Source organism: Protopterus annectens, chromosome 10.part0, assembly GCF_019279795.1.
Source record: "Protopterus annectens isolate FY-2018-M chromosome 10.part0, PAN1.0, whole genome shotgun sequence".
Lineage (NCBI taxonomy): Eukaryota > Metazoa > Chordata > Ceratodontiformes > Protopteridae > Protopterus > Protopterus annectens.
The window spans coordinates 188,651,846-188,723,934 of record NC_056744.1 but is presented as its reverse complement, the minus strand read 5'-3'; positions in this window follow the sequence as shown (position 1 = coordinate 188,723,934).

Genomic DNA, 72,089 nt, shown 5'->3' with positions numbered 1-72,089 from the left:
TCACAACTCACCTCAGGCTTTGTCCATACCAAATGACGCACTGCTACAGTCATCCCTCTCCACAAAGGAAGAGCAACTACAGACCCTGGGAACTATTGCCCCATTAGCCTGACAAGCCTCATATGCAAATCTATGGAATGCACCATTGTGGACCTAATAAACAAGGATATAGGGAATCTTCAAACTGCAAGGTGGTTCATATAGCCTACCTTGATCTGGCCAAGGCCTTTGATACCATTCCCCACTCAGGAATCATAGAAAAAGTCACTAAGCTAGGCATCACTCCCTATATCACTAGGTGGGTTGCAAACTGGCTCACAGATAGAACCCACAGTGTGAAAGTTGCTGACTCCAAGTCAGACTACAGACCAGTCATGAGTGGAGTCCCACAGGGTTCAGTCCTGGGTCCTCTCCTGTTTGCTATCTACTTCTCTGAAGTCCAGGCCAATACGAAGGGTCTCTGTCTATCAATGTTTTCAAACGATTGCAAGTTGGGAGCTATTATTAACTCCCCAAGTGAAGTTGACATCCTACAGAAAGGCCTCACTGAGACCAGCGACTGGTGTCAGAACCAAGGCCTTAAGCTTAATGCCAAAAAATGTGCCGTCATCCCCCTTGGGAAAAAAATGGTTCAGTTGAATTACCACATCGATGGTAGTCCACTCAACACAGAAGGCGTTATAAGAGATCTGGGAACACAGGTTGACAGCAACCTCTCTTTTGACCACCACATTGCCACTGTGGTCAGAATGTCCTTCTACATGGCACATCTCATTACTAAGGGTTTTGCATCCAGGAAGAAAGAGGTCATTGTCTCCCTCTACTCTTCCCTCATTAGGCCAATCATCGAATACAATGCCCTATTTGATATGTACCTCACTAGACACTTGCAGCAACTGGAGAGGCCACAAAAGTACCTCACAAAGAGTATCCTAGGCCTTAAACACTTGTCCTATATGGACAGACTCAAAAACTCCAACTATTCTCTGTCTCATATCGCCTACTTTGAGACGATCTCTGCTTGACTTACAAAGCCATGTCTGACCCAGCTCTGTTAGAAATGATGCATCTAAAGAAATCCACAATCAAAAGAACATGCCCGAGGGGCAGGTTCATAACCCAGAGACTGCCCATGCTCTAGAATAGACTTCCCATACAGGTCAAGCATAGCACTTCACTGGCCCTCTTCAAGAGAAATCTTGATGAGTGGATGGGAAATAGAAAATTCACCCTGGGGATCACTCCAGTGGCTCTACTCGACAGAGAGACTGGGAACTAAGGTGGGGTGGCACAATGCTAGGGTAATCCTATGGGCTAGGCTTGTAAAGGCTCCAGGGCCATTAGCCTAGTACACACCTATGAACCTGCGAACCTAAGACTAATTACATAATCTGAAAAGACTCAAAATAAAATCACAGAAATGTTTGTTAATCATGTCTGAAAAATAATTTACATTTTGTGTCTTTATGTCCAAAGGTACAGCAAAACTGCCCCATAAAATTACCTGTATATAGCTTTTCATTCTTTGATATTATTCCTACTGTCAGAAATGTCTACTACCTGCACATGTAAAAACTATCCTTCATTGCTGCAGATGCTACAGTTGCATATGATCTCAATTCATTACTGATTGACTGCTTCCCTTCAGAAGTCTGTTCTGGCAGCCCACATATGCCTTCCATCTTGCATTTCTGCCTTGAATACTGCTATCAGCATTCTCCTTCCTCTCCTGTTTCTGAAACTCTACCTCTATGACTTCCTGATTCTGAATAATTGAAGCATGCTTTCCCATTGCCCTGACCATGAAAAAACAAAACCTCCTCACTGGGTACCTCCTCCTCTAACAAATTAAACAAAAACATCTTCTTGGACTCCTGCCTGAATTGCTGACATCTGCACATCCTTTACATTATCCATCTGTGATTCTGAGTCCCTTCCAGCTTTGTCCTACTGCATTGAGCAACTCTCAGCCTCCTCCATTCTGCTATCCCCAAAGACTTCTTGACCAGAAGCACTCTCCAACACCACTTTCATTACAACAAAGAGTAGAGAAACTTCCTACATGTTCTGGCCAAATGTATTCTAGTAAGTATGAATGATACCTTGGTTCTTACCTAAAAAGAGCCTAATGGGGCTAATCTGGTCATCAAAGTATGCCTAATTAAATAAATAAATAAATAAATAATACACCAGCAAATTATGACCGTGATAGGCTTAAAGACAGCTGTTATATCTTAGAAGACTATTTATCTATCTATCTGTCTGTCTGTCTATCTATCTATCTATCTATCTATCTATCTATCTGTGTGTGTAATATGATAAAGTGTGCAATGTGTGTGTGTGTGTGTGTGTGTGCATTTGTGTGCATGTGCGTGCATGTGCGTGCATGTGTGTGTGTGTGTGTGTGTGTGTGTGTGTGTGTGTGTGTGTGTGTGTAATATGATATAGTTAGTGTGTTATCTTTATCAAAGAATGGGTCAAAGAAGGAAAATATAGAGCAGTCTAGCAAGCCACAAACCAAAGAGAAGAAATATGTCATAACAACTAATATGGAAAAGTCGCTGGGTGTGTGTTTCTTGGCCACTATCACCTTTGGGTATCCTAGTATCGATCTCTTGGTTGAGAAAGAAATTTCTGCAGAAGTCTCCAGTGAGTTACACATGAAAGATGAAGTCGGTCTGCATTGTGTTCAAGAAATCAGGAAGTGAGAAAATAACTGTTATCCTTATGGAGTTACCCTTGCCTGTGTGGTGAATTGTGTTATGGAGTTAACCCTGCCTGTAATTTGAATTGCCATCATCATCATCAATCTCCTTTTTCCCATTTTCTAAATGGGGTCTGGGTATTGTGTCAACTGTCATCATCGCTCTCTATTCACTGCCACTCTCCTACATTCTTTGACACTCATGCCTGACATTTCCAGGTCTTCTGTCACATGATCCATCTCTTTTCCAGACACCCTTTTACCTTTTGCCTTCTTCTTCCTGTCTGTCCCAAATTATCTTAATCAGATTGTCTTCTACTTTTCTGTGCATGTGCCTGAACCACCATAATCTGTTCTGTTTGACCTCTTCTGCAATTGAAGCTACTTTGGCTTCTGCTAGTATTTCCTAATTTTTTCATCTGTCCCACAATGTGCATCCTACCACCCATATCAGGCACTTCATCTTCATCACCTCTAGCTTCAACAACTGCTGTTTTGCACACCTTACTTTTCATCTTCTTTGCCATTTGCCTATCATATACTACACCTGTTACTCTGTGCCAGTTGGCAGCTGTCCCTCTGTTTCTTGCTTAGACCTCCTCATTCAGACTTCCTCTCCCCTCAACCACCCCTCACAGATATTTGAAACTGTTAACCAGTTCCACTAGTTTTCCTTCTATTTCATTTCCCATCTTCTTCTGATTTCCCCTATTTGCTGCCACTACAACTGTCTTATCCCATGTGCTTTCAGTTTTGCATTCACAAGGTGGTCATAACATCCCTGTACTCCTCCCTTATCAGACCCATTATCGAGTACAATGCCACCTTCGGCATGTACCTTGGCAAGCACATGCAGCAGTTGGAGAGACCACAGAGATTCCTGACCAGGAATATCCAGGGTCTCAAACACCTATCCTATACAGATAGACTAAAAGCCCAGTCCCTCTGCTCAGTCTCATACAGACTGCTCAGAGGTGACCTGTGTCTGGCATACTAGGCTATCTCAGACCCAGCTTTGATGGAGTTGCTGCATATCTGTAAGACAAACTCCACTCAGGCAACCCACTTGCAAGGCCTTAATCTGGTCTGTGACATTACTAGAACTTGTTGGTGGGATAAATTTATGTCCCAAAGACTCCCCCATTTGTGGAACATACTCCCTGTCCATGTCAAACAGAGTGCCTCTCTAGCCCTCTTTAAGAGGAACCTGAACAACTGGATGGGAAACAGAAAATACACCCCTTGGATCCCACCTGTGTCTCTGTTGGACAGGAGAAACAGATGCTGACTTTGAGGAAACATGGGCAAAATTCTTAGCTAGGCTTATAAGGGCCTCTGGGCCAATAGCCTAGTATCATCCAATGAATCATCCTATGAACCTATTCTATTCCCCTATCCTTAGCTGAGGATTTGCTCAGAGTCTGCTTGTAATGCTGCATCATCTATGAACCTATTCTATTCCCCTATCCTTAGCTGAGGATTTGCTCAGAGTCTGCCTGTAATGCTGCATCATCTGCATACAGCAACTTTGTTGATCTGCCTACTCTGACCTGTTTGTTAAAATAGTCCATCACAAGTACGAACAGCAGTGGGCTCAGAGCTGAACCTTTAGGCTCATCCACCGCCATTGTGAACCCACTTTGCCACCAAACACTGTTGATACTTGAGTTATCAGGTCCTTGCAAATAAGTTGCACTAATTCTACCAAAGTTTCTGGGACTTCAGACCACTACAGGACTGCTCAAATCAGCTTTGGGAGACCAGTTGACATAATGGTTAAGGTCTTTGCCTACCATGTACAAGGAATATGGTTTGATCCTGACCTCCAGCCAATGCCTCTTTGGAGTTTGCATGTTCTCCCTTTGTCTTTGTGGATTTCCTCCTACCTCCAAAAAAAAAAAAAAAAAACATGCTGAGTGTTTGCATTTAAAACTCACTCAAGAAGAATGGAGCTGTGGGTAGCACCACAGATTCTAGATGGCACCCTATAGGCAAAGAGTTGTATAGACCAATCGCTTTGGGCATCTACTGTGATGTGCAGTATCCTCAAGATAGGAGAACACAGATGAAAGACTGTTCTCAGTGGCAGGTCTAGCCACTCGATTGTGTAAAAATATGGCTGTAGGTGATTAGGTCCTGTAGGGTGCTCTGTGTTGAAAGGAAGAGATTAGTATTTGCAAGTACTGTTTGTTTTGTAGCATACATAGTAAAAATACTGTATAAAGCATATAGGAATTGTACTAAGTAAAGAAATATGCACTTAACTGATCTTTGAAAACACTTTATGTACACTGACTGGCATTGACAGATTTACATTTGTTAATGTGCTTCCTTTTCTTACCCTCCCTTCTTTGTTTTGCAAGAAAACAACACTTACATTTCTCACTTGTAAATAAAATAGCTTAGAAATGAAAAGCTATGTCCTGAGACTGATTTGTGATTTTGCTAACTCAGTAAGTTACAAGTTGCTACATGGGAGTATTGCCATGTTTTGTCAACAAAACAAATGGTTGGCAGTTTTCCAAGATCAGTGCCTTTCTGTGTTGGGGAATTTGCCCTTTGTCCAAGGACTGTGCAGTCTTTGAGGTAGTATATATAATTAGCAGGGGGTAGTGGTGAGTAAGGTGGTAGACCCCTGCCCTTCTTAACTGTGTTCTAACCCTAACCCTACATGCTATGTTACTAAAAATAAGTTCCCTAATAGTACCACTACCAAGTCAACACTCAATCTCAGTGTCCTAGCTGTGGTTTTCTGATACAGGGCTTTTTTGGAGGGAGAGAATTGTGATTTGCTCTTAATAGTCATTCATAGTTTTGGAATTCTGTCTATTGTTTCTACAATCAGAGGTTCTCTTTTTTTGAGTATTTAACCTTTCATGAAAGAATCATAGATAGTTATAAATATAGATATAAATATGTAATCATGGAGGCATATATACATATATATATATATATATATATATATATATATATATATATATATATATATATATATATATATATATATACATATATATATATATATATATATGTGGGTCTGCTGTGAAAGACCGAAAATCCACTTGTTCGAAAGCGAACAGTGGATCCTCGGTTACGCAAAAGTGCACTTTGGCGAAGCACGGTTCAACAAACCGTACAGGGAAACTGAAGCGCCGAGGAACACTACAGTGGGGAATAGGGAATTTACGTGTTCTCCACTGTAGTGCGATCTCAGAGTTGGTATATTTAAATAGGGGGGTGTGAGGGGCAAAGCCCCCCATTCAATGTAATGCTAGTAAGTGTTTTCTTTTTTTTTTTTTTTTATCTTTTTATTGGTTTGTTGAACTGAGTTTTGCAAAAGTGCACTTTCGAGTAAGTGCACTTTCGCGTAACTGAGCGGTCTACTGCTCTTTTTCGAAAAAGTCGTATTCGATTAAAAGCAGTAGACCCATATATATATATATATATATATATATATATATATATATATATATATATATATATACACATCAACATATGTAATCATATAATTTCCCATCCAGTGATCCAAGCTGTGACTGAATAAGTGAAGGGAAGAACTCTGCTTCATGTGGATGACAAGACTTTTACAAAGAAATGACATTCTCTGTGACACATACCTTTCCCTCTAGCATGTCTTTACTTATGTTGCAGATGAGGTTTTATAGGTTTATTCTAGGCTAATGACAACCAGTGTCTTTACAAACCTAGCAGTGCAACCCAACCCAGTTTTGTCCTTGTGTTTCTTGGATGCTTATATTTATTTATTTATTTTATATTTGTTAACCGGGTAGAGTCTGGCTGGGCAAGTAGCCTGTTTCATCAGGAGAAATAAGCTCTATAACAATAGTACTAAAAGATTACAAAAAATTTTAAAAGATTTACAAACAATATACAAAATGTTTGACAGTTGCCAACAATCACAATTTACAAAAAGGTCAATGTAAAACAGAAAACATTGCATTTCTTAAGCCTTATTACAGACAGTAATATGAAACTTATTAGATATATAACTAAAAACCATTGTGGTATCTTCATTTGGTAGAAGTAAGACAAAAAGATAGCAGAATAGAAAACATTTGATCGAAGGCATGAGAAACTAGCCAGGAGTATTACAGGAGCATAGCCATTGTTGAGTAAGGTATTCATTTAGGAGTTTTTGAACCTATGATGATCTGTGTTTTTTAAGATATTCTGGGGTAATATGTTCCACTGTTTGGCTACTTTGAAAGAGAAGAGAGAGTCACCAAAGTAATTGTGGGACTTTGCAACCTTGAATATAAGTTTATCGGATGATCTAATAGTCCTGGGGTTGGTATTTAGTTGGACTAGGTGTACTTGTACGAGTACTATATGTTGGGGTATGTTAGCAAAGAGGTTGCTAAGGGTTATGTGGGCAATATGTTTGTTGACAAGGATGTTTGTTGAGGATTATTGTACGTACTGTCAACCTCCATCCATCAGAGACATGGGAGCCAGACTGGGGGTGAATTTGCAATTTCTAATCCAACTGTTGCAAGTGCCTGTATAGATGGGGGTTGGCATAATGCTTCAGAAGCTTACCTTATAGACAAGAGGTACAGGGTTTGATTCTTATTAAAGAAAATTGGCTATACTTAAAATGGTCCACAAGGGGAGTTAGCATAGTACTGACCTATGATCAAGGCTCCTTTTCAATAGGATCAAGGATGAACTCTGCTTCACATAGACAAAGAGCTTATTCCATAGCACGAGTATCTTTTGAGACACATATCAGTCTCTCCAGCATGTTCTATTTATGTTGCAGGCAATGTTCGGGTCGTTGGATGTAGTGCTTTTGGTGCTGTTGTCTTGCAGATGAGCAAGAGATTCATCAGACCTGAATCTGAAGATGACTTATTTGCTAGGTATCAGAGCCAGATCCAGCACTAGGCGACATATAGCTACAGAGGCCCACTCTGGTCAGAAGGCTTCAACATTAAAAAAAAAATACTTCTTAACAGAGTGGTGGTGGTGTCTTCTTTATAGAGGACCACGCATGCATTGCTCGCATGCCAACATGGATGTAAACCTATTCTGCACTCACACACAGAATTTAAAGAAGGTAAATACATTTGTGCCTGTGTGCATGTGTGTATAATTTAAACTAGACATTCTGATGTTTCTGTATGAGAGAGAAAGTGTGTGTTTATATGTGTATGTATATATGTAATTTAAACTAGCTATTCTGTTTGCAAGAGAGATAGTGTGTGTGTGTGTGTGTGGATTGCTGTATGTGAGAAGGTGTGTTTGTGTGCGTATTGCTGTGAGAGAGAGTAGATGTGTCTATGTGTGTGCTGTTGTGTGAGAGCAGAGAGAAGGTAAGTAGGTGTGTGTGGCTGTGTGAAAGCAGAGAGGTTAGGTGTGTGTGTGTGTGTGTGTGTGTGTGTGTGTGTGTGTGTGTGTGTGTGTGTGTGTGTGTGTGTGTGTGAGATAGGAAGACAGAGAGGTCTGTAACAGTGATATTCATTGTGAGGGCTGAGATGATCGAATCTGACAATTTTATTTTTGGTCTTTTGTAGCATGTCCATGTTGTGACTGGAATACCTAGCAACAATGGGAAGGCCATATTCTAATCGTGGAAGCAGTATATTTAGGGCAATAACTCATTTGGATTCTATTTTGGGAGGGATGGTGAGATGTTTTTTATATCCCAAAAGTACAAGTTAGCACATTAATCATCCAACATTAATATTATTTATTTAATAAACTTTTTAAAATTCTTAAGTTAAGATGAACATACATATTTTAAATTTATTTGAAATGTTTTAAAATTAATAGACATGATAGATCTGACTATAAAGTCTTTGATAAAATATACAAAATTATTATATATACACTTTGTAGAAGATGTATAGCAACATCGTTGCTGTTTTTATTAACTTGCACTATTTAGTAATTACTGAGTTTGTTGCAGGATTAATTTTTAATCTGTATTATCTATTAAATGTTCTTAAACACACAAACACTTTATATAATATAGAAAGGAGTTGGAAATGTTTCATCTGTTTTTTGAGGCTTTTTAGACTATTGGACACAGATGTATTTAACGTTGATCAGTTAATTTATGCATTCCCTTGCTTAACTGAAGTGACGTGGTTCTACGCACCCACGCTACTCATATGTTTATATATACACTTTGTAGAACATTTAGCAACACTGTCGCTAATTGTACTAACTTGCGCAACACTAATAACTATTGATTTTGTTGAAGGATTAATTTTTAACCTTGATCTTTAACCTTGATTGTTTTTTAAATGTTTTTGAACGTGCAAATGCTTTGTATGGTATAGAGAGGAGTCGGAAGAGTTTCATCTGCTTTTTAGATGCATTGAATACAGATGTATTTAACGATGAATGGTTAATTCATGCATTTCTATTCTTAACTGAAGTGACGTGGTTCTACGCATTTACGCTACTCATATGTTTAAAAGTTTGGCGTTTTTGTGTGCTCTGTTTCTCTGAGGAAGCTACTGTCGCACAGTAGCGAAAACGTGTTTTGTCTTTTAAAAAAGCAATAAATCTATGTTCAGGACAACAACTTTGTTCCAGTTCTCTTCAAGTTTGTTTGGGCTACGTTTGGATATACCTGATACTGGTTATTTATTGAGATGTTTTTTATGCTATTTTGGGCTGGATGAGGGCTTTGTTGACTTGCCCCTCAATGTGAAGTAAGAAAGACAGAGCTGGGTCAAGTGTTATCTCTAAGTTCTTTTGCAGTGTGACGACTGACAAAGGGAGACTTGTTAGGTAAGTTATGCCCAGTTGCATTAGCAAGTCTTTTACTTGTGTCCTATAACATGATGGTGTTCTTTTCATGTTTAGTATTAGCTGATCAGGAAGTAACCAGTTCCACAGATTTTCAAAGTCTGTTTTTACAGTGTTTTGAAGCTCAGTGATAGTGTTGGCTGCCCTAATAATGTCACTGTCACCAACATATAAAAGGTTGTAGAGCTAATATAGATTCCAAACTCTGGAAAGTATCTCACATCATTCCTCTCCATAAAGGAGGTAACTCCTAGGCCTTCTCCAACTACTGACCTATTGCCATCCTGTGCCCCCTATCTAAAATTCTTGAGAAATGCATCCACTTGCAGGTGATGACATTTCTTAACACACACAATCTACTATCTACCACACAACACGGTTTCTGTCCACATCACAGCACTATCACCACTCTTCTGTCCTTCACTAATCATATCACCCTTCACAGAAATGATAACAAATATGTATCAGCCATTTTCCTAGACCTCTCAAAGGCATTTCACATGGTCTCCCACTCCATCCTACTAGACTCATTAACATCACTATCCTTCACCTCCTTTACTATTGCCTGGTTCAGAAGCTACCTATCTGACAGACAACAGTCAGTCCAGTGGAAAGGAAATCTGTCTACACAACTTCCAACCACCGTAGGAGTCCCACAGGGCTCTATACTGGGCCCACTATTATTTTCTATATTCACAAATAACCTCAATAGCTTTACACAGCATGCCACACTCATACAATACGCAGATGATTCAACCCTTTTCTTCTCCGCCTCATCTCCCACCACCTTACAAACACTCACTCAGGATACCTTCAACTCCGTAGAAAAATGGATCTCAGGTATCCATCTAATTCTAAATCCCAAAAAGACAAAATTGCTACTATTTTCCCTAATAGATCAAAAAAACCCTTTCCTTTACCATAACATCTAAGGACAGCACCACCATCTCTCCCTCTAACCACACCAAACTTCTGGGCATTGAAATTGACAATAATCTTCACTTTGATGTCCACATCTCACATACCATAAAACTAGTACATGAAAAGCTAGGCTCCCTATAAATGCATAAGTCCTTTCTCTCACAAAAAGTTAGTCACTCTTGCACAAAGTCACTTCCTCTCAACTCTATTATACACAGCACCAATCTTCACCCAAATCAGAAAGTGTGACCTAGACAAACTAGAATCATGCTACAGTAAAATAGCCAAGTTTGCTACTAACTCAACATATAGAGCCCATCACTGTACTGCACTAAAAGAACTAAATGGCTTGAGTTTCCTCAGCTACTTAACTATCACCAGCTGGGTACAGCCTACAATATTCTCAAATACCCTGAAAAAAAAACCCTCAATATCCAATCTACTTACTGTCTATACTGCAAACCGGTACCTCAGATCTAGTGAAAAATCTCTCCTCTCCATCACCAAGGTCAATAATAATGCAAGGAAAGAACTCTTCTCCCACAATGTTGCCAGAAATTGGAACTGTCTACCCCATTCCATGTCCACTGCCCCCTCCATCTCTATATTCAAAAACTCCCTCAAATCACATATCTTTAGTACCTGGTTATGTCCCTGTATCACATAACCTTACCCATACTGCTATTAACTCTCCAAATTGCTCTCTGATCACCTGCTTGATCTCTGATCACCTGCATGCGTGTTCATTTGAAAAGTTGAACTTTTAACTGTAGAATTTACTTAATATATTTTCTTCTCTTACCAATGTATAACTGACATTGTCATTTTACTTATTTTCTATACCATCATTTATTTGGAGTGTTTTTAGTTATTTCTTGTTATATTACTATGTTTGCCATACATGTTGTAACCTGTTTACTACATCTTATTTGTGTATTATACTTGCTGTGATGTTTTTGTACAACTAGATGCCGGAGCTTTTCTCCCCGGGCCTCCACTGAAAATGGACCTGGTCCAGTCGGAATTCCCTAGTTAACAAATATAAAATAAATAAAATAAATAAATAAATGAAATAAGAGGAGGGGTAGAAGCTGTGAGCTTTGTGAAATGACTGAAGTGCTGGTTCCTGATAGATTGTGGGTTTGGCTAGTACTAAGGAAAATTGTCTGTTATGAAAGAGGTTGCCAAACGAGAAGCAGACTTCACTGGAAAATTGTCATTGCTTTCATTTTCCTATATGAACCTCATGGATAACATATTCAAGGGCTCTTTTAAGATCTATAGATACAGCATCTGTTAATTTGGTATTTTCCATACTGGTTAGTGAGGAACAAGACAACTGTTGTGGTGGTGTATAAGGGTCTGAATCCATGTTGTCTTTTGGAGACTATGTCATATTTAGTGGTCCAGTGACTGGTTGCAAGCAGTACCATCAACTATTTTATCTTTGGGGTGAGTGTTTGCTATAGGTCAGTAGTTGTCAGCAGTTTTAGGGTAAGATGATTTGGCAAGAAGAATTACTGTGACATGTTTAAAGAAATTAGGTACAAGAGTTGTTCTGAGGGTGAAATTGAAGATGTGTGTGCTAGTGGAAGGAAAACAATTTTCATCCAATTAAAGTACTACAATGAATGGTATAGATAGTGCAGTGTTTATAGTGTGGAATTTTTTATGACCTGTTTACCTAGTTATGGCTGAAAAATAGAAAATAGGGTAGTCTACATGGGCTTATTAGATCGACTTTTTACAATATTGAAATTCACATGGTCAAGACTATATGATCAACAATTTAAAAAGTCAAAAAAACTGTGCAGAGATTGCAGTACAGTGGGGAATGGGGAATGTGCCATTTTCCCCACTACAGTGAGATCTCTAAGATGGTTTACCTACAATTAGCAAGTGGTGTGGCAGCTGCAGGCCGGCTGGCTCCCATGCAAAAAGTGCTGTTTAAGTTGTCTTCTTGCTTTTCAACTTTTTAAAACATTGATCATATGGTATTGACAATGTGAATTTCAACATTTTAAAAAGCTGATCAACTAAACTAGAGCCATGTATTGTTGAATGTATGGTCTTTATGGTGCTTCAAAAAATCTTAGGCTGGCTGATGTTCATTTATTGATTGATTGATTGATTGATTGATTGATTGATTGATTGAATAGAGTGTTCTGTAGTTGGTAGCATTGGCTGTTTTAGTTCACTGGTTCTTATACCTGCTTAATTTCACTTGGTCTGAGGGATTGGTTTTCCACTCTTTCAGAGCTTGGTCCCAGTCTTTCATTTGGTAAGAGAGTGTTGGTGTGTTAACCATGGGACTTTATTCTTTTAAATCATATTGATTTTAACTGGTGGAACTTGTCTTGTATTATTATGAGGGAATTTAGGAATATTCTTAGAGCTGTGTCTGGATTAGTGTCTTCATGCACTGAGAGTCAGTTAATACTGCTGAGTTCAGGTTACAGTCTCCAGAATGCTGAGCTTGTTTTTCTAGGTTAAAAAGAGTTTGGAGACCAAGAGAGACTCTAGTTTTGTAATAGAAGAGGGAGGGGTTATATAAATTGTGGCAATATATATTTTGGTGGATGCTGATCTAGTTAGTTGCATTAAAGTCCAGTTGAGTGTCTTTTTTATTTTTAAACACCTTTATTGAATTATCATTTGTGACATAGGCACATTTACATTTATATAAAAGTAATCAAACTGTATTAACAAGTTAAAATTAACAAACATTATGCTTCACATATATTGCTATATATCATATAACCTAAGCAACATTACATAAATTATTCAATTCCTACCCCTTTTTTAACAAGAAACATTCATTATTAAACCATCACTTATGACATAAGCAATCATACATTTACATAAATAAAAAAAAAAACAACAGACACAATCCTAGTTGCAAGCATTTTACATCACAAATCATGCTGACATACTCCCAGTTGCAAACATTATATATCACTTATCTTCTTTCAGCTTTTTCCTGGTTAGGGGTTGCTGCAGTGAATCATCTGTCTGCTCATGATTGGCAGTGGAGTTTTATGGTGTCGAGTTGCCAGCCCAGTGCCCAACCTTCCACAGAAGGCACATACATGCACACACTCACACCTAGGGCCAATTTAGAGTGTCCAATCTACCTACTGCTTGTCTTTGTAATGTGGGAGGAAACTGGAGCACCTGGAGAAAACCCACACAACCACAGGGAGGACATGCAGACTCCACACAGAAGGCACCCCAGCCGAGAATCGAACTGGAGAACCTCTTGCTGTGAGGTGGCAATGCTAACCGCTGCACCACCGCGGCCACCCTATTATACATCACTTATAATCTTCCTAATTGTTTTCAAACATTACATAGCTCATTTAAGTCCTGCCTTCTTTTAAACTCATTACTCCACTGTATGTACTGTTCCCACAATTCACATTTTTTTCCTATGTAATTTGCTTCTACCTTTATGCTTAGCTTTAGGGTTACTGAGGCCATATGGTTGTTATTAACTAGAGACATGACATATCTGTCTGTGTTTTTGTTGGGATGATTATAACTCAGGATAGTAAAGTTTTGACAGATATTGGAAGAGAAGGGACTCCATGAATCTGTTAAGCCCAGTGCCATGGGAATCTTTTGATTCGGCCACAGTTATAGTTGTGCCCATCTGCTGTTAATGTTTAAATTACCTATTTTCAGGCTGAATGAGCCTGGGTTTATTTTTAAGTTCCTGGCTTGTAACAGTAAAAGAGTCAACAGTAAGGGTACAAGTTCATGACTGTTAAATTTGAACCGTGAATGGGGGGTGGTCATGAGAGATGATAGCAGGGTAGTAGTAATTATGTGTGACACATATAAAAGGTCCATCAGCCAGGTAGATTACAAGTGAGCAGAGGAACAGGTATATGTGAGCAGAAAATGAGTCTGTGTGACAGGGAGGTAGAAGGAGTAACAGACATGAGATAGGAAGCATGACTGACCATCAGTATTGTTAAAATCCACAGCAGTTAGATTAGGAAGGGAGTGGCAATGGCAGTTGAGGGGATAGTTTAGGAGCTGTGGATAGGGTAGAGGTGGTTGAAAGGAGTGATGAAGTAATTATGAAGCTAGGAATCTTTGTGGTGGCTGGAGATGTGGGTGGATGTGAATAAAGCGTCAGCACTGGGGAGTAGTGTGAGTTAAAAAGTCTGTGCATGGGCAGTTCTACTCCTTCTCTGCAGCTCTGAAGTAGTCAGCATAACTAATCTCAGATAAGTAAGAAAAGCTTATCTGGGAAAAGACTGTATTTGAGCTGAGGTAGGTCACCAGCACATAGTGCCTATCTGTTTTAGAAAGAAGTCCATAGCGATATATAAAACACATGACTATCTGAACACGCAAGTATGTTGCTATATGCTTAACCAGAACATGATCTGTTAGTCTGTAAAAGTGGTGGCAGTACTGCAGTCTAGAATGTTAGCACAATATAGGCAGAGGGGAATAGCAAACAAATAATGGCTACTCATCTCAAGCCAACTGGAACTGCTAATTAGGTGTTTGGTGGGTTCAGTTGTCTGTATTTTATTAGGGTGGGTAATTTAAACTGTTAAAGTAACAGAAGTCTGGATACTGCACAGATAAAAGGTTAATGGATATTAGATAATTTCAGAGCAGTGATATGCAGGAGACTGTATTATTTGTCTAATCCTTGAATGGACACTTGGAATTAGGCTAGGGGATATTTGCTGCTGTTGAATGTCACTTGTACAACTGCAAGTAAAGATGACTGGGTGACACTATAGTTTGTACCTGTCAGTAGCAAAAAGAAAATCTTAAGGACCAGGCTCTAGGGATATCAAAGGCACCAACCTTTTGAACCCCAAACCACTGTCTTACCATTAGGCTTGACTGTTGAAAAGCATATCTTGCTTCCCAGAATACCATAAGACAGAACAAAGACCATACAGGCCTTATATGAGATAATCTATTTCCCTGAGGCTCTGGGCATACTATCAAGGCCCACCCGGTCCAGAGGACCTGTGATACATAAATAGAAGGGCTTCCATTCTACAAACTGCCTAGAGATCTTAATGCACAGTGCATTATTTATAATGTGCCTGTGCACCAGCCTGGCAGTACACATGATTCACATATATGGCATTCATCTGACATTTACCAGTAGTTTTAATGAGTGAACTTTCCACAGAGTCACCTGCTTGGTAGGTGCATACTCATATCAAAAAGACAAGCCTTTGCACACAGGTATCATGTATGTCAAGAGCAGCTCACATGTAATAGGTCCCTTGTTTATGTTGTAGGTAATAAATGATGTACCCTAGAGCCCTGGTTAATGAACTGATACCAAACCCTACACCTATAAAATTGTCCCATAATATAGCCCATAGAGATACATGTAACATAGTGGAACTGGTATTAATCTTACCGAAGGTATGCTTCTAATGTTTAGACACCTCTGGAGGGGAACTGCAATATAACCAGAACATATGCAAGAAGATCTTTGTTGAGCGTGCCATGCTCCACAATATGTTACTAAATAAACAAATGGAACAGTAAGTGAACATCATGGCAGAATCTGTCATACATGAAGCATGAAGGGCAGAACAGAACGGTGGAGAGTTAGCTAGGAACATGCAGCAGCAGAGACACAGCTGAAGTAGAGGCAGGCACAAAATATTATAGCAATGGCAAAGAGAAGATGTCTGGTCCATGGCTATGGGCCATGACTTAAACAAAACACAATAAAATGATACATGTAGTTTTAAACCCAGACTAGCTGAGGCAGTGCATAGACGGGCCACATTATGTATTAGACACTGGCATACACACATTGTGTAATATGGGGAAAGGGCACAGATGCCATCACTTACAAAAGCGGGGGATGATGTGGTGACAGATGACAGTAATGAATCTTTTGCAAGCTATTGACTCTTTTGTGATCACTGTTCATAGCTACACCTGCTGGATTGTAAGGAACACCTACTCGACCACTACAATGGCTGTCTGAAGAAGGTGGCTTTGGGTACAACCTGGACCAGTTGTTGACTGTCACCAGGCACAGCTATAGAAGTACTGAGCACGTGCAAGCAAGAATGCCATTTTGTAGTGAGTTGGAGAGGTGTAAGCATGCATGTGTGTAGTAGTCTGTCAGTTAGTTAGTTAATTTATGTTTTATGTTCCTGCTATCCATACTGATGTGTTTGTATGTAATAAAGTACATAATGGAACATCCAAACCTCTTTGTCTTATTCAGCTATACAAGACGAGCATCATGGTGTCAGAATGGGATCCAGAGTCAAGACCATGAGGCACACAGTTAAAGCTGCAGGAATATACAGGAGTGACTCATCCATATTGCTCAAACAACTCGGAAACAGGTCAGGAATGAATTCCAGGTACTAAAATTCGCTCAAATGATTTTTTACTCAATGAATATAAAATGAAGCACTCAGAACACTTAAAACAAATTTCTAGTTAAAAAAAAGTTTGAAACTGTGACATATTGATAAAAAATATTCAAAATAGTTATGGAAATGTTTGAAACAATACTGCATAAAGTGTTTAAAGCAAAGAAAACAACCATATTTGTCACTATGTGCTACTTTTTCACATTAATTAAAGCTATTTGAAATATCCAAAGTTTACAAAGGGTTTGCAAGTTTGTGTTGTATTACAGTACAGTTATTTTGCAAAATACAGCCATTTCAAAGAATATTTTGCAAAGTGCAATCTTTCGAAGAGTTTATTGCACATTTAAATGTTGTTATAAGTACCTGGTGTGTGTGTGCATGTCCATACATAATTACAGGGGCCATATTTGTATTGTGTTTAAGCATAATTTGTTGGCATGGCAGAAGGATTTCGCAGACCATCTCCACTTGTATTTGGTAATAATATTGCAGAAAATTGGAGAGTGTTTTAGCAAGAGTACGATATTTTCATACAGGCTGCATTTTCTGACAAAGATGCATGTACAAAGACATTTATTCTGCTTAACTTAGCTGGTTCAGAAGCCATTGAAAGGGAGCATTCATTTGTGTATGCACCTGTTGTGTATGCAGGGGAGGGAGAAAGCTGCCATATAGTGGTACTGGCTGAAATGAAGGAAGACCCAGATGGCTTAAAATGTAAATTTAGAGAAATGTGTAACCCCCAAATGAATATTGCAAAGGAAAGGCACATATTTTATACAAGAGATCAAAAGCCTGGTGAAACTTTTGCAGCATGTATAACTGACTTGAGAAATAAGGCTAAAATGTGCAGATTTGGCGATTTAAGGGATGAGCTGATAAAAGACAGGCATGTGTGTGGTATAAAGATGATGCAGTGAGAAAGATTTTGCTTCAAGACAGTGATTTAGCTTTGAACAGGGCCATAGAGATTTTTCTGATATACAAGCTTACAGAAAAGCACACAAAAAGCCCAGTGGACCTCCCTGATCTCCAAATTGGAATAAATAAATAAATAAATAAATAATAAATATGGCAAATGAGAAATGCATGCTTCCAGTGTCTTCCAGTGCTAATGTTGATGGCATGCAGCATGTGGTTAAAAAATAGAGGCCCAAGGGTGGGGTAGCTTCAGTGGAACCCAGAGCCTTTCTAGCAAATTCCAAGGCATGCAGTGTAAAGTGGACATGTTCAGTGAAGCACAAAGGTGAGTCAGCAAAATCAAAGAATGTGCCCCCACCTAGCCTCATAGTCAACTGTCATAATTGTGGCAGTAATCATGAACCTAAAAGAGAAAGGTGCTTAGCTTTTGGTCAGCAGTGCCACAAATGTAAAAAGTGGTATAATTTCCAAAGGTTTTGTAAATCAAAAGATGTCCATTCTTTTTCAGAACATTACAAGATACAGGTTGATCAATTAGAAAGCTGTGACCCTACTATTTATGTTGATGGTGTGTCTGTGCTTGATGAATCAGTCAATGCAGTAGATTTGTGGGCAAAGAATGAAGTATTTTGCACTGTTTGGATTAATGGAAAACCCATAGAGTTCAAAGTTGATAGTATTTCAAAGTGCAATGTTATGTTAGCAGAAACATTTGTTAAAGTGCTGATGGGAAGCTTGATTTGGTGAAGTGTGTGAAGCTTGTTGCTTATAGTGGTGAAGAAATTCAGACCGAAGGCTCAGTAGTGCTTTCATGTTACTCTGCTGGGAACTGCTATGACTTGCAATTTTATGTAGTCAAAAGGCACGTCCAGTCATTGTTGGGCCTCAAAGACAGTTTGAAAATGGGAGTACTTTCATTTAGTAAGAAAGTCCACTGTGTAAGCTTGAAAGATAACAGCTCTAATTTTGACCAGACTGCTTTTTTCTGACTATGCTGATCTTTACAAAGACAAACTAGGCAAACTCCCAGTTGTGTACTCCATGAAGTTAGACCATGAAGTCAGCCCAGTCATCAGACCAGCAAGGAAAGTTCCAGTAACTATGCAGGGTAGAGTCAAAGGTGAGCTAGACAGAATGGTGCAGCAAGGGGTAATTTGTCCAGTTGACGAAACAACTGAATGGGTATCCTCGATGGTGGTAGCTCATAAGAAAAGCTCAGATGATATTAGAATATGTATTGACCCCAATAGACTTGAACAAAGCACTAAACTGACTGCATCATCCAATGCATATGGTCGAAGAAGTTGCTGCTGTTATGCCAAATGCCACTGTTTTTTCTGTCTTAGAAGCAAAAAATTCATTTTGGCAAATTTTGCTTGACCGAAATTCTTCATTGCTAGCCACTTTCAGCACACCTTTCGACAGGTACAGATTTTTGAGAATGCCATTTGGGCTAAATTCTTCCAGTGAAGTCTTTCAGCATGCAATGGAACACTTTTTTTTTCTGTCTATTCATGTGCTATTATAGAAGATGATATTCTTGTAGTAGGCAATGGTGAAGTCAAACATGATAGAAACCTCAGGAAAGTTCTAGACCATGCTTCTGAAGTTAATCCTAAGCTGATTCCTCAGAAGTGGAAATTCAGGCTACAAGAAGTTACTTATGTTGGTCATTTGTTTACTAGTTCAGGCTTAAGATCAGATACTTCCAAGCAAACAACAGTTCTTGAGATGCACACTCCAGACAATGACCAAGCCCTATAAAGTTTTCTTGGCAAGGTTAACTATCTATGCAATTTCACTCCAGATTTGAGCCAACTTTCAGCACTGCTCACAAAGCTGACATGCAAAGATGTAACCTGGTCCTGGTCAGAACAACTCCAAAGAGCATTTGATGTCCTGAAACAGAGAATTGCCATTCCACCTACTTTAAGATACTATGATGTTCACAAACCAGTAGTGCTTTCTTGTGATACTGCAAAGTTTGGTCTTGATGCAGACATTCTTCAAGAGGGTAGACCAGTAGCCTATGCATCGAGAACTCTAACCCAGACCGAGATGCTGTATGCTTATCTAGAGAAAGAGCTTTTAGCTATTGTGTTTGCATGCTTGAAGTTCCATTATTATATTTACGGCCGACCTATTCAAATTGAGTCTGACCACCAACCTTTAGTCACTATTTTGAGAAGGCCTATGCACACAGCTCCTGCAAGATTGCAATGCATGATGTTGAAATTGCAAAAGTATAATTTCAATCTTGTTTACACAAAAGGCAAATTTATTTATCTTTCTGATACATTATCCAGATCACCCAGAAAAATCACTGAAAAGCATGAAAATGAGAAATCTGATTTTGAAGTCATGGAAGTGAGAAATATTTCTTCCACGCATCTTGATGAGCTTAGAACTCATACAGCTTCAGATCCAATTCTTCAGATGATCAACCACTTCATCAGTCAAGGATGGCCATCAAAGAAATCTTGTCTGCCATTAGAAGAGCAACATTATTTTCCTACAGAGATGAGATTTTGTCTGACAATGGTATCATCATGAAAGGTCCAAAAGTGATTGTTCCAAAATCCTGGCAACCAGAGTATATTAACATCTTGCATCATGGCCACCCAGGAACTGATTCTAACAAAAGAAGGGTGAGAGGACTAGTATTTAGGCCTTCTATGTCACAGGACATTGAGAGAGTACTTTCATCTTATTCTGTATGTAATAGTACTAAGCCACATCAACAGAAAGAACCACTTCAGCTAAACCAGATTCCTGAACTACCTTGGTTGACAGTAGCTATAGGCATTTTCGAATAGAATGGTCAAAATTACTTGGTATTAGTAGACTCTTATTCAAATTGGTTCAAGATTGACCTACTTCCTAATTTCACATCCAGTACTGGCATTATTAAGTTGAACAGACATTTCTCTGTCCATGGTAGTCCACACAGACTCATCTCTGATAAGGGTGCTCAGTTTACAAGTCAGCAGTTCAAGAGATTTGCTGAATTAGTAGTCCTGAGTACCCCAATCAAATGGTCTGGCAGACCGTGCAGTGCAAAGTGCAAAACAGCTGTTAAAGAAGCTGAAACGAGACAATACCAATATTTTTCTAAATCTCCTGAATCTCAGAAACATTCTTCATGATAATCATCTTGGTTCACCTGCCCAGAGACTTATATCAAGACAAACCAGAACCACACTACCAATTAGTAGAAATGTGTTGGTTCCATGTGCTAAGAACAACAAAGCAGTGAAAGCTCAACTCCTGAAAAAGCATTTGTCCCAGAACTACTATTATGATATAACCAACAAACCACTCAATCCATTACAAGAAGGGGAGATAGTGAGGATGCAGACAACAAAAGGTTTTTATTGGATTGGAGCTGTGAAAAGCTGTGTCCAGAGCCAAGATTGTACATTGTGAAATTACAAGTAATAGAATTTAGGCAGAATCAGAAGTATTTATTACTCATGTCTGAACCTGTATTGCAGCATCTTGCTTGTGATAAAGGCTTTAGTTCTCAGAGTGACTTATCCAATGTTAAAGTTCCAGATAACATTCCAGCAGATATTCCTGTTCCTGAGAATATCATAGAGTCCTAAAGCAGATCATTTACCAGTGACTGTCTCTGTTGCTAAACCCAGTCCTAACTGCTATGTTACAAGATCAGGTTGTATTTCTAGACTTTGTTCCAGATACACAGCGACTTGGACATGAATGTTGTTTTATTCATTATTGTCTGCATAATTTTCATGCCTATTCAAATGTCATTATCATTGCAAGACAGCTCAGTAAAAAGGGAGGATGTTGATCAGAGTGTGTATGTTCCTTTAAGAAGGTTTCCAGTCAGCAGGCACATGTATATAAGTGCTGAGCCCATGTACGCAAGACTGCCATTGTGTAATGAGCTGCAGAGGTGTAAGCATGGATGTGTGTAGTAGTCAGTCAGTTAGTTCATTTATGTTTTATATTCCTGCTATCCATCCTGATGTGTTTGTATGTAATAAAGTACATAAAGGAAACCCAAGTCTCTTCATTTTATTAAGCTATACAAGCCGAGCAACAACTGACATCATCCATTGTGGGAAACAATATCATCATCATTATTATGACCTGAAGCAGTACCAACCTGACCTGATATGACAATGGAAAGTGAGCTACAGATTTACTTTAAGCATTTCTTTTTTTTATGTAGCAACCTTATCATGTACTATGTAAAGTGTTGTACAAGTATGCTTAAACGTTCATGCGTTGCTTTACATTGGAAGAGGATCATCAGCGTAATAAAGGTGGATGCTGCAGAAGGCGGGACCTTCTTTCTAGGCAGCATGGTGTGTGTATGTGTTTTGTACAAGTCCACTGTACAAATGCAATTCTTTTTTTTTTATCATATGTGTGTGATATTTTTTTCTCATCATGTCATCCTTCTGTAGATCAAGTTGTAAAAGAGGAAAAGATGGGGCTACCAAATCGCAGTCTCCATCTGTTGATATCTGATGACAGGCTACCAATGTCCACTATATCTGCTTGCCATGAGATTGAATGATGCTTCCTCTTCAAAAGGAGGCATGGAAGGGTAGTCACTAGTGTTCTCTGTACTTACTTTTCAGGAGGGAGGTGAAGAAAGCATATAATAAAATGAAAGAAACACTGGAACCAAGACAAAGCTTCAGAGAACTCTGAAATGGAAGAATATCAATAGATGTTATGCTTGAGGGCATACATACCTCCTGGTTTGAATGGATTTGTGTCTTTAAAGCTCCTTTTGAGAGAATTATGTAATCAGGTTTAATTATTTATTTATTTGTTTGATTAATTGATTATTATATTATGTGTTTTTACTATACATATGTGAGTGTTTGATTTTATTTCATATACCTGATGAAACCTGTTCAGGCGAAAGTTTTTTTAACTTGCAATCAATTAAATTCTGGGATTTGTCTGAAGCTTTGCCTTGGTTCCAGTGTTTCTTTTATTTTATTATATGGTGCTATTGGATTTACACTGGTTTTACTGCTTCCCAACTATTTCTTCTGTTTCATTAGGTGATGAAAGCACCTTTCCTGATGGTAGATTGAAGAGTGTCTACTGGTGTACTGGAAGTGTTTGCAGAATCTAGTCAATGCTGAGGTACACTGACAAATGGATGCCCACCATGGCAAAATGGTGTATCTTCTGGCATGACTGATGTAGTCATGTGACTGTCAGATCCTACTCATTGGGCTTCCAGAGGAGCAAATGGTCCAATGCACTGGTCACCCAAGTGAGTGATGCCTAGATTTGTTAGTCTTTGGGTGTCCTGGTAACCAACAATGCCAGGGGCCAAACCTATAGTTAGTTAGTTAGTTAGTTAGTTATGTGTGTATGCATTTATTTATTTATTTCCATTTGCTGATTAGGCTAGTCTGACTGTACTAACAGTTCCTGTTCAATGGAGTCATGGGAAGAAGGGCTCCATACATAGCAGTATATTTACAATTATGTTCAGTTTTTGAGGATTATCATACAAAATAGTAATTATATTTACCAATATATATATATATTATACCAATACTCCAAAATATTACACTCATACAATATATAAAATATGTAGATTTACATTGCTGTAAGGTTGATTCATATTGTTTGAGTTAGTATTATGAAAGAAGGAATTGAGGAGTTACACAGAAGGATAGGAATACAGTTAGAATGGACAGGACAGGTTAAAATCAGTTTGGATAAAGAGAGGAGAAAAGGAGGTGATAGTGGTGATGAAAAAGAGGAAAGTGTAGAAAAAAATACATACGTTCTTATAAAGGTAACTAAAGTTGTAAACAAAGTTGCAGGGGAGATGAGGTGAAGGTAGACGATATCATTCCACAATCCTTCTTCATAGTCCAACCCTTCACATCACCAAATGTGTACTCTTTGTAGATATCTGTCCATTTACTGTCCTCCTTGTGTTTTGTATGTATGATGCCACTGTATGTCTGTGTCTCTGTTCCATCTTTGTCTGCCCCTGCTACCTGCCCGTCTTCTTCTATCTGACGTATAACCATCTTTCAGTACCTTTCACCTGCCTATTTTTTGTGATAATAAAATAAATGGCTCTAGTCCCTTCAAAAATGTCTTTCCTTCCCCAGCCATTCATGCCCTCTGGTGACCCACTGGGTTTCCCTCTGCTTGCAGTTCACCCCTTTTCTACTTTCCTATCTACCCAATTTCCATTTGTGCGATGGACAGGGTTGCCAAATTGCTGTGAGCACCCACATCAGTCTTTCTGTTAGCTGTTGTGCTGCCCTTTCTGTGCTGGCTTGCCAATAGCTGCAGCTGTATGCTGCTGATTTGTGCACAGGTTAATGCACTGATATTGGCATGCTAGCATGCCTTATCTACGATGCCATTCACATTGGTTTTGTATACTGTCCTAGCACTGCTTCTGAGATATAGCAGAGTATAATTGCTCTTCCTGTTACTGCTGTTTTCTTATGTGGTCCTTTGCTCAGCATGCAGGCACTATCCCCTACCTGCTACATCTGTAATTAGCTTTTATTGCACTCTGTGGAGTGTCCTCCTTGAATATTTGCACTCCATAGGTGAGCAGTGGATGCTTAAGAATCCTAGCCTTTCTATTGCATTGGTTAATTTTTGACATCTCTAAAGACATACCAGCATTGGCTTTAATTATGCAGTACTGAAGACAGTGAGGTTCAGAGAACTAAAACATTTTTAGAGCAATTGAAAGAAATAGCAAATCAGACTTATGAAAGAAAAAGTACATATTTCCCTTTAAATATTAAGCTATGCCGTCAGCCTTGTAGAAAGGAATGTCATCTCATTCTTTCAGTAGTTTATGGACCAACAAAACACTAAGCTAACATGCACGGTCATATTTTAAATCCCTGATGGCCAAAGAATGCTGGAAGACTGAGGGGCTATAAGTTCAAGGTCTGCAAACTTTGCAACGACAACATGGTTTACATACTATTACTCAAGGGGCCAGTAGTCCAGAAATGCTATTGATTTTTTCATGAAATACAATGGATTAAAAAAAATTCATGTCTGAAGTAACAAGTTAACAATCAGTAATTAACAACATAAGTATAATTTCCATCCTATTAAATGACTGCTATATATATTTTTTTTGGTTTATTATGTTCATTTGGCAAAACCCATTTACTTTATTTTATATTTGTTCCTGTCAGTTGCTTTCTTATTTTCAAAACCAACAGAGCAAATATGCAACTGCATGTTTTGCATCTTTCTCCACTTAGAAAATGAATTTTTTAGTTTGCTGCACATTGAATAAGCAGCTACATTCCACAATTGGCTATATACATCTCCCGTTCATTTATTACAGACATTTTTTAACATACTGAGATCTTGGCCATTGAATAGGTGACTGTCTTTGTTGAATTATAACCCAATTAAATGCCTGATGACTCTGGCAATGCTGAGAAAGAATTCTCAGTGTGTTGGAAGGACAAGTGCTTCATAGATTTGTTTTAACTGTTCTTATGAATCACCCACACTCCACTGAGCCACAATAATTATAGGAAATAAATCTATAAGTAGCTGACTAAATCTTTTTTTTTTCCTTTTTTTTTTTTACCAATCAAGGTCAGAGATCCTTTGTACAAGAATTATGCCATTTTTTTCTTTATCTTCTTCTGCAGCATACTCCGATATTATGGGCTCTATCAATCATAAACATTACTGACCCCATACAGTACCACCGCATCTATCACTGTAGGAATGTCTGCAGCACTGCACAAAGACACAGAGCAAAATGGCTGCCAGAGCACACACCGGGGAACTGAAAAACCTTCAGCTTGCTGTTTACACTATAAAACGTGCAAATTCTATGACTCTTAAGAAAGATGTGTGAAATAGCTACCTTTGCATCATATCAAAACTGGTACATGGGCCATATCGTGGCATGTGAAATAACTGGTTATGTTGGCTAAGATACAATGAATAAATAGATTTGTAGAAAATGAGTAACAAAAAGACAAGCAGAGCAAAACATTGACAATGTCTGTATACGCATTTATTGCACCAAGTAACTTATTAAGCCCATGCATAGATTGCTTTGTTTCATGCATAATGCTAAACTTCAGCTGTCTTAATGTTGCACAGATTGACAGTTGTCAGTTTAACAAATTTTCCTGTTTGGACTAAGGACTCTACTTCCTTTTTCAGACCCTCTCCCATCTTAAATCAGATGATCTAACTAGAATAGAATAATAAGACGTTTGTTTTCCTGAAGTACAAGACAAAATATAAATATTGTGTAACCATACCATATACTTACCTGAAGATCGCTTTTGTGAAAATTGCAAATTTGCATGTGAGTCTGTGCAATGAAACTAGCTGTTTTAACATTTATTTTCACTGGGGGTGGGGAGTGAAGCTCCCACACCCATTATGCAGGGAGCTTTGGTCTCTGATCTATTACTTAACATTATTACCTCTCTGGTGACATAAATGAGTCTCCGCATCTCAGAGGTAATCGTCACAGCTGCATTCTGGCAGGTGCAAACCTGTAAGCCTTAAAAAAGCAGCCATCAGCAAACATATCCTATCAGATTCCAATCCATTTATCAACACTTTGTGGCTTTGTATACAGTCAAGCAAGAATGTCATTTTTGTTAGACTGATACTGTGAAACTGATGTTTTGAGGTTATGATATATCCAGCATAATAGCTTTATTAAAATGGATGGTCAATGATGTTGAATCATAGTCAGAGTTTTCCACTTTTCTGTGCTGGTTGGGGATGCAGTATGTACAGAGAACCACTGCCAAAGTAATCAGAGTTGCAGTCACTAAAATGCTATCAATTACTGTGAGCTTTACTATTTCTGTGTCAGAGCTGCTTGTCTTGACTGTGCCAAAACTGCTTGTGTCCAGTAACACTTGCTGGCCAAGAAGCTGAAAATAAAAGCAAAAGATTACTCATTATAACTTTAATAATCAGGAAATCTGTGATAGGTTCAGAGCAGACAGGGATATTATAAGGTTCTTAGTGGGCATGTTTGACCCCCATAGGGACACTAGAAGGAATGCGTGGACTTCCTATTTTTGTGGACACCAAAGTATGTATAGCCCTTACTATACTTGCTATGAGGACCTTCCAGAAACAGACTTGGGACATGTTGGAGATCTCGCAGCTTCTGCCTCAAGGATACTGCAGCAATTCCTGGATGTACCCTTGGCATGTGTGGATCAGAACATCTATTTCTGGTGTCACATCAGGTCCAAACCAGGACTATGTATGCCTTTTATTGGATGGCACATTTCCCTGAGGTAATGGTGCAATAGATTGCACCCTTGTTGCAAGTAGGGTCCCTCCTCATCCATAGGGTGAGTGGTACCACAATAGGAAATGCTTCCATTCTATCAGTTGCCAAGTAGTGTGTGATGCATGGGAGTAAATCACCACTGCCTCTGCCCAGCATCCTGGCAGTGCACGTGATTCCCACATGTGGCATACTAGCTCACTCTACTCACTCTTCCTGCGTCATAGGATGCCCAGAGGTCATCTTATTGGTAAGGTGAAAAATATTTTTTTAATGGTATTTAAGTAGTTATTCATGTTAAAGTGCTTTGCTGTATACTAATGCTGTTTATTTTCCTGTTCCCCTACACACACAGACACACACACACACAGACACACACACACACACACACACACACACACACACACACACACACACACACACACACACACACACACACATACACACACACACACACACACACACACACACACACACACACACACACACACACACACACACACACAATTTTTTGGCTCATGACTCCAATAAGAAACCTAAGTGAAGCTGCAGAGGATGCATATGACACATCCTTGTCCCAGACCGATATTGTCATTGAAAGGGTCTTTGACCTCCTGGAAAGCAGTTTCAGGTACCCTGATGAGTCTGGGGTTGCCCTTCAGTATGACTCAGCCACTGGATGCAGGATGTTTAGTGTGTGTTTCATTCTTCATAATATGACCATGGACAGGTCTGGCAGTGAAGTGACCCATGCTGCTACTGCAACTCCCAATTCCAGTCCCAATATAACTAATGATGACCAGCTGACCGAATGGTGCAATAACAACAATTTAGACCTGAACATCAATAAAACAATAGAAATCATTATTGACTTCAGAAAAAGCTCTGCCGTGCAGCTGCCTCTGAAGATCAATGGTGAAGAAGTGGAGAGTACAAACTACAAAGTTCCTTGGAGGTACATATATCAGAGGATCTTTCTTGGAGTACAAACACAGGCCAGCTAATTAAAAAAGTCCATCAGAAACTATACCTCCTAAGAAGGCTTAGAAAAGCAAAGCTGTCTATGAATGCTCTAAATACCTTCTACAGAGGAACCATTGAGACCATTATCACCAGCAGCTGTACTGTATGGCTTGCTAAGAGCACAATAGTCAAAAGGAAGATGCTGCAAAGAATAATAAGAACAGCAGAAAAGATCATGGGCACTAGTCTTGCAACCTTACAGGAGCTCTTTAAAATGAGATGTAAAAAGTAGGTCCCGCAAAATACTGAGTGACACTTCTCATCCAGTATATGGCTGGTTCACTAAACCTACATCTGGTAGAAGGTTACAGAGCATCAGCTGCAGGACTTCCAGATTCATGAACAGTTTTTTACCAACTGCAATAAGACTCATTAATACAGATGTAAATCTGGATGTATCAAAACTACAATAGATTATTACACTCTCATTCTTTTCCTTTTTTCCCATACAATAATTATATTTATTTATTGCATACTAAAATTAATAGATTTTCATTCAGTGCAATTTCAATCACTTCCTTCTGTGCAATATTACCCAATCTCACTTCTGTGTATAGCGCACTTTTCTTTTTATGTATTAATCATCAAGTAGTCAGTGTTGTCCAGTGTATATAAATAGTGTACAAGCATGTGTGTCAGCAAACTAGATATTTACTTTTGTACTATAGTTATTGTATATTCTTTAACATCTGTCATGTCTTGTCTTTTTGTGTTTGTTTTCTCCTTTAAAAGAGCTGACACTCAAAATGTCATTTAGGTAGCACTTGTGTTTCCTAAATGACAGTAAAGTTTCTTTTGAATTTTTTTCTGAATCTTTTGGCAGCAGTAGTACAGGAGTACCCCATCCATCAGGCTCATGCATGACATATGGATGTGCAGCTAAAGAGCCATAGTCTAGTCCAGAACTATAGTCCATGGCTTTCAGGTTAGTATTTCCTTTCTTATAAAAAAACACATATACTATAATTGATGCATGCAAAGATGTCTATGAGCTATGCTGTGTGGTGCATGGTCTGTTGTCACCATTTATCAGACATTTTCTCTTATCTGAAAATATTTTATTTTATTACTTATTTGGATAATACTCATTTTGTTGACATGCCTGAGTCCTCACTGATTCCTGTTCAGTGATTTTGAAAGGCATAAAATAGAAAATAATTCACCTTTTTTTGTCTGCTTTAATGAATAACTTCTACTTTAAAGATTACTTAAGTATTGAAAAGTAACAAATACTGCCAACAGTGAAGATACTTCATGATGTAACGCATTGCAAATGTATATAATGCTTTCATTAATATATGCCATTTCTTCTTATTATGTTGTACTGCATATCAGATTAATTTTATAAGGTTATATACAATAAATTCTGACTTCAGAAACTGTCATCATTTAAGCAATGAGGAGGGTGCAGTGACAGCAGTGTAAGTTTATATGGAAGGATATTCATTTTAATGTGTCATTTGCTCATGACATATTTCACCCAAAAATTGTTTTCATTACTATTTTGATGTTTTCGGTGCCTGAGACCTTTAGAAGTGGTAAAACATGTAGCATTCCTTTTTGTCAAATGTTCATTGTTGGTGTATCTACTAGTTTTACAGACATGAAATGCATATATATATATATATATATATATATATATATATATATATATATATCTGTAAAATTCCCCTAAACAGGCACAAGACAGTTAGATATGCAGCCAAATCCAAAAACTTGATGAACCAGCAATTAATCATACCAAAAAACTGTATTACAAAGAAAGAAAGTTAGCACTTTCACCGTAATACCATACCGCTTCTTCAGACTGAAAACATTGGCATAGCCTGTGCGAAATGTGTTGTGATTGCTCTCTTGGTTACTGACATTACTGTTTTGAGAAACAATGGTATTATCATGTGATCTACTCCTTGCAAGACTGAGTCAAACGTGACTGTGGTATGTCCTAACTAGTGTACAAATGGAGGTGGCCACCAATATTTGGTGTGCCACCATAGTACACATCATTGTGACCATGGCATTATCCCTGGCCTCTGCTATTTCAAAGTAGTACTGGAAATTATCTTACATACCCTAAGACTCTGACCATTTCCAGCTGACTCACTGTGTTTGTGCTCTGAACCTAACAAAGTCACTGCACATTTCCTGTTGGACAGCCAATACGTCATGTGTTTCCTGGGGTAGCTGTAAGAAATTCCTGCAACTGACTCCCCTTTGTAAAGGTGTCACAGTGGACACGGTGGTCTCTGAATGTCTGCCATCATCCTCGAAGTATTCTTCTGGGTTTGGGGATACTGGTGTAGAGGTGCAAGGGTGTTCCTCTGGTTCAGCCATGTATGCTATGTCAAGTTATGCTTGACTTTGTGTTGCACTGTCACTTTCTGCAGAGATGTTAGCATTATGTTGGTGAGAAAACCTGCAATTAAACTTGGGGACTGCCTGCCACTTTCTTCAGACTGCCTCATAAATATAATTATATTATCAGCAGCAGCAACACTCATTCTGCTGCTGACATCATCCAAATTTATTGGTACAGTTGAACTGTTTGTTTCTGATGGAGACTTTGGAATAAAAATTGTTACAAAACATTAATAACAATAATAATGCACCAGCATACAGTACAGTATGCTTACAAGTGGCGAGTGGGACACAGCACGCAAACTGCCTTTATTTTCATAATTTGATGATGTACAAGGTTCACCTAAAACAATGAATTGTGACATGTTTAGTTACATCATTCTCTCTATATAACTCTGTGTTATTAATTTTAAACAAATCTTAGTGAACAAACATTTGATAGATTGAACAGTATCCTCATCACCTCTAAGTAATCCAGTTGCACCAACTTCTGTATCATAGTCGTCTCCATGGAGAGACAGAAGGTATTACTCATCTGGTGTTAACTGAATAAGCAGTATACATCTAAGTTCATTGCAAATGAGCCTTACAGAAATATTGAAATACTTTTCTAAGTATATCTTATAAATCAGTAATAATTTTAAGAATGTTTCCTTACTTTTGTATGTTGGTAGTATTATAGGTATTATAGGTAGGTACTAGGCTATCTGCCCAAAGGCATTTATAAGCCTAGCCGGAATGTGTTGGCTTTCGCCGCCCCCTTAGATTAGTTCCCTGTGCCTCTGTCCAGCAGAGCCATTGAAGTGATCCCTGGGGTAAACTTTCTGTTTCCCATCCACTCATCAAGGTTTCTGTTGAAGAGTGTTAGCGAGGAGCTCTGCCTAATGTAGATTGGAATCTTGTTCCAGAGCATGGGAAGTCTCTGGGACAGGAATATATCCCTCCGGCATGTCCTATTTATTGTTGTGGTGATGTTTAGATCCCTGGAGCATGTGGCACGAGGGGATATGGTTTTCTTTAGGTGGAGCATGTCCATCAATTCTGGGTTGGACATGGCCTTGTATGTCAAGCAGAGATCACCTCTCAGTAGGCGGTATGCAACAGAGTACAGCTGGAGTTTCTTCAGTCAGTCTGCATAGGGCATCTGCTTGAGGCCAATGATCCTCTTGGTGAGGTACTTCTGTAGTCTTTCCAGTTGTTGCAGGTGCCTTGTAAGGTACATCCCAAATGGGGCATTGTACTCTATGACGGGTCTGATGAGTGATGCATAGAGGGGCCCAATGACCTCTTTCAATCTGGATGCAAACCCTTTTGTGATTAGGTGGGCCACATAGAAGGATTTTTTAACCACTTTGGCAATGTGATTATCAAAGGAGAGGTTACTATCTACTTGGGACCCAGATCCCTTATTACGTCTTCTGTATTTAGGGGACTACCACCTATGTGATAGTTTGTGGGTACTTTGTTTTTTCCAAAGGGGATTACTATGCACTTTTTGGCATTTAGCTTGAGGCCATGGTTTTGATACCAGGTATCTGTCTCAGTGAGACCCTTTTGGAGGATGTCTGTGTCAGCCGGAGAGTCAATTATAGCCCCTAGTTTGCAGTCGTCTGCGAACTTCATCAGCCATAGTCCTCCTGTGCTTGCCTGTACCTCTGATAAGTATATGCTGAACAGGAGGGGTCCTAGGAATGAGCCCTGGGGAATGCCACTTGTAACTGGTTTAAAGTCAGACCTAGCTCCCACAACTCTTACCATGTGGGTTCTGTTTGTGAGCCAGTTGGCAACCCATCTCGTGACGTAGGTGTTTATGTTCAGGCTGGTGAGCTTATCTATAATACCTGAGTGGGGAATGGTGTCAAAGGCCTTTGTGAGGTCTACGTAGGCTGTGTGGACCACCTTTCCCTCATCTATAGCCTTGGTAACTGTCTCAAAGAAGTCCACCAGGTTTAGGAGGCATGATCTGCCCTTAACAAAGCCGAACTGGGTAGGGTCCAGTGTTTGGAGGTTCCCAATGTCTCTGTTAATGAGATCCATGATGATGCGCTCCATAGCTTTGCAAACCAAGCTAGTCAGGATTATAGGGCAATAGTTCCCAGGGTCCATTGTGGCTCCACCTTTAGGGAGTGGAATAACCATTGCTGTGCACCAGTCTGTGGGTACATAGCCTGTGGAGAGGCTGAGTTTAAACAGTGTGTGAGGGGTTAGTTCATCTTTGAGCTTGTGTAGGACGAAGCCTGGGACACCGTCCGGTCCCATTGATGCTATGTTTTTGGCTTTGGCTGGGCTGTTTTAACCTGAATGTCTGTGATTTCAGGGGCACTACATTCTTCTGGTATAGTTATGGGCCCTTTTGGGGGTGAGAGGGGGGGTGGAGTTTGCACTGAACCTGTCTGCCAGGATGTTGGCTATATCGGTCGGTTCAGTGTATTTTGTGCCATTCTTCACTAACTCCGAGCAGATCTGAGAATTGCCATTTAGATTCTTGACATAGCTAAAGAATGTCTTGTAGTTATCTTAGGAGTCCATGGCAATTTTTCTTTCTTAGCTAGCCTTGGATGATTTTATGAGGGAATGTAGTTTCTTCTGATACTGATCAGGGATGTCTTCCCTTCTTGAGATTTTACTCTTTTCTGTACTAGTTTCCTCCTTCTATTGTATAGCCTGTTTATGGCAGGGGTCCACCAGACTGGTTTCCTTTTCTTAGAGGAGTGAGTCTTGGTTTTGTTTGGGATAGCATGATCCATGCATTCTTGTAGATGCCAGTAGAGTGCATTAGTAAAGGATTTTGCAGCTTGGACTGCATTATCCTTTAGCATGGGGGCTTTGAAACTTCCCACTTCGGACTTAAGTAACGTGAAGTTTGCTTTTGAAAAGTTTTTAATGGTGGTATCTTTGACCGGGGTGGTGGCGGAAATGGGATATCCAAAGCAATTAGTTTATGGTCAGATCTAACCAATGAGGGGTTGACGTCCAGTGTGGAACACCGGTCACCCATGTTGGTGATGACCAGGTCCAATATGTTGTCACCTCTGGTGGGGTTGTTGACCAGTTGATCCAGGGTGTTTGAGTTTAGAAATTCTAGGAAATGTTGGGCAAGGGAGTTTGTACTTGAGTAGTTCTCCCAGTTAATGTTTGATTAATTGAAATCACCCAATATTAGGGTGTTTGGTAGGACCTTTATGTTTCCCAGTGTTTCCAGGAATGCGGAGTGGGGGTCCTGGGACATGGTGGGTGATCTGTAGCAAGCTATAATTTGAACAGCAGTTTTTCCCATTGTTAGTTGCACATGGATGATCTCTGAAGCATCGTGCTGTGCCACTAACCTGGAGGTGTGGGTATCCTTGATGAATATGGATACTCCCCCACCTTTTATATTTCGGTCCGGGTTTTGTGGCTGAAATGTATGGTATGAGTTGTAGCCTGGTAGTGCTGGGGTGCTCTCTGGTGCCTTAAACTATGTTTCTGTTACTGCACATATATTAATTTTCTCCATACTGAGGAGTGCCTCGAGTCCGTGCATTTTGAGGTTTAGACTTCTGGAATTGAGTAGCATTGCCCTTAGTTTTTTGTTATTTGTGCTATTTATGGTGGTGGGTTTGTCTTTTGAGCCTTGCCTAAAAAAGGCACTATGGGGGTGGCAAGAGCCTTGGCCAGTATTCAAAAGCCTAAAGGTGACAGGTGCAAGCTGTCTCTAGTGAAGCAGCGTGGCTTATCGAGCATGTAATCCCAGGCTGACAGACACTGGATTCCCTTTGAATGACACCAGACGCTTAGCCAATTGCTGAAATTGATAATTTTTTCTCTATACTGTGGTATCATTCTTGGTGAGGGCGGGATGCTACTCAGGGTCAGGGTCATACCAGCCTGGGCTACATGAGCTGAGAGCTCCTCCATGTCTCTTTTCATGTAGTCCAGGGAGGTACGGCTCAGGTCATTCACACCAACATGGACAATGACAGAGTCATATTTGTACTTATTTTGGAGTGACCTGAGTGCTTGTGTTATGTGGCGGATCCTGGCACCCGACAGGCAGCTAACAGTAACCTTCTCCTTGTTCTGCCTAGTGAGTGGGACGTCAGTGTGCCTGACTGTAGAGTCACCTATTACTAGTGTGTTGGGTATATTATTTTGCCTTAAGGGCTGTGATTGCATGGCACACTGGTTTTGTGAAGTATGTGTTTCATGGTTTGTGTTGGAGGGTGGAGGTTGCTTGGATGTTTGCTTTGGAGGTCTCTGTTGCTTTTGCAGATTTTTATTTAGAGCCTCCGAATATGTTTTTGTGTATTTATGTGTGTTTTTTGCCAGTGCTGATTTCACAGGTCTATGTGAGACTGGTGGTGTGATGCAAGTAATTCCCTTCTCCTCTTGACTGCCTGGTCCAGTGTTGAGTTGAGAGAGCTTAGCCTCCAGTTTGGCTGTATAATTGCATCTCTCACATGTATTAGTGTTTGGTGGAAGGAGGAGAGGGTTGTCTGTGTACATGAGGCAATTGTAACATTGCCTCAAAATGTCCAGGTTCACCAGTTGGACAAGAGAATACACCTGAAACTCCCCTTTGGACATGCCTGGATAGGTACAGTGAACTGTTTTACTGATTGGCTGGTAAGGTCGAATAGAGAGCCTTGTCCTTCTCTACAGTATAGGGGGGGGGTCTGGTGCTAAGGTTTATTAGTGCTTGCTATGAGTTATGAGCAAGTGCCGGGATGAAAAGTAAATGGTTTGAGTGCTTAAGTTGAAAGTTTGTCTAGTTCCAAGAGTAAAATTGAAGAGTACACTTTGGGGAGCCAGGGATAGTTATACCCTCGCTAACTGGCACTGTCTGGTGTGCAAAACCATGGAAATGCGGGTTTTATAGTAGGGAAATGAAAGAGATAGAAATTAGCCCAAAATGGCCAATAAACTATTAATTTCTGGGCTGAAAGCACTCCTCCAGGGACAGATAGGCTGCTCAAAGCTCCCTCTCTCACAGTGACCAGAGAAACTTCCTTCTATCCAAGTAAGGTATGGGCAAACACAGAAACTTGTAACACAGCCCTGAATTCAGCACTAACCTGAAAAATGAACTATAGTAGCTTAGAAAGGTGGGAAAATAAGTATATATATATATATATATATATATATATATATATATATATATAGATATATATATTTTTTTTTTTGCAGAAAATAAAGCAGATACAATAAAAAACACTTTAAATGTACAGAAATGGCTATCACACTTGAGTGTGTAGACTACAACAGTTAAACAGGTAATTTAAAAACAAAAATGACTTTGTTAAAATGCAGGCAGTAAAATAAGTACAATATGTAGCTGAAACAAGCTTTTTAAATCACAGAAACTCTAGAAAATCAGCATTTTAGGCGGAATTAGCTAAATGCGGCAAGAAAATGCAGAAAAATGATAATCACTTCATAATCTCTCTTTTGTCTCTCTGCTGCTGTAGAACTCTGCAGGGCACCAGACAGGAGCTTGCTGAGCTGTATACTAGTCCAAAAACCTCGCACATGTGGGTTTTATAGCAGGGAAATGAAAGAGATAGAAATTAGCCCTAAATGGCCAATAAACTACTAATTTCTGGGCTGAAAACACTCCTCCAGGGGCAGATAGGCTGCTCAAAGCTCCCTCTCTCACAGTGAACAGGGAAACTTCCTTCTATCCAAGTAAGGTATGGGCAAACACAGAAACTTGTAACATAGCCCCGAATTCAGCACCAACCTGAAAACTGGACTACAGTAGCTTAGAAAGGCATGAAAACAAGTATATTTTTTTTTTCAGAAAATAAAGCAGATACAATCAAAAAAAACACTTTAAATGCACAGAAATGGCTATCACATGAGTGTGTAGCCTATAACAGTTAAATGGGTAATTTAAACACAAAAACAACTTTGTTAAAGTGCAAGCAGTAAAATAAGTACATTATGTAGCTGAAACAAGCTTTTTAAATCACAGAAACTCTAGAAAACTGGCGGTTTAGGTGGAATTAGCTAAAGGCAGCAAAAAAATGCAGAAAAATTATACTTAATCACTCCAAAGTCTCTCTTTTGTCTCTCTGCTGCTATAGAACTCAGCAGGGCACCAGGCAGGAGCTTGCTGAGCTGTATACTAGCCCAAAAACCTCGCAAATGCGGGTTTTATAGCAGGAAAATGAAAGAGATAGAAATTAGCCCAAAATGGCCAATAAACAACTAATTTCTGGGCTGAAACCACTCCACCAGGGACAGATGGGCTGCTCAAAGCTTCCACTCTCACAGTGAATAGAGAAACTTCCTTCTATCCAAGTAAGGTATTGGCAAACACAGAAACTTGTAACACAGCCCTGAATTCAGCACTAACCTGAAAACTGGACTATACTAGCTTAGAAAGGCGGGAAAACAAGTATATTTTTGGGGGTTTCTTTTGTTTTTTTCAGAAAATAAAGCAGATATAATAAACAAAAACACTTTACATGCACAGGGATGGCTATCATACTTGAGTGTGTAGCCTATAACAATTAAACAGGTAATTTAAACACAAAAATGACTTTTTTAAAGTGCAAGCAGTAAAATAAGTACATTATGTAGCTGAAACAAGCTTTTTAAATCACAGAAACTCTATAAAACTGGTGTTTTAGGTGGAATTAGCTAAAGGCAGCAAGAAAATGCAGAAAAATGATACTTGATCACTCCAAAGTCTCTCTTTTGTCTCTCTGCTGCTATAGAACTCATTAGGGCACCAGGCAGGAGCTTGCTGAGCTGTATACTAGCCCAAAAACCTCGCAAATGTGGGTTTTATAGCAGGGAAATGAAAGAGATAGAAATTAGCCCAAAATGGCCAATAAACAACTAATTTCTGGGACGAAACCACTCTGCCAAGGACAGATAGGCTGCTCAAAGCTTCCACTCTCACAGTGAATAGAGAAACTTCCTTCTATCCAAGTAAGGTATTGGCAAACACAGAAACTTGTAACACAGCCCTGAATTCAGCACTAACCTGAAAACTGGACTATACTAGCTTAGAAAGGCGGGAGAACAAGTATATGTTATTTTTTTTTTTTTTTTTCGGAAAATAAAGCAGATACAATCAAAAAACACTTTAGTATCCTAATACTCTTGATGCCTATCTCAGCTATTCATAAATTAATATAGTGAGCTCAATTTATTGGTGAAAATTAAGGGCCATTTACAGGTGCTATATGTAAATTAGGCTTATTTATATGCATCTCTATGAATCAAAGCAATATGCAAATGTGTTCTGAGGTATATTGGTAAATTTCTACAATTGTGAAAACACATCCAACATTACATGAACTTATTTCAGAATGACATGGATGCATCGTAGACATTTTCAAAGTCCACAGCATTCTGCAGCTGTCTCAAGGTTTCCACAGGAACTTGAGAATGGCCTTAGACTAGCCAAAATAAAAATGTAGCTTTACAGCAGTCTGAAGCTTAATCCGTGCCCATTCAACATTGTGTGCCACATCTTAGCAACTCAAATAAATCCTAAAGTCATAACATTAAAAAATCGCATAGATTTTGACATTTACCCCCCCCCCCCACACACACACACACACACACACACACAGACACACACACACAACATTTCTACTGTACTACATTGCCTAGACTGATAATAGGATACAAAACACATAACATTTACCAATAAGCATTATCAATGCAACTTATTAACCATATATTTAAACATTTTATGAAACATGGAAGGGAAAGGTAAGCATTTTCCTTTAAGAAAAATCAGTATGTGACAAGGCAGTTTTGCTTATACCAAACTTGCCAGTAGTATCAATAACTGTTGTACTGGCCATGCTGGCAGAAAGGGCTTAGTTAAGGTGATGTCACACCTTACAGGGGTGATTAATATATCCCTCACCATACTTTCCTCACTGTTCTTCAGGCCCTTTGAAAGATGATAAGTCCTGTGAAGGCATGAAGCTGCACTCCTAGCTGGTCTGATAAACAGACTTTGATCATGCTTTACCATTTACATGATTCTTGCCTAGAGAAGATCGGGGGATTCTGGGTGTGTGTCAGAAATAGCACATGGAAAAACAATGATAGTTGGTAGGAGTTGGGTGACCACCTATCAACCCTGACAGGTATAACCTGCTCTGGTCAGCAGTGCTGTCATAGATATGAAGACTTGAAGAAGCACAGGGCTGACCAGCTGGCCGAGTGGGTTGACTAGGCTGCATCATGAAGACCTTAGTGTTATAGTAAGTAAAATATGTGGTTTCTTAACTGCATCATATATATATATATATATATATATATATATATATATATATATATATATATATATAAAAAACAAGTTTGCATAAATACAGATATTTGCAAAGATAAATTTCTGTACCTGAAAATATTAATTGTACTGCTATTATGAAATGCATAGGAAATCACGAATATGTCTGTAATCATACACACATCTTTTGAGCAAAGTAGAATATTAGTAATGTGTTAACAGATTATAATAATATATGAAAATGTCACAAGTATATTAAAATAATAATCTGTATAAGTAACTCTGTAAATCATGTACTAGGTTACAGGTATTTGTAATAGCAACTGGATTTTCAAAGTTATGAAATAAAAATTGCAATTACACACTTATAATTTATTACCCTTGCAAGGAAATGAGGTATAAGAGTTACAGTAGATGAAGCCTGTAAAATTGTAACCAAAACAGTTAATTAACTCAGAGTCAACTGACACTGAAACTGCAGTACCACACTACCCCGATCAACTGTGTCACCCTCAACCAGTCCACTATCTGAGGGCTCAGTGGAATGGGTGTGCTTAGGCATACTGAGTATGTCTGAAGGAAATCCATGGGATGTATGAGTCACAACCTCAGTGTCAGATTCAACCTTTGCACCCCCCAACTGTGCATCCATTTGGCTGCCATCATCATCAGAGCCTACAGATACTCCAACATCAGATGGCAGGAATCCTACACTTATACTGTCAGGATCACCTGTGATAATAAACAACAAACACAGGAAAAAAATTACTACTCCCATAAATATTAACCCAAAATATCTGAACAAAAACTAACATTGCACAATTGCAAATGCTACAGCAATACCAATTTCATTACCACTTATCACACATACAGATAATATATATCTAAATAATGCATAGTAAGAACAAAAACAAAAAAAATTGCTTACCATGTGCAGACGTTTCAACACTTTGCAGGGAGGATGAGCCTGGAAGAAGCAATGAAAGGACATTAAGAAACAGCTCTAACTGAAACTTGTTCTACTGAACTACTCTCTTGTATAACTGTGTGACTTATCAATAGGTACAGATAGAGAAAACATGTATCACAAGCAGCAGCAGCCAAATTATATTTTAGTCTACAAGCCAATATAATGTTGCCTAATGTAAGCTTATGTGGAGCCTGCTCCTGAGACGCACTTGACCTCCCAGCCACATCATCACCAACATCAAGCACAAGGTGCACAGGCTCCTCTGAGCTGTTAGGATCTATGACACTGAAAAGGAACTCCTTATTTGGTATCAGTGGTGGCATGGTAGCAGGACAACACCCCCCATAGCAAGCTGTTCTCAGGCAACTGCAGCCACTGTCCACTGTGGTGATGGAATCATATCATTGGTCCAATGTCACATATGATCATAATTGTGGCAGCAACCACCAACTGCCTTCACATCAGTGACTAACTGATTCTAAATCTCTTTTCTGGCAACCATATCCCCCCGGCCTCTCTCAAGTAGGAAGGCTCCATGCCATTTCAGAGCCTGGTTGATGACATCATTCTTAGCATCACTGAAAGGGATGTTTCATGAATTTATAGGCTTAGGGGCCATAATCCTATGTGACATAAAACAGAGAAGGATAACACATTACTATCACATAAGTAATGCATTTCTTCACAAAAAAATAATCAGTCTGAGTACCCTTTGTCAACATAAAGCAGTTGAAACACACTTCTCATTTTGGATAACAGAACACTCCAACAAAAATATAAGAGTTTGTAAAAGCATCCATTCTGTTAACATTCATATAGTGAAAAAACATCAACACCAGATTCATGTAGTTCTGAAACTCACACTGGCATAATGTGACCCTAGTGCTGATGTTTTTGAAGTTTTTGGTTTAAAGATGCATGCTAACAAGCTGTTCTGGATCTTCTATTCATATAGTGAAGACTAAAAATGTATGTTATTGATTTCTGGTTGACAATTATTCCTAAATTGTAAAGAAGTCGCTTTATGAATGGCTGTCAACTTTCACGGTGCCCACCACTCCTGCAAATGCCTTGGGGCATCTGAGAAGCATAACACCAGTGTCAGTAACATATACATTACATTTCTCTCCAATACCATATGAAATTGTAAAAACAAATGTTAAGAACATAGTTGTGCTAAAAGTATAAGTACAACCTGTCTATCTCATAAATGTAAATGCCTACCAAAATCTGGATATGCAGCTGTGAAGTATAAAATGTGCATACAGATAAAATTTTATTTTTCTCCTGGCTATGTAAATACATTTGTGATATTTTACAAAATCTAAAATGTCCTTGAATAATAGAAGCACACCTTAGTAAAATGACTTCTTTGCAAAGAAATCACCTTCACAAATACATCAACCTTTTGCTTTGTCCGAATACATAAGTAGTCTCACCTTCAAGCACCCTAGCGGTTACCTTTTTACAGTGTATATTTAGCCCTGTCAGCACTGTGAAGATGCAAATGAGGCGTGAACTCATTAAAATTGCTGAATACCAAATGTACAGTATGACTTCATTTATCAGATGTAAACATAGTGTAGCCTCTACACCATTGTCAGGTGGTAATGGTTAGAAACTAGGAGTGATTAGTGTGAGTGAAGGAAACATAACAGCAATTCAGACACCCTTCCCTGCAGTGTGTGTGTCAGTGAGAACAAACAAAGTGTGAAATTAACTTTAGTGAGCTATTAAATAAAACAAAACACCACACATATATAATTTTTTGTCCATAATAGCACAAATTTCCTGCCTGTGATGAAAACTGTTCTTCAGTGTTATATATTTTTATCACTTATTGACAGCAAAATGATAGAAAATGCACAATACACTGCATGTCTGACATTAAAGCAGAAATAAGGGAGGAATGACCACAATACAAAGAGAAGACAGAGCTGCATTTCTGCAAACATATTCATAAATGCTTTTGTGATCACTCATTGCACTAAATATGTTATCTACACATGTGCAACCAATTGAGAATGTCCAAGAGTATGAACTGTTAATACTGGATATGAAATGTGAATTGCTTGTTTTTTATTGTTGTTGCAAAGCTGTGTATGTGGAAAAGATAAATAACCCAATATAACCACGTTTTGGAAGTGCAATAGTCAGATGGTTCAAATTCAGAGCTGCCTAATTGTTTAAGCTTTGTTTCACTTTTTTATCTTTTCTGGGGTTTTTTTTGGTTTTACCATTTGCATTGCGCATGAGTTAGGGCAAACATGGCTAACTAGCTAAGAAATGGAAAATTTAGTGTCAGTTGCATTAGAAAGTGCAAACATACTTAGAAACACTGTCCTGTGATCAGCAACATGGATGATAATGACTGCGGAAATTACAACTTTTACCCAGCTGTGTTTATAACAAGATGTAAATGTGTTGAGTTAAACAAGAGAGAAGATAGGTAAAGCAGGGTTACAGTCCCAGAGTAGTTTTTTTACTGTAGAATGTTCATAATGATTATTTTCATGAATAATACAAGTTTGCTATTACCTTTTACATTTGCGCCTTGCCTACCTATGTGCAAATAGGGGTCACTGCTTAAGGAAAGAAGTGTAAGACTTCATTTAGTTTGCCTTCTTTCACACAAATAGGCTTAGTGGCAAGGTAAATCCATCAGTACTCTAGACAGTACTGAGTGTGGAAAATACACCTGTAGTCTAGCTTTCACTGTGATACCAGTTGTAAGTACAGTAAGTTCATAGTCAGAATACAGATGAGATAGGGTTCAATTCCAGTGCAATCCACTTTTTAGTTAGGGTGTCCCACTCTAATTTTTCAAAAAAGTGATTATAAAGGTAATGCTACATACTAATAGCTATGTATAGCAGCTTGACTGAGCATAGACATACTCTTGTACTTATCATATATATTACTTGGGTAACTGGTTTATCATGACATTGATGATTATATAATAAAAAAATGCAGTTGCAGATATGTGATGGATACAGCAGTTTACTGACAATCATTACTGACAATCATCTGAAACCCTCCCAAAATGCAAGAATAACTGTGGAACAGAATGTTCTGTGAGTTATGTACCATAAAACACAAATTTATTACTAAAGTTGTGAAATTTGCCTTCAGAGGATCGTAATTGCAGAACATCAAACCTCTGATCATCAAGGACCAGAGGATCGGAGTTCTGCAATATTGAACCCAAAAAAACTGAAATGTGAAAACTTCTTATTTCATGTTTTGCAGGGGAACAACCCTTCAGCATCTCTCACACCTCTTGCTACTTAAATATACCAACTTCAAGATCACATTACAGTGAACAGAATGGTAAAGTTCTCATTCCGCACTGTACAGTGATTTCCAGTCACAGGGTTTGATATTGCAGAACTTTGATCTTCTGGTCCTCAGTGATCAAAGGATGTTCTAAACTTTCAATCCTGTGAAGGGGACCCATTCTAAGACAGTATTCATCCATCAATCCATCAATTCAACCATCAATTCATCCATCAATCCTGTGAAGGGGACCCATTCTAAGACAGTATTTCATCCATCTCTGATGAGAATGCATAAGCCAGAGCCTTGTAATATCACACACACACACACACACACACACACACACACACACACACACACACACACACATGCACACACACACACACACACACACACACACACACACACACACACACACACACACACACACACACACACACACACACACACACACACAGTCTTAATGGAACTATAGCACCAGTCAGTCTTTAAACTGTATAACTGTGTATGTTTGATGACCATGACTGCTAAACACTTCTGTAGCAATGAGGAAAAATCACCTATAGGGAAATGTAGGCTTTCTCTTTTTTTACATAGGTTTGAATACCGCATTGTACAAATTACTTTTAACAGTGTGTAAGTGCCCAAAAATATATGTCAAGTCATCACATTGATCACTCCAAAGTCATGGCTTAAAAACCAAATCATTTAGCATTTCACTGTTGGGTACTGAATAAAGTGGGACTAAGTATAGCAGCACACATGCCACAAATCAGTGCCAAGTTTCACATCACACAAACATGATTGGCATGGTTGTGTGTGTTTGCAAACTGGTAGCAAAATGCAATATCATTAATTGGTGGGTAAACACGTGTACTGTTGTTGGAGGACCTTTTCAGACATGGCAGGAGATGGGAGAATGGTGCCAAATTCAAGGTACAGAGGTGGGGTGTGAAGGAGTCAAACATATTTATTGCACTCCTCATGAAGTGCTGTAGCCATAGACTGCTGTAAGGGGACTATAACAAGTGTCAGTATAAGGCTGAGGCTTGAAATAACCTAACCAAGGCTGTCTAGTCTGCCACTGGTATGCACTGGGGAGCAGTGCAAGCCCTATTACAATGACCTGAAATGGGTCAAGCAGGCATAACTTGACCAGCAGCTGGATGAGTATGGAACTGCTGACATCCCACAGTTGTGTAAATATACAGATAAAGCAACTTTAAATGTTATGGAAAGCTGTAGATAGCTAACACTGGTATATGTAGTGCTTGCAAGTCTCTTTTTCTCTCCTTTTTTATTTTAGAGCTGCACAGGAAATTTCAGCAAACAGGAATGCACATGTGGAGAGATTGGAGAGACTTAGAGAGGCAAGGAGTATGTATGCAACACAAATTAACATGATTGTATTAAACATATTGGGATTCTATAGATCAGTAGAACTTACACATGCAGATCTTAACTATAACAGCAAACACGCATGCTTTCTTCTGTTGCTCTTGGTAATTGCATTAGGCAAGTATAATACTGTATTCATATTAAGTGGTTTCAACTCCCATTAGTACCTATATATTCACATTCAACAAATATTTTTTTTTTAATTTTAATTGCAGAAATATTGGCTTTAATGGCATATTGCTAAGTTAATCTGCAGTATCTTTCAAAACATATATAATATGTGCATATTCCAAGGATTACTTGTAACAAGTCATAGTCATGTTTTGGATTGTGAAAGCTGTATAGCTAATATAATAATAATAGTATATTTATTGTAGTAAAGCATGAATGTCACATATAATGGTTCTAATCATCTCTTTTCTTCTTTGTCTCAACTCCATCCCTTATCTCTCTCTTTTTTTAATGGAAATGCACCATTCTGATGGTATACCTTTCTGTCAACAAACCAAATGGATGAGTATAGAACTGCTGACATCCCACAGTTGTGTAAATATACAGATAAAGCAACTTTAAATGTTATGAAATGCTGCAGATAGTCAACACTGGTGGGTAGGCCAACCACTGTAGCTCAGCCTGTCAACCCTCCACTAGCTGCCACATCAACAGTCAGCACTTGTGAGATGAAATCTGGCAGTACTGCCTCTGTAGCCCTTGCATGACTTGGCCCATCCATATCAGATAGCAGTGTCCTGGCTGTTGGTGCATTGGTATCCATTGGGGGTATTGGTGGAGGCGGTGATTACGCCACTTGCCAGGAGATGTCAGAGATGGTGCATGATATCATAGAAACTAGCTTTGGTGTCCTGCATTAGCTGCCTGGAGAGGTTGCTCATTAAAATACATAAGAGCTCCCACATCAAACATTCTCACAGGGAACTGTGGAAGAAGACATGAATGACAGTTCTAAGGGTGAGGACTAAATTCTCACTGTTCCCATGGTTGATGGGCATGTTCCTCCAATGTCCTCTACCTATCCCCAATCATGATGTCCCCCAGCCTTTTGTGTCTATCACAATCCTTGGATCTGTCTTGTTTGTCCTGTTTGTCTGCACCTGCTTCCTCATTTCCTGACCCTCACATTCCAATGTCACTTACCCAACATTCCTCTCTTCTTGAATTCCAAAAAAAAAAAAGGCACCTGTCCCAGAAAAAAAAATGTTCCATAAATAACTCTCCACTTTGCATATGTATGTTCTCAACATGCTTTATTTGGTCCAATTGGCTATATACAACATTATTGTGTTGTTGTCATCCATCTGTGCTGTAGTGACAGTCCAAATTCATCTAATTTTCTATATGTGTTCACATTATGGTATTGAAGAAATGGATATCTATGGTTCTTTCCGAGTTCCCTCCTGCAAATTCCTTTATTGTTTCTCCTTTGTTCTTCCCACTGTTTACCCCCTATTTCACCACTTTCCTTTCAATCCGACTTTCACACCTTTAATCTGGTCAAAAAATAGAATAACACACCACACACATGGCCAGAAATGGCCCATAAAAAATCTTCACTTTTGCCATCTGTATTTGTGCAGTTTGCCATCGCACACCAATGCCGAGCAGTGGTGAATGGCTCAATACATCCTATGTCAAAACCTGGCGAGTTTTTGCAATCAAGTACATTATTCCAGTTATCTCAGTGCAATGTTGCTTAAACATGCTGACTAATGGAACACAGTATCAAATCAGAGTAAAGGTATTACTTTGAACTGTAACTGACAGTTTTTTAGACTGCTAAATGTAACAAAATGCAACTTCCTTTGTGGAGTGTTGACATAAATCACTTGACTAAAGATTTTTTTTGTCAATACTATCAAGGGTTCGATTCCAGATTCAACTCACATAATTTTTAGCATGATATTATATGTGTATGATATGTTTAATCACCTACATCTTAACATTTGCCACAGTTATGGGTTTTTGTGGAGATATATTGAATTGTGGCCAAAATGAGCACTTGAAGTGACATGAATCCCCACAACTACCACATATTTATCCAACCCTGTACTGTTTGTCATAAGCCTGTTGTCCCTCTGCTAACCCTTCTTTACCCTTATGCCAGTTACTTCATGCTACACAGCACAGCAGTTTAGTAATGAGAACAGAACAAAAACATGTCCATGAATGTTCCATTAAAACAAACATTGTTACATGTATGTTCATCTCTCCTTGCATTCATCCCTTCATTCTCATACCACTTTACATGTGTGTATCTATTAGGTTAATGGATGTATAGGTCATCACATGTTTTCTGTATATTGACATAGCTCTGCTGATGGACAATACAAACATGTTTATCAGTGCTCTTGTAGTGTGCAAGGTTTAAAAATCTGCTACAGGATTATCTTTGTGTCATGTTCAGGAGATGATGGATGGCAGTTGCTACACTGCTTCAAGACCCATAGAGAGGGGGTAAAAGCAAAGTACTATATCATAATACATGTGGCATGGAACAAGGGTTGACATAGGAAGCATATGAGGTTTTAAAGGCAATAAAAGGGAGGATGTAGGACATATCTGAGGTCAAACTGGGCTTTTCATATGGTGTTCCTAGGTTAGAGGAACAAGCAGTTATTACAGGCTATATAGTGCTCCATGTAAGGGAGTACAAACTATATATATTTACACAATGTTTGGCCTGCATGAGTACAGCTTCTCAGGTGAGATGCAGTAGCAGTTATAATGTATTATACAGTGCTATGATGTGTTATATACTGTCCTGTCTATAGGAGTGCAACTATACATATCCAATCAAGTTTCAAGTGCTATGCAGACAGAAACAATGCAACATTTGAGGGATGGTTTAAACAATATAAACGGAGATACTGCAGTTAAGTAAATAACTAGGTCAAAAATGACTCATATGTAGGCATGGCTCTCACTAACAAGGAAGAATACCAGCTACTCAGAATGTTAAGGCAGAATGACAACTATTATGCACACAGTATCAAAAGCAAAGAGATTGAATAATACTGGCTAAATGATTCAAGAATGCAGGCATGGATGTCAACAAATTAAACTGACAGTACAGTAACTTGAGCAAAATACAACCATTCACAATACGAAAAGCCAAAGCAACTCAAGAATGCTGACATGGGTAACACAAAATTAAGCAAATACTATATTGTACATAATTAAAAAGCAATATATAATATCAATAACTATGACAAAAGTAAGTAAGACAGTAAAATAAACAAATACAGGCACCTTATCAAAATTAATGTGAGTAACTCTGCAAGCTGTTGTGCATCGGATAACTATTAAAGCAGATTAGATTTCAGGTCTCTTGAAGTAGGATGCTAAGAAAAGATACCCACTGGCTGCTGTAAAATGTGGGTTAGCATGGTGCCACATATTTCTCAACATAATGTAGCTTAGATCAATCAAGAACTACGCCACAACTTTTCATCCATCCGTGGCCATCTTTTTCCTATTTTTTGTACATGGAGTTGGGGTTTATATTAACAGTGACTTTCATCTAGAACTAATATTCATACTATGCCATATAAGACAGCAAAAAAGAAAGGAAGACAGAGTAAGCAAAAACCAACTAGTAGGAGTGCTAACTAGATATTAGCAAATAAATGCCTAGACTAGTGCAATTTCCTTTTCTCCTACTAGAAAAAGCACCCAAAACAGTTTCACATTTGAAAAATGCTATTAGCAGGCAACACAAGTATCCAATTTATTTGAAAAAGTAACATCTGTAAGGACACAGGAGCCCATTACATTCTAGCTACAGCAGCAGCAACCAACCCTAACAAAGGTAAGAACAACTGATGCACCTACTCAGATTATAAATATAAACAAAACAACAATAAAAAAATAACATTGTAGAACAGCAGTGCAACTAGGGTTGGGCAAAGGTGATACCTGAACTAGGTGCAATGTGTTGGGAGGTGCAACTGGCAGATGCTGATGGTGTAGTAATGCGATATTGGCCTTCCGAAATTAATGCTGATACTGTATGCACGGTCATGGCTTAAGTGCAAACACGTTTGGAAACTTAACTGTAGCAAGCCACTCCTTACATTTGTAGCAGACAGTTTCAGAGTAAAAGAACATACTTTTTTCTCTTTTCTTTTCTTCAAGTCCTAATCTTTGAGTTGAATGGGTAGCGGTTTGGAAAGCTACAGAAGATGCCAGGTAACTTAGCTGCAGTTCTGTCTATAATAGAACTATGAATGTTTGAAGAAAGTGAAACATTTAAGCTATGGAAAATAAAAAATCAGCAGCAATAGGAAAAAATGTTTGAGGAAGATGGGAAACTGAGAAGACAGTGGACTGACTTAGGCAATAGTCATAAATGTGCATTTGAAAAATTGTAAGAAGAGAAATGTAGTGTAAATGACAAAGGGAATTATAAAAAAATATATAAGGCTAAGAAAAAGCTTATAGGGTTGCAAATTATTTGCTATAAGAAAGCATACTGATCAACGAAACAATAAATATCACAGAAAAAAATATAAAGAAAAAATAAATGTGATTGGAGTCCATACGAGATTGAATTATGTGGCTTGAAGTAGAAGACAGGAGGATTGTGGAATCTGTGGCTTCAGTCAATACCACAGCAGTCATTGCCAGATGAGATGTACTACCTTGAGACTCTTTTAAAAATCCTTCATGATCATTACATTAAATAGTGTGTGGAAATATGTTATTCCGTGGCTTGACAGCATGGTGAAAAAACACTTTGTGACCTGAAATATGTGTCCTGAGGAATTAATAGGGAGTTTGTGTCTACATGACTTAAGTGCTGGGTTTAAACAAGGGGTCAGCTGGATAAGGTTTTTTTATGTAGAGGAGTGATCATGGTAGATGAGTTTGTAGAAGAAAGTAAGAGGTTGATTGTGGAATTATGACTAATGCAGAAACTATCTGCCCAAGTAAATTTAAGACAGCGGCGTCTGTTTAACGGTGACTGGTCCATGAAGTGGCATATCTTTTTCAAGGAACTCAGAAATCCTTTGGTATTAGTCTCAGATTGTGTGAGAAGAGTTTGTACTCATATTGTAATTAGGTTATTTTCTACCTAGGCCATGGTATGATTCACTGGTAAGATGTTTGGTACTTCTACAGAAAGCTTTTAGCACAGACGTATTTATAATCCATGCAAGAAGAAAGACAAGGCATGATCTGGGATGGTGCTTAAGGTATTTGAATTACTGGATGGTCTCAAGGTTGCACCAAAAGATGTGTTCAGTTATGTTGGACAAAATATTGTCTAGCCATGGTACAAAATGTTCCAGCCTAGGTCTTGTAAATGAATGGCTAGCTGTTTATTCTTACAGCAGCTAGACAGGCAGTAATGATTTTTGTGCAGTTTCAGGACAACAGATGAAACGTATGTTCCAGATGCAGTCAGGTTGATGTTGATTATTTGTATTTTTGCAGAAATTTAAACAGTGCACTAGGCAGTACAAGGAAAAGATCTCAGGTTGTTGATCGCATCTGGACTGGACCACCATGTGCAGAGTGACAGTGAGGTGGTAGAAGGAAACAGAATGTTGGAGTGTAGCCTCAAGTAGATACATTCCAGAAGTAAAGAGGTAATGCATCCATTTTTCAAGAACTCTGTCAGACCATGCCATGAGTACTTTGTACAGCTCTGAGTGTAATATAAAGACAGGACATGAGACTAGTGGAAGGAATCCAGAGGAATGCTACAAGAAAAACCTGTATGATAGTGAGTATAAGATGTAACTGCAGGTCAGAGGAGTTGAGGGTCTTTTCATTTAGGATCAGAAGAGATACAATGAACATGACATTTGTGAAAAATATAATGTCAAGTAGGGGTGAAGGGTCATCCAGACCAGGAATGTTAGAGGTGTAAATAATTAGCACAGACAGCAGTTTGTAGAAATTAAGTATTTCCTGTATCTCTGGAGTTATTTTTTCACAAAAAGGGCTATAGCCACATGGCATGGACTACTGCAAAGGTTGATGGAAAAGAATAGAAGCATGATTTTGTGTCAGATAGTATGGTCTTTTTTGGCATTGTCTCTAATTTTTGCATTGAATAAGCTGAGACAGTGATTTATTTATTTGCCAATTTATTTATTTATTATGTTATTTTAGACATCTGAGGTGTATGCAGACATATCGATAATAATTACCAGGCTATCTGGCTTAGAATATAACTAACTGCTGTTATTTGTTCATTACAGTGTTACTATGCATTGATTACACACACTCAAGATCTCAAATGAGGTCATCCAGGAGCTTGGGCCCAAATGAGGTCCTCAAGGAGCTTGCATCCATTCATTTGTAGGCCATATGCCAAGTTTCCTACCCAGAATCTAACTGTTTTTGATGCAAGCTTTTTAGGTGATGTTCTACTAGACAAAAGTATGGCAAGTATCACAATCTACCAGTTAAATACCTTGATTTATCTACCAATGGTGTGTTGTTTCTGATGATAACATGGTGAGTAATAACAACATTCCAATGCAAGATGCTGTTTCACTGATTTTACATTTTTACATTTACACATTAGCATAAGATCATAACTTAAAAACCTATACCCAACTGTGTGTAACCGAGTATAATTTCAGCGTCCCTTTGAGTCCTTATAGTTAACTCGTTTTAGTTAATACATCTCAGCCTCTCCATATATTCATCATGTCATACCCAGCTACTTCTCTAAAAAAAATTATTTCTTTATTCATTCTGATCTCCTTATCTGAATCATATAAAAAAAACCATGCTGGTCCACAGTTTCCATTTATCAGCCTTTCGTGGGTCTTGTGCATGCAGTGGAATCAGTACCACAGCCTTTGTACTTGAAATAATATGCAACAGATCTCTCAAAACAAAACAATACCTTCTTAATGATATTTGTCACATTTTGGGCAAAACCATGGTTGTTATCTGCAAGCATCTCCAAGATCTTAGTCTCACCTACATCCTTTAATAAGGTACCATCCATCAGAAAAGGGTAGTTGTTGCTCATGGTGCTGTAATGTACTATGCTGCATTTATCTGCATTATAATAACGTCTGTTATATTTACCCCAGTATACCAAATAGCCCACAAAATTTTGAACTCTCATATCGTCATTTACATTTAATACAATGATACCTATCTCAGTATCATCAGTGAATTTACTGGTCCATTAGTATTCTTGATTATCTAATGTGGATATAAATCCATTAAGCAAAAATAGCCCCAGGCCTGACCCCTGTACCCTTCTTTACAATATTTCATCTGAAAAAAATCAGCAATTTTTATCCTTCTTCTTTTACTGATCAGCCAGTTCTTGTCCCACATTGCTATATTAGTATTAATGCCTAGCTGTCCCATTATTGTATGGGTTTCATCATGTGGAACCATATTGAGGGCACTTACCAGACCTAAGTAAATGGCATGCATGATCCGCAGATAGCCTCATGTCTATGGTATTTCTAACAATTATGTAAGACTTAACAAGTAAAATAAGATTTACCCATGGAGAACCCATGCTGGTTTATATCTAGGCCTTGTCCATAAAATAAAGAGTTCTTACTCAAAATAACCCTTCTATACACTTTCACTACAATACTTGTCAGACTTATTGGTCTGCACTTGGATGACAAACAGTTGTTTTCTCCTTTTGGAATAAGCACCACATTTTTTTCCTTCCATATATCTTGAACATATCCTGTATGTATAGATTCCTGGAATAAACATGTTAAACAGGGCTGCAGGGCCAAAGACGTCTTCACTAAAAGTATTCATTTAAATCACCAGATATTACTGTTGGTTTGATTTTCCATCATGCAATTAATATGTCCTTCTCTATAATTTTGGGATAACTACCCATAACTGTCTAATAGCTTTGCTGATCCATAATCATACTAATACAGTCATTTCCAAAAAAACTGATCTCTATAAGTTTTAGTCAGTTCTTATTATCTATAATAGGAATAGACTCAAAATGTTGAACACTCTGAATGTCAAAATGGCAAAGCCAGAAAGATCGACCCCAAAAGGGTGAACACATAATGTCAACTGCAGACAAAAAAATAAAATGTGTTCTATGCTGGGGGATGTACTCCCACTGGGGGGGTTGTGCCCCTACACCCCCGGCTGTTTATATAAGCCAACTCCGAGACTGCAGTACAGTGGGGAAAGGGTAAAATCCCAGTCCTCACTGTCTTGGGCAAGAAGTTACTAACTTCTTCAAACCTGTAGCTAAAGCTGGCCTTCATTTTGTGTTTTGACCTTTTGAGAGCACTTTTCATGGCTTCGACATAAAGACTGTAATATTGCTATTATTTTCTTTATACCAATCTTATCGTGCCCACCCCTTCCAGTTAGTCCTAGATGTATAAAAATGTCTTTTTATTATTCTCTACATGGGTTGTCATTCTTAGTTCATATTTTCCCTTTGTTTATCTAAGATTTCTTCCCATAACTGCTGTTGCCATAATATATTCTTCTTTGTGTTTTATTAATTGCATTTCTTGCCTATACAGTGCAATAATACTTCTTCCTTACCTGTTTAGACAAGAATCTATTCCACCATGGTGGATTGCTAGCACTTGGATCTTTTATTTGCTTTAATGGTATATTGCTCTTTATAACTATGATAATAAACTCATAAAACATATTTAAAACTATACATTACAGTAAGCCTTTTATAATGTTGGTACATTCCAAATTTACAATGATATTCAGAACTATATCATAATCTGCTCCATAGAAATTTCTTGCAGTAAGTTCAGTTGCCCATGTGGTGCCTCCTGCTGTATTAGTTTCCCGTACCAAACTGTGATGATCTGAATTCCCCATTCCAGTCAGCATGTATATTCCTACTGGAAAAAGATGGACCTTCTTAAAATAAATCAAGTGTATTGTTGTGTTGTTTTGGGTCAATATTTGTTCATATTCATAAGAATTCTTCTTTCCAGAAATTCAGTAAGGTTTTTGTAAGGGTTTATATCAGAAGATCGACGTTTCAAAACTTCGAATCTGATATGGTCGACACAATACGATCAAAGTCTTGAAACTTTTAATCTTTTAATGGAGATCTCCGTACAGCACAGAAAGGGAAGATTTCCCTTTTCTGCACTGTAATGCCATCTCAGAGTTGGTATATTTAAGTAGCGGGGGGGTGCACAGGGGCTTGCTCCCCTGCTTAGAGCATTTAAATGGTTTGTTTTTGCAGGTTGTTGTGTTTTATTACATTTTCAATGTTTCAAGACTTCAATTAGAAGTTTTGAAACTTAGATAATGTAATATAGACCCTTTTGTAGTGAATGGAGCTCAGTGATTATGCTCTGATATTCAAAAATAGACAAATCAGTTAAGTGCTACAGTGGCATGAGACCTGATCGTAACAAATGTTAAGCACTCCCCTCTTAAGTTATTAAGGTTGGGGCTAGTGCTACACTGTAACATCTGCCAGTAATGAAAAGCAAATGATATTGGCAGAATAAAACATTTGTTTGTGCCTGCTGTTCATATGTAACGTGTCTCTAGCTTCTTGTTATAAACTTAGAATGTTACTAGAATAACAAGATGTTCTCACCTGTATTTTCTGAAGGATACGAAGTCTGAAACTTACACGTATGTCATTATTTAGTGACCTGATCATAATCCTGTATATTATTTATATTTAAGTTGTCACAATTAATATCTAGACTGTTAAGATCACCAGCAATAAATAGCTACTTTTTTCATTAAAGCACAGCAAAAGGCCCTGAGAAAATTATTTCATTTGGTGGAGATTTTGATGTTGGGAGGGAGGTTGGCATAATGGTTAAGGTATTTGCCTTACAGACACAAGGTGCAGGGTTTGATTCTCACATGGGATAATTAGCTATGCTTAAAATGGCCCACATGGGCAGTTAGCCTAGGACTAATTTATCAAGTGAATGGGCAATAGGAAGTTCACCCTGGGGAATCACTTCAGTGGTCTTGCTTGATAGGGGCACTGGGAACTAACTTTGGACAGCATGATGCCAGGGAATCTTCTTGGGCTAGGCTTATATAGGCTCCAGGGCTGTTAGCCTAGTACACACCTATAAACCTATGAGGGGAAGTAGAAAACAATGGCACTAAACATGAAACAGTGCCTAGTGGCTGTCACTGCTCATTATTTAATTTTCAAACTTCAACATTTAAGATGGCAAACCATTTTTAATAAATACGGAAAATCTCTCACCTTTCTTGTCATCCCTGATCCTATAGTGACCTTGATAGCTCTGCAAAAAGTTGTTTACAATTACTAAATCAAGTTATAGCTACTACAATATTTCCCATGAGTTGCCACCTATACCATGTCACAATATTTGTTCTTTAGACTTTACCTCTTTGCTTGATTTCCCAAGTTCATTTCTTCTAAGAGAAGCCTTAATCATCTTTGTTATAATATTATAAATCTTCTGCTTCCCCTATGATCCATGGCCAGTCTGTCCCAAAAGCCAGGGCTCTACAAATGGCTCTTTCCAAAGACATACAGTGACTATCTCATGTTTCAAAATTTACTAACCATTTTACAAGCATATTTTAACCTAATGTTCCCAAATGCAGATGCCAGTAAGATGTAAGTGAATAACACAGCAAGAACTTAAGGAAATCATTTCTCTAATAACTTATTTAACATTTTCTAGTGGAATCTGTCCTATATCATTACCTCCAAAATTATAACTTTATCATAATGTATGGAACCATTAATAACATTTTTTTTTAAATCTCAGGTAGATGTCAATTATCTAATAGGACATCATTCTGAATTTGCAGGATGAATGTGATTTGTGCGAATCAACTTTGAATACTTTAATATGTGGTGACTGCCTGTATCAAACAAAGCTGAAATTCACTACATGACCACCAGAATCGTACATAGAAGTGGATACAACTGTTAGGTGGGATAAGAGCTGTCTGCTGATGAAGGTAACTGACCCTGTTGTCATTTACTCTCTTTAAATAGTCACTTGTATGGTTTTGCAAGACTAGTGTGCATTTGTGTAAGACAGAATAATTTACTATTTGGACTGTGATTATTATTATTATTATTATTATTATTATTATTATTTACTTTTTCACCACAAACAGACATCTGTGGTGTTCATAGTCATTAAAGTGAACCTATGAGTGCAGGGGTCATATGTGGATATAAGTGACTCACCCATACTGCTGCTTGATCACTGTATGGTAGGGATAGTATATTGTATAAATGAAATCAGACTGAAACTAGTTTTGCTGTTGATGATGGTTGCAGTCTAACAGTAACAAGTTGACCACATGGATGCTTTTGGTGCAAAGTGACAATATTGCAATGGATAAGTGACGATTTTGCTACCTCTAATGATATGCATTGAGTAGAATTCCCTCAAACTGCAGTAAGAATTATGCACTGCACTATTAATGAGTTGCCAACTCACAAAGTGTGGATTTGGCCTGAGTACTTTGCTGCGTCTGTGTGGAGTCTGCATGTCTTCTCTATATTTGTTTGTGTTTATCCATGTATTCTGGTTTTCTCCAACATACTAAAGACATAACATAGGCGAACTGGCATTGCTCCAAGTTCCCTGTAGGTAAGCATGCAGCATGTATGTGTGCACATGTATATGTGAGTGTGTGAGTGTGTGTGTGTGTGTGTGTGTGTGTGTGTGTGTGTGTGTGTGTGTGTGTGTGTGTGTGTGTGTGTGTGTGTGTGTGTGTGTGTGTGTGTGTGTGTGTGTGTGTGTGTGTGTGTGTGTGTGTGTGTGTGTGCATGAGTGTGTGTGCATGAGTGTGTGTGTAAAAAACAAAATAACCATCTTGTATCCATGGACACATATAGTCCTGGGCACATATAGTTACAAACCATTATCTTTCAAAAATAACACATAATATACAGCACAGAACAGCCAAACCTACAGAGTATGTGGAGGCCTGCCTGCTCTCAACCTATGATGTATAAGTGCATTTTAACACAAACAAAGTAGGGTGCTCTGTCATGAACCCCATGTAGCCTAGAACTGGCCCTGCTGAAGCATGTGCATAGAAGGTTGCTGTAGCTTGTGTGTGGGTTTGGGAAGGTGTGCTCATTATCTCTTAAATTTCCTGTAATATCTCAGAGGTGTGCACAGAAGGTCCCTGTAGTTTGTATACAGACAGTGTACTATTTAGGAGCAGGAGGTCTGACTGCATTACTGTGATCATTGATTTCTTCACTTTGGTCACAATCAAATAGCTCATTCATGTACAAGTGGGTATATTTGGGGGGTGGGGGGCATGGGACATATGCCAACAACAGGTTAAAATATGTTATCATATTTGTTTTCAGCTTTGTCTGACTTACATCAGAGTGATACACAGAAGGTGGTTGTTGTTTGTGGGTAGGGTTGAGCAGACACACAAACACACACACACACACACACACACACACACACACATATATATATATATATATGTGTGTGTGTGTGTGTGTGTGTGTGTGTGTGTGTGTGTGTGTGTGTATGTGAGAGCAGTCACTTGATATATACTACTGCAGGTATTTGTATCTTGAGTTTTTTCCCAATCTAACAACAGAGGGATGCACAGAAGGAGATTTTCATTTTTGCTCTGGGAATGAGAGAAGCACTGTTCCCAGGTATGATTTAGGTATTCTCACATGTATCTGTCCTCTCAGTTTATTGTGAACTGTTGCTTTGCTATATACAGTTTATTTCTTCCTTGAAAGAAAAACATAAGGCTGAATTTCATACTTACTTGTGTTTTTTGTTTATGTCATCATTAGATCAAAATTTTGGAGAAATGCTCTAAAATGTACATTAGGAGCATTTATAATCCCCATGGTTCCTGGGCCCTCAAACCTCCAGTTATTACCATGCAGTCTTGGCCAGTTAGGTTGTGCTGAAAGGATGCATGAAAAAGAACAGGAGTCTATTAAATGAGCTGAGTAAAAGCATTGGAATTAATACCTTATTGGCTAGTGTGAAGATATAAAGATGTACTGAAATGAAAAACACAGTATATCTGTTTAATAAAATTAGAATTCTCTCTCCTAGAGTGATTGCCTTGAAAGGGGAACAAGTGGTAGTCATGTACCTGAAGCTTTTAGCAGATGGTGTCAAGACATTTAATAAAGAATAGTCAGGAAATGAATACAGTGCGGAGGACAGGAGAGAAAACCTGATGGAGAAAGAAAGGGTGTTTGAATAAGAATGGTTATGAGATGGTGAAAGGTCCGTAGAAGGAAAATGAAATGGCAGTGAATGATATAGGTTGCATTAGTAGCAGGACACATTCAGTGGGAGAATGAAAAGGATTTGTAAAAGAGATGCACAGTCAGAAGAAGGTGAACTAAATGTACAAGAATGATCATATACAGACAAAAAACAAAAACATAAGTATTTGGGTGGGGGATTAAGACAGATCCGCTTGTGACAGAACATAATCAAGATCATAAGAGTGAGTATAAAAAGAATTATCATAAAGGAAAAATGACCGGTCCATCTGTTGAAAGATACACTGATTGGTCTGAGATATATGACCGGAGTGAGGAATGCATGAATACTAGTAATAGTGTAAATCACTTGCATTTGTCAATGGTAATAGCAGAATGCAGCATGGGGTTTTGCAGAGAGACAGACAGAGAGATTAAGTAAATTAATAAGTGAGATAACAAGTGAAAATCAGATAAAGAAGAAGTAAAAGGTAATGAGAGCTTAGAAGAAAGGGACAAAGAGAAATAAAATATATTTTGTCTGAAGACTTAGTAATACAATTGAAGAGGTTATGACATGCAAATCAAATACATAATGACAAGGCAGCAAATTTTGGAGGAAGTTAACCATGAGAAATTAAGATTTACTGGAAGGGTTAGGAATATAATACTGACTCTTACTGAATAGAAAATATGGTATATGTAGAAGAAAATGTGTACATAATTAAACAAAAAAGTTATTAAATTTTAATATACGAGAGGGTAGTTTTAGTAGTATATCTTTTACAAAAATGTGAAGAAGGATTATGAAGTTAAAACAAACAGTAAAGGCCAAGTGATAAGTGGGAAGGATAGAAAGTATGGGGAAAGTGAGATAAGTAAGAAAAGAGAAAAATATTATATACATGAGACAAATGGGAAGAAATAAGTGGAAAAGTAGAATATTGGAATAAATGTAGATGTTATGAAGAATGAAATCTAAAGGGATATAGAAATGTTGGAAGTAATTCAAAGAAGAGACAATAGTAATGGGAGAAAGGAGGGACAAATTGGTGGAACCCATTCATAATCAAAGCATATATAATTCAGCAATGATTCAGAAAATGCTGAAAAATAGAAAATTGAAGAAAGTAGACAAAAGATATGATGCATAATAAAAGAATACTGACCACTAAAAAGTCTATCATTTAAGCCTTAAAGAAATAATTAAAGATAGAAGGAAAACAAACATGGCATAAGTAACAGATTACAACTGGAATTGTCTGATGTACAGTGGATGATATGCATCAAGAGGTTTGTTTCCAAACTTAATAAATGGGGTATTGAGAATATAGTAAGAGGGTTAGGTATAAGAAAGGTGCAAACTTGAAGCCAGGATGATGGGAGGGAAGATGTTGTTCATTTCTCAAAAACTGGAAAATTATGTTTATAATCATGTTTGTGCTTTTAACGTACATAATTGGGATGTTCATAAAGAGGAAGACAAGAGTATGGATTTAAAAGGACATGTCAAAAGTCAGTGATCAAAGGATGGAAAAGAGAGGTGAAAATGTGAATAAAAGGTTGGATATGATGGAGGAGGCCCATGTTTTGTTTAGTATCCCATTAATCAAGAATGAAGGATGGGGTGATTTTGGTAAACACGGTGGAGTTTCTGTAACTATACGTGTGAATTTGCAGTCTATAAAGCATATAAATTGGCATGTGAAGCTCAATAAATTTGTACAATGATTTGAAAAAAAAAGCAAAAAACTGGATTTCAGGGAAACTATTAAGTCTTTTAAATGGAATGAGAGAGACAAGTAGTATGATTGAGATGATAACTTATAGTGAACAGAAAGCTAGACACAATGAGAATTGAAGAAAGGTTAAAAGCGTTTGTGGACTATTGTAGGATTTATTAAAATTAATTAAAATGGGTTATCAAAACTTTGATCAAAACTACAGTATTTGATGAATAAATGTACAAGACTCTTGGCTATGAAAATAAACTCAGTTTAACAAAATGTTCCATGTATAACTTGAGATTCCAGCTGTTAGATACAGGAAATATGGAAGAATGAAGGGTGGTATAATGGCATCTGTAAAGGGCAGTCAGGGGTTTGAATGAAGGTTTAGTCTGAAAAAACTTCTAAAAAGCATTAAATAAAAAACAAAATTGAGACTGGTAAATGTAAGTGTTCCTACCTATCTCCCAGTACTCCATAAGGCCTCAGAATGAAAATGCCATGGAAGAGTCTATCCTACCTTGTATTATGGTTGTATTTTACTAGCTTTTTCCCTTTAAATTGGCTCCTAAACCTACTGATAGTCTTCCTTCACCTAATGCATTATTCAGTGACCTGGATATAAACCTCCCATCCCCCCTATTACCTCACATCCTACCTTAGTCTATATCTGCCTCCTAGAGCCTTGGGTGCCATTTCTAAATCTTGTTCACTACCTTTCCAGCCTCCCTCCTCCATACGGCATTCAGGTTACCGTGCTCAACAGTAAACCAGGTATAGTTTACAGCCTCAGTGATCACTCCTCAACCTTCCTACTAAGAAAACATTTCTATAAAGTGAAACCCATCATCTACCATCAAATACACAAAAAAACTAACCAACCCTCTCTCATTAAGCTCATCCCTAAAAGACTGCAACTGGCAACCTCTAAAATACCTCAAACTAGATGACACAATTGACTACTTTAATAAAACATTCCTAAGCATCCTTAATTACCACGCCCTCATAAGACGTTCCCGAACTAGAGTCCAACCATCCCCATGGCTACAAAAAAACACTAAGTCTGAAATGAAAAACAGGGATAAAGCCTGGGACAACTGGCACAAAACCAAAAACCCCTCTACTAGGCAAAAATTCCTAGAACTACACAATAGAACCAAAAAGCTTATAAAACAGGACAAAATCCAATACTACCAGTCTGCCCTTACTTCCTCCCAACATAACTCCAAACAATTCTTGTCCTCAATAAACTCTATCCACCACCCAAGTAAAGTAAGTACACCCACTCCTAACTTAACTCACTTCTACGAAAATATTGCTACCTCTTTCAACAATCAATTCACACAAACCATACTATCACTAGCTAGACAACACAATCCCCCATAAACCCACACCATCAGCTACAACTAGCAATCTCCCCACTAGCTTCACTTTCTCTCCTGTTCCTAAAGCAACTATTAACTAAACTTAAACCCAGCAAATTAGCAGCAGACAACCTCCCAGGTGAAAACCTTAACTTGCAGCTGATGCTCTAGCCAACCCAGTATCACTCTTGATAAATAGATCTCTGTCAGAAAGTTATGTTCCCACACTGTGGAAAGTCTCACACATAATTAACAGATCTCTGTCAGAAAGTTATGTTCCCACACTGTGGAAAGTCTCACACATAATTAAAAGATCTCTGTCAGAAAGTTATGTTCCCATACTGTGGAAAGTCTCTCACATAATTAACAGATATCTATCAGAATGTTATGTTTCCACACTATGGAAAGTCTCACACATAATTAACAGATCTCTGTCAGAAAGTTATGTTCCCACACTGTGGAAAGTCTCACACATAATTAACAGATCTCTGTAAGAAAGTTATGTTCCCACACTGTGGAAAGTCTCACACATAAGTAAAAGATCTCTGTCAGAAAGTTATGTTCCCACACTGTGGAAAGTCTCTCACATAATTAACAGATCTCGGTCAGAACGTTATGTTCAAACACTATGGAAAGTCTCACACATAATTAACAGATCTCTGTCAGAAAGTTATGTTCCCACACTGTGGAAAGTCTCACACATAATTAACAGATCTCTGTCAGAAAGTTATGTTCCCACACTGTGGAAAGTCTCACACATAATTAAAAGATCTCTGTCAGAAAGTTATGTTCCCACACTGTGGAAAGTCTCTCACATAATTAACAGATCTCTGTCAGAACGTTATGTTCCCACACTATGGAAAGTCTCACACATAATTAACAGATCTCTGTCAGAAAGTTATGTTGCCACACTGTGGAAAGTCTCACACATAATTAACAGATCTCTGTCAGAAAGTTATGTTCCCACACTGTGGAAAGTCTCACACATAATTAACAGATCTCTGTCAGAAAGTTATGTTCCCACACTGTGGAAAGTCTCACACATAATTAACAGATCTCTGTCAGAATGTTATGTTCCCACACTGTGGAAAGTCTCACACATAATTAACAGATCTCTGTCAGAAAGTTATGTTCCCACACTATGGAAAGTCTCACACATAATTAACAGATCTCTGTCAGAAAGTTATGTTCCCACACTGTGGAAAGTCTCACACATAATTAACAGATCTCTGTCAGAAAGTTATGTTCCCACACTATGGAAAGTCTCACACATAATTAACAGATCTCTGTCAGAAAGTTATGTTCCCACACTATGGAAAGTCTCACACATAATTAACAGATCTCTGTCAGAAAGTTATGTTCCCACACAATGGAAAGTCTGTCACATAATTAACAGATCTCTGTCAGAAAGTTATGTTCCCACACAATGGAAAGTCTGACACATAATTAACAGATCTCTGTCAGAAAGTTATGTCCCCACACTATGGAAAGTCTCACACATAATTAACAGATCTCTGTCAGAAAGTTATGTTCCCACACTATGGAAAGTCTCACACATAATTAACAGATCTCTGTCAGAAAGTTATGTTCCCACACTATGGAAAGTCTCACACATAATTAACAGATCTCTGTCAGAAAGTTATGTTCCCACACTATGGAAAGTCTCACACATAATTAACAGATCTCTGTCAGAAAGTTATGTTCCCACACTATGGAAAGTCTCACACATAATTAACAGATCTCTGTCAGAAAGTTATGTTCCCACACTATGGAAAGTCTCACACATAATTAACAGATCTCTGTCAGAAAGTTATGTTCCCACACTGTGGAAAGTCTCACACATAATTAACAGATCTCTGTCAGAAAGTTATGTTCCCACACTGTGGAAAGTCTCACACATAATTAACAGATCTCTGTCAGAAAGTTATGTTCCCACACTATGGAAAGTCTCACACATAATTAACAGATCTCTGTCAGAAAGTTATGTTCCCACACTATGGAAAGTCTCACACATAATTAACAGATCTCTGTCAGAAAGTTATGTTCCCACACTATGGAAAGTCTCACACATAATTAACAGATCTCTGTCAGAAAGTTATGTTCCCACACTATGGAAAGTCTCACACATAATTAACAGATCTCTGTCAGAAAGTTATGTTCCCACACTATGGAAAGTCTCACACATAATTAACAGATCTCTGTCAGAAAGTTATGTTCCCACACTATGGAAAGTCTCACACATAATTAACAGATCTCTGTCAGAAAGTTATGTTCCCACACTATGGAAAGTCTCACACATAATTAACAGATCTCTGTCAGAAAGTTATGTTCCCACACTGTGGAAAGTCTCACACATAATTAACAGATCTCTGTCAGAAAGTTATGTTCCCACACTATGGAAAGTCTCACACATAATTAACAGATCTCTGTCAGAAAGTTATGTTCCCACACTATGGAAAGTCTCACACATAATTAACAGATCTCTGTCAGAAAGTTATGTTCCCACACTGTGGAAAGTCTCACACATAATTAACAGATCTCTGTCAGAAAGTTATGTTCCCACACTATGGAAAGTCTCACACATAATTAACAGATCTCTGTCAGAAAGTTATGTTCCCACACTATGGAAAGTCTCACACATAATTAACAGATCTCTGTCAGAAAGTTATGTTCCCACACTATGGAAAGTCTCACACATAATTAACAGATCTCTGTCAGAAAGTTATGTTCCCACACTATGGAAAGTCTCACACATAATTAACAGATCTCTGTCAGAAAGTTATGTTCCCACACTATGGAAAGTCTCACACATAATTAACAGATCTCTGTCAGAAAGTTATGTTCCCACACTATGTAAAGTCTCACACATAATTAACAGATCTCTGTCAGAAAGTTATGTTCCCACACTATGGAAAGTCTCACACATAATTAACAGATCTCTGTCAGAAAGTTATGTTCCCACACTGTGGAAAGTCTCACACATAATTAACAGATCTCTGTCAGAAAGTTATGTTCCCACACTATGGAAAGTCTCACACATAATTAACAGATCTCTGTCAGAAAGTTATGTTCCCACACTATGGAAAGTCTCACACATAATTAACAGATCTCTGTCAGAAAGTTATGTTCCCACACTATGGAAAGTCTCACACATAATTAACAGATCTCTGTCAGAAAGTTATGTTCCCACACTATGGAAAGTCTCACACATAATTAACAGATCTCTGTCAGAAAGTTATGTTCCCACACTATGGAAAGTCTCACACATAATTAACAGATCTCTGTCAGAAAGTTATGTTCCCACACTATGGAAAGTCTCACACATAATTAACAGATCTCTGTCAGAAAGTTATGTTCCCACACTATGGAAAGTCTCACACATAATTAACAGATCTCTGTCAGAAAGTTATGTTCCCACACTATGGAAAGTCTCACACATAATTAACAGATCTCTGTCAGAAAGTTATGTTCCCACACTATGGAAAGTCTCACACATAATTAACAGATCTCTGTCAGAAAGTTATGTTCCCACACTATGGAAAGTCTCACACATAATTAACAGATCTCTGTCAGAAAGTTATGTTCCCACACTATGGAAAGTCTCACACATAATTAACAGATCTCTGTCAGAAAGTTATGTTCCCACACTATGGAAAGTCTCACACATAATTAACAGATCTCTGTCAGAAAGTTATGTTCCCACACTATGGAAAGTCTCACACATAATTAACAGATCTCTGTCAGAAAGTTATGTTCCCACACTATGGAAAGTCTCACACATAATTAACAGATCTCTGTCAGAAAGTTATGTTCCCACACTATGGAAAGTCTCACACATAATTAACAGATCTCTGTCAGAAAGTTATGTTCCCACACTATGGAAAGTCTCACACATAATTAACAGATCTCTGTCAGAAAGTTATGTTCCCACACTATGGAAAGTCTCACACATAATTAACAGATCTCTGTCAGAAAGTTATGTTCCCACACTATGGAAAGTCTCACACATAATTAACAGATCTCTGTCAGAAAGTTATGTTCCCACACTATGGAAAGTCTCACACATAATTAACAGATCTCTGTCAGAAAGTTATGTTCCCACACTATGGAAAGTCTCACACATAATTAACAGATCTCTGTCAGAAAGTTATGTTCCCACACTATGGAAAGTCTCACACATAATTAACAGATCTCTGTCAGTAAGTTATGTTCCCACACTATGGAAAGTCTCACACATAATTAACAGATCTCTGTCAGGAAGTTATGTTCCAACACTATGGAAAGTCTCACACATAATTAACAGATCTCTGTCAGAAAGTTATGTTCCCACACTATGGAAAATCTCACACATAATTAACAGATCTCTGTCAGAAAGTTATGTTCCCACACTATGGAAAGTCTCACATTAACAGATCTCTGTCAGAAAGTTATGTTCCCACACTATGGAAAGTCTCACACATAATTAACAGATCTCTGTCAGAAAGTTATGTTCCCACACTATGGAAAGTCTCACACATAATTAACAGATCTCTGTCAGAAAGTTATGTTCCCACACTATGGAAAGTCTCACACATAATTAACAGATCTCTGTCAGAAAGTTATGTTCCCACACTATGGAAAGTCTCACACATAATTAACAGATCTCTGTCAGAAAGTTATGTTCCCACACTATGGAAAGTCTCACACATAATTAACAGATCTCTGTCAGAAAGTTATGTTCCCACACTATGGAAAGTCTCACACATAATTAACAGATCTCTGTCAGAAAGTTATGTTCCCACACTATGGAAAGTCTCACACATAATTAACAGATCTCTGTCAGAAAGTTATGTTCCCACACTATGGAAAGTCTCACACATAATTAACAGATCTCTGTCAGAAAGTTATGTTCCCACACTATGGAAAGTCTCACACATAATTAACAGATCTCTGTCAGAAAGTTATGTTCCCACACTATGGAAAGTCTCACACATAATTAACAGATCTCTGTCAGAAAGTTATGTTCCCACACTATGGAAAGTCTCACACATAATTAACAGATCTCTGTCAGAAAGTTATGTTCCCACACTATGGAAAGTCTCACACATAATTAACAGATCTCTGTCAGAAAGTTATGTTCCCACACTATGGAAAGTCTCACACATAATTAACAGATCTCTGTCAGAAAGTTATGTTCCCACACTATGGAAAGTCTCACACATAATTAACAGATCTCTGTCAGAAAGTTATGTTCCCACACTATGGAAAGTCTCACACATAATTAACAGATCTCTGTCAGAAAGTTATGTTCCCACACTATGGAAAGTCTCACACATAATTAACAGATCTCTGTCAGAAAGTTATGTTCCCACACTATGGAAAGTCTCACACATAATTAACAGATCTCTGTCAGAAAGTTATGTTCCCACACTATGGAAAGTCTCACACATAATTAACAGATCTCTGTCAGAAAGTTATGTTCCCACACTATGGAAAGTCTCACACATAATTAACAGATCTCTGTCAGAAAGTTATGTTCCCACACTATGGAAAGTCTCACACATAATTAACAGATCTCTGTCAGAAAGTTATGTTCCCACACTATGGAAAGTCTCACACATAATTAACAGATCTCTGTCAGAAAGTTATGTTCCCACACTATGGAAAGTCTCACACATAATTAACAGATCTCTGTCAGAAAGTTATGTTCCCACACTATGGAAAGTCTCACACATAATTAACAGATCTCTGTCAGAAAGTTATGTTCCCACACTATGGAAAGTCTCACACATAATTAACAGATCTCTGTCAGAAAGTTATGTTCCCACACTATGGAAAGTCTCACACATAATTAACAGATCTCTGTCAGAAAGTTATGTTCCCACACTATGGAAAGTCTCACACATAATTAACAGATCTCTGTCAGAAAGTTATGTTCCCACACTATGGAAAGTCTCACACATAATTAACAGATCTCTGTCAGAAAGTTATGTTCCCACACTATGGAAAGTCTCACACATAATTAACAGATCTCTGTCAGAAAGTTATGTTCCCACACTATGGAAAGTCTCACACATAATTAACAGATCTCTGTCAGAAAGTTATGTTCCCACACTATGGAAAGTCTCACACATAATTAACAGATCTCTGTCAGAAAGTTATGTTCCCACACTATGGAAAGTCTCACACATAATTAACAGATCTCTGTCAGAAAGTTATGTTCCCACACTATGGAAAGTCTCACACATAATTAACAGATCTCTGTCAGAAAATTACGTTCCCACACGATGGAAAGTCTCACACATAATTAACAGATCTCTGTCAGAAAGTTATGTTCCCACACTATGGAAAGTCTCACACATAATTAACAGATCTCTGTCAGAAAGTTATGTTCCCACACTGTGGAAAGTCTCACACATAATTAACAGATCTCTGTCAGAAAGTTATGTTCCCACACTATGGAAAGTCTCACACATAATTAACAGATCTCTGTCAGAAAGTTATGTTCCCACACTATGGAAAGTCTCACACATAATTAACAGATCTCTGTCAGAAAGTTATGTTCCCACACTATGGAAAGTCTCACACATAATTAACAGATCTCTGTCAGAAAGTTATGTTCCCACACTATGGAAAGTCTCACACATAATTAACAGATCTCTGTCAGAAAGTTATGTTCCCACACTGTGGAAAGTCTCACACATAATTAACAGATCTCTGTCAGAAAGTTATGTTCCCACACTATGGAAAGTCTCACACATAATTAACAGATCTCTGTCAGAAAGTTATGTTCCCACACTATGGAAAGTCTCACACATAATTAACAGATCTCTGTCAGAAAGTTATGTTCCCACACTATGGAAAGTCTCACACATAATTAACAGATCTCTGTCAGAAAGTTATGTTCCCACACTATGGAAAGTCTCACACATAATTAACAGATCTCTGTCAGAAAGTTATGTTCCCACACTATGGAAAGTCTCACACATAATTAACAGATCTCTGTCAGAAAGTTATGTTCCCACACTATGGAAAGTCTCACACATAATTAACAGATCTCTGTCAGAAAGTTATGTTCCCACAATATGGAAAGTCTCACACATAATTAACAGATATCTGACAGAAAGTTAAGTTCCCACACTATGTAAAGTCTCACACATAATTAACAGATCTCTGTCAGAAAGTTATGTTCCCACACTATGTAAAGTCTCACACATAATTAACAGATCTCTGTCAGAAAGTTATGTTCCCACACTATGGAAAGTCTCACACATAATTAACAGATCTCTGTCAGAAAGTTATGTTCCCACACTGTGGAAAGTCTCACACATAATTAACAGATCTCTGTCAGAAAGTTATGTTCCCACACTATGGAAAGTCTCACATAATTAACAGATCTCTGTCAGAAAGTTATGTTCCCACACTATGGAAAGTCTCACACATAATTAACAGATCTCTGTCAGAAAGTTATGTTCCCACACTATGGAAAGTCTCACACATAATTAACAGATCTCTGTCAGAAAGTTATGTTCCCACACTATGGAAAGTCTCACACATAATTAACAGATCTCTGTCAGAAAGTTATGTTCCCACACTATGGAAAGTCTCACACATAATTAACAGATCTCTGTCAGAAAGTTATGTTCCCACACTATGGAAAGTCTCACACATAATTAACAGATCTCTGTCAGAAAGTTATGTTCCCACACTATGGAAAGTCTCACACATAATTAACAGATCTCTGTCAGAAAGTTATGTTCCCACACTATGGAAAGTCTCACACATAATTAACAGATCTCTGTCAGAAAGTTATGTTCCCACACTATGGAAAGTCTCACACATAATTAACAGATCTCTGTCAGAAAGTTATGTTCCCACACTATGGAAAGTCTCACACATAATTAACAGATCTCTGTCAGAAAGTTATGTTCCCACACTATGGAAAGTCTCACACATAATTAACAGATCTCTGTCAGAAAGTTATGTTCCCACACTATGGAAAGTCTCTCACATAATTAACAGATCTCTGTCAGAAAGTTATGTTCCCACACTATGGAAAGTCTCACACATAATTAACAGATCTCTGTCAGAAAGTTATGTTCCCACACTATGGAAAGTCTCACACATAATTAACAGATCTCTGTCAGAAAGTTATGTTCCCACACTGTGGAAAGTCTCACACATAATTAACAGATCTCTGTCAGAAAGTTATGTTCCCACACTATGGAAAGTCTCACACATAATTAACAGATCTCTGTCAGAAAGTTATGTTCCCACACTATGGAAAGTCTCACACATAATTAACAGATCTCTGTCAGAAAGTTATGTTCCCACACTATGGAAAGTCTCACACATAATTAACAGATCTCTGTCAGAAAGTTATGTTCCCACACTATGGAAAGTCTCACACATAATTAACAGATCTCTGTCAGAAAGTTATGTTCCCACACTATGGAAAGTCTCACACATAATTAACAGATCTCTGTCAGAAAGTTATGTTCCCACACTATGGAAAGTCTCACACATAATTAACAGATCTCTGTCAGAAAGTTATGTTCCCACACTATGGAAAGTCTCACACATAATTAACAGATCTCTGTCAGAAAGTTATGTTCCCACACTATGGAAAGTCTCACACATAATTAACAGATCTCTGTCAGAAAGTTATGTTCCCACACTATGGAAAGTCTCACACATAATTAACAGATCTCTGTCAGAAAGTTATGTTCCCACACTATGGAAAGTCTCACACATAATTAACAGATCTCTGTCAGAAAGTTATGTTCCCACACTATGGAAAGTCTCACTCATAAATAACAGATCTCTGTCTGAAAGTTATGTTCCCACACTATGGAAAGTCTCACACATAATTAACAGATCTCTGTCAGAAAGTTATGTTCCCACACTATGGAAAGTCTCACACATAATTAACAGATCTCTGTCAGAAAGTTATGTTCCCACACTATGGAAAGTCTCACACATAATTAACAGATCTCTGTCAGAAAGTTATGTTCCCACACTATGGAAAGTCTCACACATAATTAACAGATCTCTGTCAGAAAGTTATGTTCCCACACTGTGGAAAGTCTCACACATAATTAACAGATCTCTGTCAGGAAGTTATGTTCCCACACTATGGAAAGTCTCATACATAATTAACAAATATCTGTCAGAAAGTTATGTTCCCACACAATGGAAAGTCTCGCACATAATTAATCGATCTCTGTCAGAAAGTTATGTTCCCACACTGTGGAAAGTCTCTCAAATAATTAACAGATCTCTGTCAGAAAGTTATGTTCCCACACTATGGAAAGTCTCACACATAATTAACAGTTCTCTGTCAGAACGTTATGTTCCCACACTATAGAAAGTCTCACACAATAATTAACAGATCTCTGTCAGAAAGTTATGTTCCCACACTGTGGAAAGTCTCACACATAATTAACAGATCTCTGTCAGAACATTACGTTCACACACTATGGAAAGTCTCACACATACTGCAACCTAAGCTCCGGTCCCACCAATAAGCGAATTAAGGGCTGAATAATCCACACGATACTATGGAACTCACAGTTTGTTACAACGATACCAAGTTCACACGATCAACGATAACAAAAAAAGCACAGCAGGATCCATTTAAATGCAAGGCACTGAAACGGAGCCCCAAAAAACATCAAACAGGACAGTGCAAGACAAAATAGTAATCCAAAAACTCAGTTAAGCGCTTTCAACCATTTACATGGTCTTCATCAGAACTAATCAGTATACGCCAAAAACAACTGAATTTAAAACTTCTTTGGCGCCAAAAGTTAGCTTACTAACTTTTTTAAAAATGTATTACATCACTTCCTATATGGTATAACCTACCAATACGGAAATGCATTCATCTGATGTATACTTCTATTATTGAATGCGTTCAGCCATAAAATCACTATCTGTCTTTTAGACATTTTTTAAAAACATTTTGTGAAAAAACATACTATCATTTCAAACAGTGCATGTCCAAAAACAACATATCATTTACAAATTGAATATGTGTGACTGTGCTACGATTACTATGAATAGTAAGGAAATAAATCCAACAATCATTAACCATTTTCAAAACCAGATGGACAACCATATGAATATGATGCCTCAATAAAAAATATATGTATGAATGTAGTTAATGTCCTACAGTAAACTATCTCTGGTTGTGAATAAATAAATGGAGTATATAAAAATGCATAAATATATAAAAATTAAAAATTGATAAGTCGTGAAATATTTCCCAGCGCAAAATGAAGCTTAATAAAAATGTTGTTAAATATGCTAATAATGTCAAACACAAACACAAAAATGCTAAGGATATTAATTAAATATCACTATCTGTGGGGTATAATAAATATATGAATATTAAATATAAAATGTAAATACTGTACAATGATTTGGTTGCAAAATGTTGAAGAATTGATAATTTGATGAATTAATAAATTAATAAATTAATAAATTACTATGTGTGGGTAGTTCTAATGGGAAAATTTGTTATAAGAAAATTATTGTCAAAATTACACAAAAATTACAAGTAAAAAGAATACATATAAATATTGCATAAGAAATTTTTGCATAAAATATTGCACATAAAATATTGCACAAAGAATGTTATTTTGTCGATAAATACTAAAATTAAAAACTAAAATTACTGTAAGTAAGCTGATACATGTCTCGTTTAAATATAGGTAGTAATATTCTCATAATAACATAATATATATATAATTATAGGGAATGATACTATGAATGTTGTTTTTAATAAAGTTATTATATATTATTCAAACTATCATAAAAAATCTTTAAAATCTATGTAAATAATTTTTCATATAAGAAAATTTTTGTTACAAAATTGAAATAAATATATATTAAAAAACTCTCAAAATATTATTCTATCTCTTAATAATAAATAACTATAATAAGTAATATAAATATAAATATTTGATATATTAATTTTATGAAGAGTTTATAAGATAATAAAAAAATTTTTTTATATAAAAGAATTGTAGGCATACTGTTTCAATGAATATATGTTATCTATAAATATAGTACTCAATAATGAATAATAATCTAAATTAATGAAGTATAAGAGTATAAAAGTATAAGAGTAACCCTGTAAACATTAGCTTACATAAAAATATTCAAAAAAAGCTGAAAATGTATAGAAATATGCAAAAATGTATTAACTGAGCATTGTTAACAAATTTATAAAATTATAAAACTATATAAATTTATAATTGAGGAACATAGTTTCGTTTCTTGTGAATTATGTTGTGAGTATGAAAATGGGTAATTAAATGAGTAGAGATTTTATAGAAATACACTCATTCAGACCCGGTGGATTAGTGGCATCTAAATGTAACTGCCACCAGGTTTCTTTAAAGGCTATTAAACTTTTAATATTGCCTCCTCTTGGATCATTAGGAATAATTTCCAAAATGCTGAATTTGAACGTATGCTGTATTCCCTTAACATTAATGTGTCTGTATAGGGCATTATTTAAATCTTTATTCTTAATACAATACATAT